Source organism: Anopheles maculipalpis, chromosome 3RL, assembly GCF_943734695.1.
Source record: "Anopheles maculipalpis chromosome 3RL, idAnoMacuDA_375_x, whole genome shotgun sequence".
Lineage (NCBI taxonomy): Eukaryota > Metazoa > Arthropoda > Insecta > Diptera > Culicidae > Anopheles > Anopheles maculipalpis.
The window spans coordinates 25,902,222-25,974,310 of NC_064872.1; positions in this window are offsets into that span (position 1 = coordinate 25,902,222).

A 72,089-nucleotide genomic window follows, 5' to 3' on the forward strand; every position below is an offset into this window, starting at 1 on the left:
TTTGAGAAAAAAGTGTTAATAGAGTGGACAGAAAAAGTAGTTCTGCCTTTATAATTATTCCCATTAGTGTGTTTCTGTCTGATTAGAGCACACCGGCAGGATATGAAGCATTGGAAGTGCCCCGTTGAATTGTTCTCTCGTCACGTTTTGGCTCCACATCAAACGAAGCATGTACGTTACTGTGTGTGGATAAGTGTACATGTGCCGCCACTGTGCGGTACTTCATCATCCCATGACTTCAAATAGGATATCAGTGTTGGGGTGCATGATCACCATCATGATCCTATGATCGGTCTTGTCATGTTGATGGGTAATGTTTTAAAATTAAACACAGATGGCACGATCATTTTCAGAAAGACCCCGACATCTCCCCCAGAAGGTGAGCGAAGAAGGTGACACATAAAATAACGCTTTATAGAGCTGCCGTCACCTTTGAACCTACGCGGTACGATCTAAATATCCCGCAAAAGGTGTCGCTCATGATCAGAAAAAGACGGTGTACATCTTCCTGCAGCGACGTGAAATAAATATTAAAAGTTTAATCATGTCCCTGCTTTAACCCACAGTACTGAAGGGTTATGCTAATTCAGCTATCCCATCCTTACATCCGTTCTCCGTTCCGGTTCCGTGTATAAACAGCGCTTCCGGCCAGACACACGCATTCAAAGCGCGATCACGGTGCGACTCGTACGGGGGTCGACTCATCGAACACCGACAGGGACCCTATCCATAATACAAACGAGCGTTTCTGTTTGGTTCAATTTAAAATAAAACCGACAAGGACTGTACACAACATCGCCTGAAGCTCCCCGATTGAGCATTGGATAAAGGGGGTGCACAGCATAAGGTGTGTGGGTGTTGAAGGAGGGAAAAATAAATATCTTAAAAAGCGCAACTGCCCAATCGTGCCGCCAGCGAAAGGATTATTAAGCCGAACGAGCTTAAGAAGAAATTATCACTCACCGCTTCCCTGGTTTTGGTAGTTTATTTTCCCATTTTCACGTTCAATTTTTCACGTTACCCTCACGGTTGTTTATGAGCCGCTTATCGAGCATTATCGATCGGGCATCGAGCGGCCAGTTGGCTGGCATTTGCCCTATTTGCACCTTCTGGTAGCGGGCGAAAAAGGGAAATGTGTGGCTTCAGTTATCGCTTCCTGAGTTTCAATTTTGGTCCCCGTTTTTGTTTTTTTTTTGTTATCAAGCCCATTTGAGCATTAATTTCCCAGTTCAAGACACGAAAACAAAGCAGAGGGCAAACAGAAAAGGTGCAAGGATCAAAATGAAATAATCGATCGAGGGTGGTTTCTACTGGCACAGAGGTCATCGGTCGCCCGTCTCAGATAATGGGGCTTTATATAGTATTTCCATTTTTTTTTATGAATTTTAACGGTCTTATGCTCGGAGTCGCTTTGCGGCGCAGGAAGTTTGAGGTGTTTTATTTTCGAGTGCCTGTCGTCGGACGTGTGATAAATGTGGTCACACCGAGGGCAGGGCGAAATGCGCCAGCCTGAATGCAAAACAACACAATCGATCAAACCAAAACCGGGAATCGGTTTTCGATCTCCTATTACGTGCCGCGTGTGTGTGTGTATCACCACTGGCAAGCACGTCAACGACCGGCCAGGAATGTATAAGAAAAACGCACGATCTACGCGATCAATTAAGAAGGAAACAGTAGTGAGCGCGTGGATAGCGCTCCGTTTTTTCTATAATTATCAGTAAAACGGCATCACTCTGAGGCTTAGCGCTGGGTACGCGATTGGACGGCTGGCTGTCGATGCGGTGGATCCTATTTACATCGAATTGAAAAATATCAAAAACCGATCAACATTCCCAGTGTTGTGCGTTATTTTTATCCGTGTGCACGCGTGCACGCTGCCTCGACCAGGATGCTACCACCAGCCAAGCAAGAAAGGGCGACGACGAGGCGTGCTCGACGAGAGCATTTAATTTGTCATTCGATCGTACATTGTACCGATGAGTGAAGGAGTGAGAGAGAGAGAAAGAGTCTTCCGTGCGTTGGGCGGAATGCACACTCGGGATCGGGAAATATGCGTTCAAGGCGTATCGTGCACCATGTTGTCTGAAATTTCTTTATTTTCTTCCCCGTTGTATCGATCCAAAACCAATGCAAAGCAATTTTTTCCCTACCTTTGTTGTAACCCACAGCCAGCAGTCCGGTAGTGCACGGCGGGTGGAGCGGGTGAAAGGACTAAGAGGATCCATTACAGCGCCAACATTAATTCGTGATCAATCGTGTATGTGTGTCTCATTGTCGCCAGCAATGGTTGGCGAACGAACGGGTAACGGAAACCTGGTAAAGATCTTTTTTCACCGAGCATGGGATGCAATTAATGAGTGCTGTTGTTGGTGGTTTGTATCGGGAGCTACTGGTTGCGATCGGTGGAAGAAGCTAGAATCACGAATCCTCGAGAACGAGAACGAGAAGTAATCCTTGCAAACACGATGATCATATTTCTTTTTATTTTTATTTATTGGTTTGTCGTTTTGGTTTTATTATTCGGTGAAAATACAAGATTCATTGGAAAAACGAACTGAAAATATATTTTTTATGAGAATTAAAGTAAATTATTTATTGAGTATAGCACAAAATCATCAGATCTTTGCTATAAATTCAGAAGTTATCCAAAATTCAAGTTATTTTGGTTTATTGGTCAGCATCGTCAACAAATTATTGTCACAGTACTCCCATGTGCCCTTGAGCCATAGATCCTGTCGAAAACTGGTAATTTTTTGGGTTTCATAATTTGAATTGCACTCACCAAGATTCAGAGTTCTGGTCATGCCATGGGAAAGTTCACAGAGAGCAGAGGAGAAGTGATACGCGTAATGGCGTTGATACCTCTGTTAGGAAAGTTATTGCCAAAGGTAATGAGTTTTCTGCTGTAGGACAAGTCCACGAAGTGATTTAAGCATGATAAGTAGGTCCATATTATTAATTGGATGAAAATATATTTTTCTCCTGCTTTTGATGTATTCTCGTGACTCCAAAATGTATCCTCGTAACATTGAGATTCAATAAGTTCGATTCAATTCTACTTCTGATTCCCTTCCTTCTATTCAAATAGAAGCAGTAATCGGATAGCATTTGGACATGTGGTATAGGTGTCCCGACGCTTCTCGAATTCAACTGCCAGATCGTGCTCTATAAGTTTGCTATGAGTAAAGGTCCAATGCTACGATGTAATATTATTAACCAATATGAAACGAATAGTAAAATAATAAATTATATGTATTTTTGTAAATTCTGCGTACCTGATTCTGACCAACAAAACCCACCACGACATAAAGCAGTGTTTGATAGCCGAAACTGCCTTTTGCTTAAGTTGTTGGTTGGTTCCCATCGGCTTTTTAATGTCGGACAGCATAATATGCATCACGTTTGGTTGTTCGAATTAATGTTCATGTACGCCGGCTCCATACCAACTAGGGTAAATTATAAGAAACACCTACCTAGTGGCCACCGATGCCGCCGAAATATGTTTTATGAGCATCTACGTGATTGTGGGCCGCGTTTGAAGTTGGCCTTGCTCAAAGCTCCCGCACAACACTCATAAAAGTGCCCTCTGGGTCTCATGCATATCGGATTTTTATTTTTAATTTTTATGACTACATTCACACGATCAGACAAAAATGCGTTGTGTGTTATTGAGTGTGTGAGAGGGTTCTGTCCAATTTCCCAGTTAAATATCTTCTGATCGTTGGGCGGGTGTGCTTGTGGTTAAAACAGATATCAATTAAATTAATCATAACTTTTCAAACGAATTGCAGGGGTCTGTTTTTTTTTTCATTGAAAGAGTTGCATTTTACTTTGCCTAGAAGCGTAGAATAAAAGCACATTTTCACCTGCCAGGTTCACAATACTCTGCCAGACCTGAAACTCAGGTTGGCCTCAGGCGACAGTTGAAAGGAAGGAAACTCGACGGTGATAAATTTGAGGGTGTTAAATATTAATAATTGCTGCACAAAGACACCATCGTCTCGGGGGCGAATGGTGTGCAGCGAATGCATCGGTGCACCCGGCTGGCGTCACACGAACGCTTTGTTATGGTAATTTCTTGCCAGTGCGTTTGATGCACCGGCCACCGTTTGGTTTTGGCCGTGTGGCGCTTTATTATGGTGTATCTTTCCGTAAATTTTTTGGGTAAATGTAAAAAGGCAAGATTAAACGGTGTTTATTTTTCACCAGCTTGTTTGGTTGATTCTTAATGGGAATAGGGAGATATACATAAAGAATTAAAGTAGTTGGTATTGTTTGTTATTCCGAACGATTGTTGCTGTTTTATTGGAGAAGGTTTTGAAATGAGTATAATTAAATTATATATTTGAAAACGCAGAAGGATAAATTTTATCATTTTGATTACATTGTACAATGATCAAAACAAGAGTTTGACATTCTAACAATTAATTTAATTTAAAAAAATAAAATTCTTTTTAAACGATTTGAAAAAACCGGAAGGCCACACATTTCGAGACTTCATAATCATCTTTCTACACCGCAGCGTAACACTCCAATGGGTCTTCAGGCGACAGGATTGTCTATTAAATTTCGTGCTCAAGACTAAACTAAATTTGATCATTTCCATGTAGCCTCTAACGTTGGGAGAAGATATCTCGAGGTTAAAAGGCTAAAAGAAAAGAAATAATATTATAATATTAAGTAAAATTATTTGTTACATTAACATTTTAATGATTTTATTTGAATGATCACATCTTCTTTGCAGCAAAATGTCAGAGGAATATTCATTGAAAAATTTATTTCAACAATTATACGTAGGACGGATTTAAGGGGTGTTTACTTATGCAAGGCAATGCTGGCTGCTCCGCTGAAATAAAGTAGGCTCTTAGATTAAAAAAAAATCTTCTAAACCATATAAAGAAAGGATTGCTGCGATAAATTTAATGATTCATACCATAGAGTGGTCCATTAAGACTCTAAAGTAGAACTCTGGCGACTGAGAGTGCCTAATACTGCTTCTTGATTGAACAACTTACCAGGTCATGCTGGCCATCTAATGGTTTGCTAGACTTTCTGATACTGCTTAGTTGGATATTCAGTCCTTGAAAATGTATATTAAACTTACAACTTTTTAAAATTTTTAAATTTTTTTTAAAATTTCTAGAATATGGTCAGGATGTGAAGAATTAGGAAATATTTCTGCCAAAGTTTACGATACAAAAAATGATAAAATATTACTAATAGCCCAAAGCCTTCACCTGCATGCATACCGCTTCAATGTCTCCAAAACAACAGTTTCGATAGCAGTTACACGACTTAAAACCATTTTTACCACACTAAGCAAGGATTAACCGAATAGCTTAACGCAGCATTATTTGGTGTTATCCTTCCCCTGCTTCACCCAACAATACCGGGCTACCGTCCGATCAGATCTCACAAAAGATCTCACTGTGTGATCAGTAGCAAATTAGGTTATGATCTACATACTGTCCTGTCCTGTTCGTGAGCCAAAAAATCCCATTCTTTTTTTTTTTTGGTCCCATTTTTGGCTAAGCTGCCGATCAGCCGGACAGTTTGTGTGTATTGTGTGTCGTTAATTAGCAGAAATATTGTCGTGCTCATAATATTTATGAAACCAATCGCTCTTAAGCCGCTTTCTTTCCGATCGGTTCGGACTTCTTAATTTGCTTTCCGCCCTTTGGAAGCAACAACATACATATTAAAACTCCTCAAGAGGGTGATCATTTGTGTCGGGTTCACGTGTTCATTGTACCGAAAGAGGGACAGAAAAATACGTATGTGACAAATACCTACACGATCCTTGTAGATCGCTCGTCGTTGCTCTAGGGGAATACCTCTGCATGCAGCTGGGATGCAAAAATGCTATGCCCAGGATTAAGCAATTACCATCCTTCCAGGCGATGGTTATTATTTGCTTTCCATTTTGTCACACCGCAAAGCGCTGCCGGGATGGATTTGTCATTTTACCTTTATAGAAATGAAAAAATAATAAACTCACCCAAAACGATTACAACTATTAATTCAAGCAATGCGCACATACGTACACAGTAAAGAAGGAGGACCGGCTTTTGCGCTTTGAAGGGTGAACGAGGCACAGAAGTAGCCGCGCTGATGGCATTAAAAAATGTCATCTCCGTTTTAAACAAACAACTCCGCTTCAGCATGTCAGGGTCCGTTTCCAATTCGGTCACGTTCCGGTTGATTGAAGAGCTCCGAGTAGTGCAACTACACAGAAGGGGCGCTAGATGTAATTTTCTTCGTCCTTTCTTTCGCACGATGATGACATATGTGCTGAGTACCGATTCCGATTGTGGAGTTTTCGGCTACAAACTTCAATTTGAACGCCGTGCCCTGTAGCTCGGTTGGGAAGAAAAATGAACCGGAAGATTGTCTTCTTGTGACATAATTTCTTCACTCACGGCGTGTTGCGTATTGCTCGCATCTTCTTGTTGTCCTCGAAGTATCTGGATTGAGGGGATTAATTTGGGTTTTGTTCTTGCATTGATTGTTTGAGCTGGTAGGGGTTTGCTTCGTATTGTTGCGGGTATCGACAGAGCTCTGCCGAAAGACGCACATTTAACCTGAGCTCTGAGGGGGCTGCCGTTTTTCCCGAAAATCAACCGAAAGTTAGTGAACCGCGGTACGTGGCCTGTGCGGCAATTTCTTGGTGCGGTTGTCCCCTTCGGTTGTGCACAGCAATTCATACGGGGTACGGATATTGATCTCGTGTGCCGTAAGGCCCTTAATGGAGCTGGTCTGAAAGCCGCTCGGTAAACATTAAAATAAATTTAGGAAATAATCTGTCGACGACACATCCGCTTCTGTCTGTCTGTCCATAGCGGTTCAATTTAACGACATATGCGTATCTTGCCAACAAACCGAACCCGGAACAAACCCTAGGATGATTATCCCGAACCGACCACCTGAAGGGTCCTGGTATCTCGATTACGCGCATCATTTAACGGGGTTTTTCGGGTGTGAGATGGACGGAACTGCGATGCTGCCTTCGCCACTGATTATCTTTTGCGGAGGTGACAGTTTTGCTTAAAACCAGCCACCGAAGATGTCCTTTTTAACCTTTTCCCCACCCACGATGTGCTCCGGAAAAGATCATTCATATCAGCTGAACCATCGAATCGCTTTTTAACCTCCGGCTAGAATCCGGCTCGTCTCAAGTGGTAAAACTCTTAAATGCTTTACCTTTTCTGCTTTTATTTTTCACTTTACGGGCCATTATGCTCAAGGAATCTGAAGGAACAGGTCCGGTTTTGGAACTGGAGCACATTTTTCCAAGAAATCTTCGCAATGCATTCGGCGAGCACTCAAGCAACCGGAATTCCGTACCGTGAACGAAACGAAATCGAAAGCCTCCCATGCGAAACCGGTCGCCGGCATAATGTCCGACTCGCTCGAAACGCTCCACACATTCTTCATAAATCATTTCCAATTAATTTGTCCCCACCAAAAAGTTTAGCTTCTAATCATGCGTTCCTGTGCACGGGACATTTATTGAATGATTATCCCATCAAATGGCGCTTCCCCATATGTTACGCCGCCCAAAGAGCCGCATCAGGTGCCTTGACTGATTGGACGCATTCATTCAGTCAAAGCATCCAAAGAATTCATATGCCGCCCTGGGCGCTCTGGCTCCAAAGCTGCAGGGAAGCTATATTCTCGCAAAATGAAAAAAAAAATGGATATTGGGCCTCGTAATGTTGAAGTTCAGATAGTTTTGTGCGGTTCATTTCATGTCATTCGGAGCTTCGTTTTTTCGGGGAAAAAAACATCGGTTTTTCTGGACTAAAAAAACTAAAAACCTGGACTTTAGTTCGACATTCTGGACGAGATTTTTTGGTGAATTGCTTGAGACCATACACAGTCCCATACGTCATAATTGACGAATATGATGAGCACGACGTGGATGTGAGCGCTGCAGTTCCTGGAAATAAACTTCGTCCAGCGTTTTAGAATCCATCAGAACCCATCCAGAGCCCCAACCAATGTCCCGGGCGTTTTTGGTCTGATTGATTGGAGAACCGTGAGGTACCGACGACAGGCGACATCCTGCGGCGGCGCCAACACAGTTGACCGGCAACAGCATCAGTCAGTCAAGTGATTTCTGGTTGGGAAAATATGACATCACAGCATGACACGAGTCCCCGTTCTAGACTCTCCGGACAAGCTTTGCAGCGCGGGGTGAAGACCTCCATTGATTATTATGGGAATGACAATCAAAATGCTTATGGTTTTTGCTTCGTTGGAATCCGCAAGAATCGGATCATGACACAAACGAGGACCGGACGGCGGACCTACAACGACTTCGATCATCGGCAATGTCATGCTGCAGGCCACCAGCCGTGTGGCGATGGGCGGTATGAGAAATGTACCCAACAGCTCCAGCGGCAGCCACTCTCGAACTTTTGCCAGAACACTCGCTGCACGGATCGCAGGCTGCAGTTGGCATGCATGTCTCTGGGTTCGCTGTCGTTGCAATTTTCGTTGAGCCGTACGACCCCCGAAGTGTAGACGGGATTGGTCCAGTTTTTGCTGGACCGCAAATCATTCGCTTGATGGATGGATAATATTTCGAATTCAATCAGAATAAAAAAAAAAAAAAACCGGTACGGAGCTGCTGCACGACCTGCATCGCTGGGTGGAGTGCATCCCGTAATGGTAGGACATTAATTAAAAACGATCCTTTCGAGTTTTGAGAAAAATACGGGTGGCAATACTTGCTGTTTATGACCAGGTACTTAGACCGAAAGTTATTAGGTTTTGATTGGGAAGTTGCTCCACTAACTCTGTACCGTAAGAAATAATGAATCTACAAGCAGATTTCGTTTGAAGATTCTTTTCTGCCTGCGCGCACCATAAGCGCCAAAACAAATGAACCCAATTTCCAACGCTCGTACCCAATTTGCCATCCTTTCTGTCGCTGTCAGCTCCAAGCGCATTTTCCATCGTTCTCGCTCACTCCCTCCCTTACTCACAAAGCCAAAGTTTCTTCAAGAGAAATGGGAAAAATGTCTGAAAAATTCCCTTCTCGGAGGTGTACACATCACCACTCCATAGACGGTCCCCTCGAGACGGGAAGACGTTTTGCTGCCTGTTCGACCGTATTCTTGCGGTGGAGCAAAATGCGTCGGGGACAGATTTTTCATCGTCCCCTAAATTTTTCATCTTCCCGAACTGTCTGTGTGCCGGGAGGGGCAGAAGGCAGGATTTGGGTATTGTTTGGCTGTTGAGGAGGCGAGTAATTTTGCTACTTCGTTGATGAATGCTCGACATAATCATAAGCAATAGCCGCCGTTTTGCAGACGGCGTACACACGAGACAAGGCAGACAGGCGTGCACATGAGCACACCGAGGCACCCGTGGGCCGTGAAGAATCGTGGGCCAGTATTGTTCGTGGCGCATTATAAATATAAAATCTGATTATTTGCTGCTGAACCTGAGTGTTGGGAATGAGTTTTTCGGAAGCCGCAACGGAACGCTATTGTTTTGGTCGCGATGCGTGCATGTCGTTTATGCACCCGGCTGACTGAGTCGGGTCACATGCAGAGCAGTTCGGAATGAAGAATAATGCATATTGTCGAATGGGGCATGGTGAGGCATTTGGCGAAATTTGGGTGCATCTATTAATACATGCAGGAGGAAACTGCATTGCGTACCCCGATGCAGATTAAGCGTGCCGGTTTCTCTTGCAGTCCGACAACCGCCTAGACAATGCAATTCCGTGTTTCAATGCACTTAAGAATTCATTTCGGGAGGGGGGCGAGGTTTAAAAAAATCAAAACTGCCTTCATTTTCCCGCTTACCTTTTAATTTGACGATCATGTCAGACCTCCCAAGATTCGAGAGGATCCCTCATCCCTCTCTCTCTCTGTGCGACTTACCGAGAACAAAACAAACAACCTGTATATTAATTGTCACATTAGATCATATCTGCACGCCATGCCGGACAAATTTGTACGGTTTAATGCAGCATAAATATGTACAACTTGTCCACACGTCCGCACCAAGGTTTCGCCCATTTCACCACCCGGATCGGGACTTCCGTGAGCAGGAATCGCGCGCGAAAGACACATCCACGGCGAGTGAAAGAAAGCAAAAGGCGATAAGCTGCTGCTTGGGGTAAGAGATCGCTGCTGGTAAATTGGGTACCGTGGTGGCATGTAAAGCCGTAACTGCAGCTACCGCTACAGCCAGGGTGCACCCGTGTGCATTAACTGTGCAGTGCAGGTTGTGTGGTGGACCTTCTTTTTTTGTTTTACTTCACTTACTCTTCCATCTGCGCACGCCCTGGACAATTGCAAAGCGAAAGAAGATTAGCGCAAGATATGGGTTATGCGCCCGAGCGCCAGCCGAGCCCGACTGACACCAAAACCGGGGAAGACGAAAGCAGCTGGCAGCTGTGAACAAGGAGGTGAAAGAAACAACAACAAAAAATTGCATACAAATTCAGTTCCTGGTGGCCACCAACGCCACTGCAGTGGGCGCGTAGCCCATTGCCGAAGGAAAACTTATTATGCTGCCTGCACATTGCCATACCTCATATATACATCGGTGAGCATGATGGGGCTTTTTTTTGTGGGTCTTTTTCAGCTTTTTTGCAAGGGTTTATGTTGGAGTCGACTGTATGTTTCGGTATGGTCGAGTGTGGAAGATGACTCCTACCTCCAAACCAGCACTAACGACACAAACGCCCCTTTCAGCAAACGGGAAACAATTCTCGAATAATAAAAGTAATAACACGCTAGCTGATGATTGTATGGGGTTGGGGACATTCTCTTCCCTTCCCGGATTCAACGATAAATCAAACAACAGAAAAGAGCCAACAGTGGATGTGGAATTGGCGCGACATGGGGAATGGTTTATGTTTTATGCCATTTTTGTACAGTTACAGTGCGCAATTGTAGAATAAGGTACATCGGGTTTGCGATTGCATCGCGACAGCAAATGGTCGTTGGCCTGGTATTGAGATGTTGCTTTGTTTTGTTGGTGGGTTGCTGCCGGTTGGCACACGAGTGGAATCAATTCGACCGGAATCAATTTCGCGGAATAATGTGCTGTCCCTTAACGAGCGTTATTACATCTCCATCTTCGGCGTGCGGGTGCGGTGCGGTTACATTCGGGCATGTTTGAATGACAATATTGGAACAACTTTGAGGTTTAATGGAACAAGATTTTGGTACATTAACACCGATACAAAATGTGATTGGTAGATGCATAAAAAAAACATTGAATATAGGATAGAAGGTTGTTAATTATAGGCTTATTTAGGCACTGATCTCTTCGCCCTTTGGAACAGTTAAACTAGAGCTTGACCATTATGAGAAGGTCGGTATGGTTGGCAAAAGAGATAATTTTAAACTTCATGCTTCTGAAAGTCTCTCAAAAAAGTCAAAAACATAATGATATCACAGGCTTTTCGTGCTGAGTGTCGTATAAGGGGGTTTGCTGTCAGAAGTCCTCAGTTATGAGTTCACTGTTGACAAACATTATTTATTTTATTTTACTTATATTTGAGTATGACGGCACTCCGTATTGTCTAACTTTTGACTAACCTTTGTGTTTATTATTATTTTTCTTTTGGTCTGACGCGAGTTTTTACGCGACATCAAATACTACGTGGTATCATTTAGTTTTGTAAGCCATTCGGTGACCAGCTTGACCTAGTAGGCCGTTAAGCCTTTTCCGTTGTCATTGTGTTATAATCGTCAAAGGCAACACTAGGGAAGTCTCTGACGTCTGCTTAAGCACAACTGCGGGATTTGTTTTCGGTTCAAGCACTACGTTCCAGGACAGCCCAAAGGATGCGATTTGAACCCCGAACATCAACCATCCGTCCATAATATTGTCGAAGTTATACTGATAGACTTCGTTGAAACAGCGTTTAAAGGCTTTTAGTTAAGGACTATTTGCGAGGACTAGTTAAGGACTATCTGCGATGTCGGTGGCCAGCAAATTTTGTACGCGGGAAACCCGCCGAACATCAACCCTATTCCAACAACTTAGCCGTGCCTCAGAAAGGTTGTCATGCAGCTAGCATACATACCAAGCACAACAGATAAGATCACCGCCCTACCGATTCGTCGGATGCTAGTTGAGAGGCTTCCCGACACAAAGATCGACCAGGAATCTCCAACCGTTAACTGGCGACTAGTGTGGGGCAACATCGGTACGCAACGGCTGTCCTCCAAACAGAGATCAGTCTTGTACTTGCTGGCACACAACAAAATAACTCACGGAGAGCTATTTTCCAGGATGAATCGTGGATCCTCAGCTTGCGCAGAGTGCTCCTAGGTGGATACAATTGAACACAAATTTGCTTTGTGTTCCAGAGTGTCCACAGCCTGGAGTATTCTGATGCAAGCTATCCAAAACGTCGAGCCCTCCCTTACTCCCTCATTCCAATCCCTCTGCTTACCTGTTCTAATAAATGTTAGTAAAAGTAAGCGGATCCCAATCCTACGTTTGTTTGCTAACTACATCATCCACATTGTTGGAAACAACAATGCTGTGATTGATGTAGAAGTTGTTAAATGTTCATTGTAACCTATTTAGTTGTTTTTCATATCCAGTTTTTGTTTTCTTTAAATTGTAAACTAGAATTTAAGGTTTTCTATGTTTTTTTTTTCTAATAAATGTTTTATGTTTTATGTTTAACAAAAGTTGAAGGCGCATTCTTAATCGTCGACACTAGAAACATGTCCTTATGACCTCAGGAACTTAGGAAACAAAACAGTGAATTTCAATATGTGAGCTCATCTAGAGCTTGTTGCTCGAATATTTGAGCGTTTGGCAAGAGTTTCAAAGGCTCTAATGGCAAACGCAGAACAATTTGCAGACAATTCCGGATTCTAGAGGCCATAAAGGACCTCCTAAGCTTGATTAAAAAGCAACTTTACACTGGGAATTTGATGGAGAGTTATTGCTTCGATGCCTTGGACAAATATAATTTGGAGTCCTATATATTTATTTATTTATTGATTTATGATTAATTATGACGGAACAATGCCGCTTGTGACCATTAATCTAAGTCCTTTTATTTTTTTATAATTAATTTTTAATTATAAATTTAATTTTAGGACCTTGCAAACATTCATTTATAAAATAAATCAATATTAAACATTTCGATTGGACGTAATATTCACTGGAAAAATATATTGTTGATCTGTGGTGAATATTATGAATACACATGACAGTAGAAAGATTAGAATAGAATGGATGGTTCAATGAATTTCGATGAACAGAAACAACACAAAAGATGAATATTCAAATGAACCACGGCCTTAACATTGCTGATGCTTCCGAAACAGTATACGCTTACCAGCGTGTTGTATCGATTATTCGATTTTTGTCACATTTTATGTTCATTCCAGTCCGTGCGAAAGTGCCCCTTTCTTATCAGTACGGAACCGTTCAAGAATGCGTGTGTCATCTTCCGCTCGGCGGTACCTATCGGAACGCATGTCCACCATCAGCGGTTCAGTTTCTCACCAGTCGCATAAAGCATAAAAATCCCACACTCCCATACCGAATGCTTAGGTGGCATCCCCGATGGCATTCTGTCACTCTTCTCACGCCACGCACAGCTAGCGCATACAAACCGTGGGCCGCACCGTGCCGTAATGATGTGTGCTGGATGCCGTCCGGCAATAATGAAACAAACCCGGCCGGAACGCGCACATCCCGAAAAATAAATAAAACAAGGAAATGTGTCCACCACCGCGAGCGAGGTTTAAATAATGCGCTTCCTATAAAAATGTGACAACAGCTCTATCTCACTTGGAGCATTTGGAAACCTTCGAAATCCGTCCGAGAGCGCGTTTATTGAATTTCATAAAGGCATGCCGATTCCGGCATATATTACCACCTCGTTTTCGGTCGTACACCCTCATCACCTTTCCTTCCCGCGAACACGGGCTGAAACGGATCTGGGGTGGTGTTAGGGGTCTGAAATTATACGTTTATAATTTCCTCATTATATATTCAGTTTTGCTCTCTATCGTGTGTTGGGGCGCGCGCGCGCGCCCTCTAGCTTCTCTTTCTCGGTTTGGTGTCTTCGAAGACTTTTTTTCTTTACTTTGGTTTGAAAGGCCATTTCGGAATATTGTTTTTAGCCGCCAGTGGAGATGGCCAATTTGGCCGGCCCTGAACGAGTAGAAGAGAATAAGAAAACGTCAATCCGATCGGACGACCAATTAAGCGGGAAGATCATCCCGCACTAACCGAACCAAGGAACTTCTGCGTACCGGCGATCCAGTCTCTGGCAGGCTGGCTGCTGGTTCCTTTCTGTGCGATGAACCAAATATTAGTGCTGTTGCTTTGTTTCTCTGCTCTGTGGTTTGAAGCGGTGCAGAGAAAAAAAAACATTTGAATAAATTTTTAAAAACGCTCATTAATAAACCAGCGCGGGATGGGAAATGGTGGCCGATCATCAATTCATCCCGACCGCGGACCTGCGACCAAATCCGATATCCGATTCCCGATCTTTACTCCCCATTCTTACCTTCGGCGGGGCCGAGAGTCGGCGTGATGACGCGTGAATGGTTTATGCTTATATTTATTCCCTTGGATATCAACGCTTTATTTCCCCGCCCCGGTTTTTTTTTTCCTTTCGGTCAAAAGATGATGATGATCGCCCAACACGCCAACGGATGCCTTTAAAGGTGAGAATTTGGGTTCCGCGCAGGCAGTATTAAATTCGTTAATAATCTGAAAACGTCACCGAGCCGGTTGGAGCGTATCGTGGCCGGAAGGCATGGTATGAGTAATGGCGGTGGAGGTTATTAGTTTTCTAGATAAAGGTTTGTACAGTACATTAAGCAATATATGGAAACTTTGAAACACTTCCATAGTTCGATTCAGAGACAGAATTTGGAGATCTTTCGTGATCCTTTCATTTTGCAATTCATAAAAGAAAACAATGATTTTTCTACAAAACAATTGAATACATTTTCTTCATAAATTGGTTCCAAAGTGGCCAAATTACACAAAGTAGGATGTAAAGTAATTTTCCACATTTTTTATGATTTGATTGTGTGTAATTTAACTCAATTAGGGTAAGTATTTTTACAGTTTTTTGTTTTTTTTTTGCAAGATTTGATTCTTGAAGTCTACATTCGTCGCCTTATTTAACAGAAGCAGGAAATCTCTCTGACATCATTTGCCTCTTTATTGTCATTTCTATTTCGACTGCCGAATATTCTCCAGCTCGTGCAGTTGAAGAATAAGCAGCCCTATTGTGTTAGATCGAATCGAATCGAATTACATTTCTAGACTTGCTGATATCCATGACTTGCTGATATCTAATTGAACCCCGGACCTGAAGTGTGAAGGATGGGGTCACACGGAAGATTAGTAGTAGTCTAGAATAGTGGCAGTTTCTCTGAAAGATATTACTCAAATTGTGTAATTTTTTTTAATAAAAGACTAATTTCTCAACATCAGTGCCAGTCATACATTATTTTTCATATGATTTTGGTTTGACAAAGATTCACAGTTAACGTTTTCCTGCTTTTATCTGGCCTCGAGGGTGGAACTAGTGGAAGAGTGAAAGTAGCGTCGGTCTTTACTCGGTAGGACCGCAGTTCAGAGAGGATCAACTATCCAACCATAGTATACCACGTTTGTATCCAAAAGGCTCGTAAGCTATTCAAAGCATGAACTAGCATAAGGTTGCTAAGTCAACCTTATGCTTAAAATCCCATCCGGGCCGTTCCCAGTAATGAGAACTGACTATCCTACTATGAGATATCAGAAAGTCTTGTAAGCCATTCCAAGGCCAGCGTGACCTAGTGGATCGTAAAGTCCAGATCCAGAGAAGAAGATCCTAAAGATGTCTTGGCCTGCAATTTTTGGCATTGATGACTTACATTTACCAAAGTCAGAAAAATATTTACACCACTAGGATTTAATTTAGGAGGATTTAATGTCAATTCGTCTCGATGGGCGCTTCAAGCTCTTTCGATAGGCTAAACATGCCTTTTTGCGAAATTTAGGTCTTAATTTAGGTGAAATGAGCTTAATCCAAAATTCTTAAGTCGAGTGTCGTTACTAAAACCTACCCTTACACGATCACCTTACCAGAATGCCATTAACAGCCCTTTAAGATACATTATTCGTTCTCTTTCTCTTTGGACCACACCATCCCTAACAGTATCGATTGCAGCACCTTATGGAATTGCCTTCAGGGTGATTCTTCCTCTGCCAGGGTCCATGGAACGAAATAGAAGGGGTAAGTCGCTCGCATGGCGGTGAAATGTTTGTTTTCTTCCCATCTCGCTTCCCATCGGTTGTCACGGTGGTTAAGGTGATACTCGTTTGTGGTTATATATTTCCAAATCTTACACTAATCTGACCCGTCTCCACTGCCTTCCCCCTCCCGGAAAGCTCATTTTGAGTGGTTGGAATGGTTTATAAAATATTTTTATTAATATTTTCGTCGACCTGTCCCGGGCGTAGCGTATACGATCGCGATCACGTGGTAATGAGGCAAGACATAGCAGGGCGAGCGAACGAACAAGGCGAGCCGAGCAGAGAACCACTTTATGGAACCGAGCCGTTTTCGGGATTATTTATGCATATTCAACGAGGTTATAATTTAATTTAACTCTTTTATCGTCCGTTCTTTGTTGTTGTTGTTTTTTCTTCCCTTTTTGTCTTTTGCCTCTCATATGTATATGGCGGGCCGTTAAAAAAGCGTACCCCTTGGGTGGTGATTTTTGATGAGAGGAAGCTGTGGAGCGATAGAGCCATAGATAAAGCGGCCAGCTCGCAAGGAAGGCACAGCCGTCGTCGCTTCGTCTAGGGCATCACCCCCTTTTTGTGGCATTTGTGGAGCAAATGGGGCAAACGTCCGAGAACACCGAGAAGGGAAGAAAACAAACACATGTTAGGAAGAATAGTTTATGATGGTTTGTTAATCGTAAGATAAGACAGAAAGCATCACAAAAAAAGGAAAGAAAAAAAACTACAACGAAACAAACCGGTGTATGAAGAACCGAAAAGGAGAATCACCTATCGTGGTCGTATTTTGAACCACGGTCCTGTCATCGTGCGTTGCAACGCGATGACATAGGAAGAAATAAAAAAATATGCTCCGAGCGGAACAGGTGACTCAGGGAGGAGGACAAGCAGCACAAGAAGAGGTTCTTGGAAAAAATGTGTCCCCTCTTGTGGATGCATCGCAATGCAGCAAAGTGTCGGCTAATGGGGGATTTTTTTTTTGAGGAAGGTGCAGTTGCAGTTTCGACCAAAAAATGTCGATCAGGAACGGAAAGCATCCTGAAGATGTCCCCAAAATAAACCGACAAAAACAGGCATACCGTCATCGCAGATCGTTTTGTTTCTCCCTCTCTCTCTCTCTCTCTCTCTCTCTCTCTCTGTTTCTTTATCGAAACGGGTAAAGCACCTTTCCTTAAGTGGTGAGTTGAAAACAACCACGGCACGAAAAAGCAGATGAGAAATCTGGAAGGAAATATTTTTATCCCCCATTGTGCGAATGCCGCAACCGTTCGCCGGGAGCCACTCGGGTAAGGCGGCAACACACATAACGCAGCAACAAAAAAATAAAAGCATAAAAAGCGCCCACGAGCAGTTCCTACCGCGTTCCCGCTCGTCCAGGTCCCCACCGAAACCGGCGCGGATGGAAACTCGGTAGCCCAGTTCGCGCAGTGGGAGATTAGTCTTAATCGGGCCGTTATTATCAAACATATTTTATATCCATACGTACATCCATATATACCGTAAAAACCGTATCATCCCCGGGACAGGATCCCCGGCGGACCTATCGCACTGTCGCATCGTTTTCGCAGGTAATAGATAGCCACCGATCGGCGCTGCGGGTGATCGAAATCTTTGCGAACTGATCGCAGACTCTTGGGGGGGAAGGGGGGGTGGGAGTGAACAAAAAACACGACCGAATGGAATGGTTCTTATGATGTGAAGCCGGCCAATTCGCGCACGAACGCGGGACGAGCCCGGCCGCGAATGGGATATTTGTCGTTATAATTTCATTATAAATATGGTTTCACCCTGTCGATAAGGGTGTAGCGATGGGTAGTGGAACCAAAGGAAACGACGATGCGAAGTGGAATGTGGTCGTTGAAAGCTGCGTCGTTATTAATCGATCGGGAGCTGTTGCAACGAAATGCTCTTTGCGGGAACGGTAAAAATGGGAAGCAAAAATGCAGAAAATCATTTTGCATCCCAGTTTGGTGCGATTGGTTTGGGGATTGGAGTGGGGATTTTTATTTGCTTTCCGATTGCAGAAAACCGAATGTTAGGGACAGTGAAGTGAAGCGAAATCGATCATTTAACATGAGGAACATATCTTTTATCAGTATAGAAATCGACGATTATAACGAAGGAGGAATATGTTCTGCTTTGTTTGTAGCTTTTCTTTGCGTAACCAATAAGAGCAAATGCTAAGTTAAAAAGATAATTAACGCCTTAAAAGGGTTGTAATTTTGCAAAAATAGTTTTAAAAAATGATCAAACTTTTTAAGAATTCTGTTTGGTTTGTATTAGTAGTTGCTTATGAAGTTAAAGTTTTCTTTTAGTATACAGATTAATTTAAAACAATCGAAAAAGTTCCAGAAAATCTTAAATCATATTCAAAACTGTCACTTTTCCACTCAACTTCTTACTTTTGAGGTCCTATGTCGCTTGGAGTTATAGATTTCTTAGAAGGTTTCAGACAAGGGCAAAGGATCAAAAATAACACGATTACGACTCACAAGTGCGAATTAGTATATGTTTAAATCTTGATTGTACCCTCCAGATATGATTATTCCACTAATAAAAGCCTTAAATGATTAGCCGTTAAGTATCAGCTACAGCAAACTAAGTCAAAGTAAGGTTAAAGTAATGCATCCGGGGAGTTTTATTGACGTTGAGACTTGACGTATTGAGAATAAAGTTAAACAATATAGTTGTTGCTGACATGCTTTATGATTAGTATGAGTAGTAAAAATTAATTTTTATTTGTAGGATGATGTGAATAACAATAACATGATTTTTATATATTTTTTTTAGTTTATTCCAATATGATGCCTCATTGTCGTTGTGTTGATTAATTACAAATTTCACAAGACATTTCCTCCTAGTATTGGGCATCGGGAACGAACGGTTAATTGATCATTATTAATCAGATTTATCTAGTTATAAATCTGATTAATTGGTATCCTGTCTCGTCTGTTTTCCAGGAAAATGACTGACTGATTAGTAGAATGTAAAAAATTTAAAAAAATCGTGTAAGACTGCTATAAATACACAAAAATTACACTCGCTATAAATACCGTACATAAATTGCTATTAAAATACTGCAATAGAAGCTATGCTTATTCTTCTTGGCTTAACGAACACCGGGCACGCCGGCCATCGATGACTTTTTAAAGAGGTTGAGTGTGGAGACCGTCTACGCTGTCGCCCTAATGCTGGACCCCTCCAAGCTAGCTTTAAATATCAGCAATTGATATTCCTTGAATAATTATTCAAAATAATCAGGTTACTTGTTCAATTCCCATACTAGGAGATTTGCTTATTTTTATAAAAATTTGACTGAGGACTGACGATCCTGTTAGGTGCTATGCAAAGCCATTAGAAAGCCTCCCTGGTACCACTGTACACCTGCCATAGACTGGGAACTCAAACACTCTCTCCGGGAAAACGGAAAAAGCAGCCACATCGCCAATAGTAGCTTCACCCACTTAATACAGACTAAATACAAACATTTTCATCATATCTTTACAGACGGCTCCGTTCATTTGGACACACTTACATCTTCTCCACCGAAGCAATAGCGAATTAAATAGCCACTGACGAAGCACTACAGACCGACCGACCGAACGTCATCTTCACCGACAGTGCTAGTGTTCTGGCTGCCTCAGAACACGACCCCCACACTCAACTCCTTGAGGATATCCCTTCCTCACCCGAAATCGTTTTATGTTGGATTCCGGGTCACTCCGGAATTCACGGTAACAAAAAAGTCGATCAACCTGCCAACAATGATCGACTCCGCCCTGATGAACCACACAAAACCCTTTCACGCCGGGATGCCATCCGTTTCACCAACACCATCATCTCCCAAATCTGGAACTCCACGTGGCACTACCTAGACCTGAGCAACAACCTTCGTCCCATCAAGCGCATCACCGCTTCTTGGGAAGATACCGAATCCAGTCACATCCAATGAGTCCTTTCCCGCCTTCGTGTAGGTCATATCCGCCTTACACACTCCTACCTTCTAGAAAAATCTAGTTCTGCACTCTGCAGCTTCTGTGGTGTTGACCGTCCGCCACATCCTCACCCATTGCCATCTATACAAGACACACCGACACAACCGACACAACTAGACACCAATTATACGACTATTCTATCACCCGACAAACTTCATCAGAACCACCTTCTTCGGTTTTTACGGATGAGTCATTTAAATAGAGAAATGTAAGCAATAGTTTTAACTTAGGCGAATGTAGTCTCTAAGACTCAATGCCTCTATAAATAAACGAAGAAAAAAAAATTAGAAAGCCTCAAAATCTATTATTAGTCCGGCTTTACCTAGCAGGTTATTAGGTCAAGTAGAAAAAAAATTCGATGATCTATGCATGAAAGTTTTAAACAAAACACAATTATTAAAATCTTTGAATCCTCACTAAAATATAAATTTTAAATATGTTCAAATTCTAAATAATGCTCATTAATCTAATAAGCTTTTTTGTTCAAAATATTCTATAACAGAACAGCAGATCTTTACCGCAACTTGATTTGCCACCCAAGCCTAATTCACACAATTCTTATGGGTGATATTTATTTTATTTTTACAAAAGTTCAAAATTTTATTTACTTTTATACTTGAATGCATTCTCCATCCTGTATTTATAGATACCCTCCAATAAATTATCTTACCTGAAAAGCATTTAGTAAATCTCTCTCTTTATTCAATTCTTAGCAAGCAATAACGAGTTCCTTTCTCACCCTTATAAAAATATCCTCAACATTGCCTATTGCATTGCCTCCATACTTGCAATTGTATCTGAACTGCACCGGTTTGCGTTGCAATTAATTTTTACGCCCTTTTTGCCATTCCACAGTCGATCGATCGTTCGATCGAGTGTATGTGCTTTTTGTTATCATCGATACTACCGATATCTGTATCGTACTGTATGAGTGTTTTTGCCACCATCATCATCATCATCATCATTGGCACAGGCCAGTTAGTGTTGAGCTGTTGTGCGATAATTGCTCTGGGTGCTGTTTTGCTGGGCTTTTCTTTTGCACCGCGATCGCGAGTACACAGCACAGCCAGCTGAACCTGGCTACCCTTTTTTTAATAAATGGACGTACGTACGGTTGCTTGTCGCTTGTTTTTAATTCGGCCATTTACCTAAATTGGCGATAATTTGATATTATGACAGGTTAACTTATCATAATAATAATATTAATTAATTTTTATTTCTCTTCCCCCCCCATGGCGTGGTGTGGCCGAGGTGCAATCGACGCAGTGTTGTGACGGAATGTGGTTCTGTATGGTCGCTCGGCTTGCAGTGTAATGTTGCTCTAGCCGCTGTCTCTATCTTGCTTTTGTACGGTCAGGGTAATTAAGTGTAGCATGCCGTGTGGGTAGTAGAGCGAGATCGCACACACCGATCCTTGTTCGATCATCGGGATGTAAGCGATCGGGGTGCAGTTTCCAGAGGCGTTATCTCTACGCTTTGGTGCCGCGATAAAAAAAAAGCTAAAGCAAGAAAAAAAAAGCAACCTAATCCTTATGTGTTACCTGCCTCGGACAGGTTCCGGCGACGATGCGGCTCGGATGGATGGATGGATCAACTTCATTCGCTCCCCGAAGTTTCCCGTGCTCTCCACGATCGCCCGATGTCGCATCAGGGTGTGAGGTGTGAAAAACGGTTCACCTTTCATGCCTCACGGCCCTGCCTTTGTCGTGCTGCGCCAGCCCGAACGGGAACGGCACGATGAGCATTGATGTTTTGTGTGTTTCCTCGACTGTCGAGTTTTACGGGCACTCGCTCACTGATATGAGCACATTAAGAAATCTTATCAACCTGCACGCATCGGTGCACCGTTTCCTTCGACCCCGGGTGTGCGTGTGGTGGTAGCCCTGGCGACTTGGATAAGCCGCCTCCGTTTGCGTTTTCGTCGGTAGGATCGAACCGTTAATGAGCGGTGGACGGAGTGGGAACGGGGACGCACCACCGGGTGACATGGTAATGTAATTAATGGACTAGTTAAAAGGGAATATTATATTGTTTCTCGTTCGCATTTTTATTTTATTGTTATTGTTTCACTGTAATGGAAAGCGCACGGCGAACGGGCCGGCGGACCCGAAAACATTGATAAAATTGTTGTCCAAAATATGGACAACAGCGTCATTCGTTCGTTCTTTTCGGGGCCTTTTTTTACGAGCACATTAAAGTTGCTACAACCCGTCAGAAATTGTGCTATTAAGTGCTGTTTAATCTATCGCTATGGAAGAGGTTTAATTTTTTCAAAGAATAAGCCTCCACCAGAAGGTGGCAGGTTGAGTTGAGGGTTTTGTGGAATTGTAGAAAACAGGGGTTTGAAGGCTAGTGGTGTTTGAATGAGTTTATAAGATAGTAGTTAAATAATTGAAAATGAAGGATTGTTACTTTGCTATCGCTATTATGTAAGGTTAAGGCATGAAGTCTTACTCACTCACTCATGTTCGCCTGCTCTTTTTAAAGAGCACGTCGTCGTGATATGGCCCGTTTAACAATAGATCTCCAGGAAACTCGATCCTTGGCTGCAGCTTCCCATCCGTGTAGGCACCCGATCTCCGATAGGTCTCCCTTCACCTGATCCAGCCAACGAACTCGCTGTGCTCCCCGACGCCTCGTGCCGTACTGGGGGTCGCTGACAAATACCTTCTTGGCGGGGCATGAGTCTGGCATCCAGGCTTGAAGTCTATGGAAGACAATAAGAAAGTGCTTAAGTCAGTTGGCGATTTTTAGAGCCATTTAAATAGCAAAAGCCAAGCACCTTTCAACACATTTTAATTACAAAATCAGATAATATATAAAATAGGCACAGGAAATGGTGCAAATATGTGCAAAATACATGTTTGTTGTGAAACGTTTACTGAAGAAGGGAATGTAGCAACATTTTCCTGCCACTTATAAGCTAAGTTAAGGAAGAGTTAAAGGCAAGCCATGATCTGCCGAACGCCAGAATAGCTTGGAAGTAAACAGAAGTAGTCAAGAGCTAAAAAATTTACAGACTACACGAGAGTTCTTGAAAATTTCTAAGACTGTCACAGATAAAAATTAAAAAATAAATCCAAAGTCAAGCATATCAAGGAAGCTTCTAATGGCAAGCTAAGACCTACCTTCGGCCAGAAATTTCATAAGTGTAAACAGAAATCGTCAAGAGTTCTACAAGACTGCACAAAAGTTCTTGGATATGTCTCTGACTGTCAAAGTATAAATACATTTAAAAAAATATCTTCTACCTATCTGATTAACTCTTCTAGTCAATTTGACTCTTCTAGACTCTACTACTTTAAGTGATTGAACGCAGGACTGGCTACGGGTATAGTCAAGCCAAGATAAGCAACTAATGGCAGGCCAAGACCTACCGATATTGAAGAACCTATGTAGAAGGGGAAGTATATTGTGCGATCTTTCGAGAATTTCTCTTTTTTAGTCGATTGTCTCTTCAGATGTCTCACTCAGTCAGTTTCAAAGCAGTTATAGTTATTATAAATACAACAAAAGGTTCATGCAAATTTTAAAAGTTATAATATTTAAGTGTATTGTTAGTTTTGAAGTTATGGTAGAAGTATCTCTTGTAAAATGTTTTGGGAAAATTAAAAGTTCTCTTGTCAAAAATGTTAAATAGTCTAATGGGCAACAATATGGCAACCCTGGTGTATGCAATTACGTTTTATTGAATCTAACTACACCTTATTGTAGTTTGTTTGAGTGAAATTTGCTACTGAAGTTTGTCCAACTTGGGTTCCCTCAATATCCGTCCTAGTTTACATTTATAGTTTATCTATTTATGTCGTTTATTATTATATTTGGTAACATTTTCTCCAACAGTTATCATTTAAAGTAACCCACTAAAACAACCAATTTGCAGTACGTGCAACTTTGCCACTGGTTTGTCTCAAGTATGCAACGGAAGAAGCGAAAGAACTCTAAAATGCATGCACGTGCAAACAGTTGCATCAAGAAACGGGAACCAAAGCATGAGCAAAACCCAATCGAAGAAGAACCTTCGGCAACTCTTGTTTTTTTCGATGCCCTACGAACCACGGTAACACAAACAAACAAAAAAACACAAACGATATTCGCGCCGAGTGTGTCGCTTGGCCGTTTGATTTACTTCCAAATATTTTAATGAACTCGGCGACCGGACCCAAATTGTCGAACGGGCGCGACAGTTTATTTCGCTGGACCGCCAACTTTCCGACAAACACACGCACGCACACAATTAACGGGTCGCTTTAAAGCGCACAGTTTGGCTGCTGTCCTGCGTGTTTGAAGGTTCGTTTTTGTTCTTTTGCAGCTCCGCTGGTAGAGTGGTGCAAGCGAAAGGATACAACGGTGACATTGTGTCCGTGACGTCTGTTCCGGAACTAGGTCAAAACACCATTCAATCGATGGCAGCACAGTGGCAGCGCCTTTCGAAGCCTAGAATTAAAGAAGTTCACTTTTTTCAAAGCCTAAGCATCCCTAAGCACAAATCGTAAAGCCTTTCGTCTGAACGGGACTTATATGTAGCTGTACATTAGGATTGGTGGCTTATCCTGTGAGTTTCTTTGAGTGTGTGTGTGTGTGTGTATTTCTGTCTCTGGGAGCGCACCCTTCGTCTTTGGCGAAACAAGACAGACACAGAGTGCAGCACTTCACCGTACAGCTTTTCGGCTACGACGACGGCGACGACGACGTTATTACGCATGATCTGTCGATTTCGGGGCGAAAATTTACGGCATTTCTATCGATTTCTTCTTCAAGAGACTGTCGACGTCGTCGTCGGGTGCTGCTGCTACCTCTATTACTCGGTTGTTGTCCTCTTGGCAGCCCGTTCTGAAGAGAAAACCCTGGTTGGTGGTTCAACGATTCAACCGGCACCAACTAAACGCACTTCGGAACGATTTTCGTTTTCGATTTGAGGATTAATGATGTTGTGAGCGTTATGAGATTGTGGATCAATGTATCGATTTCCTAAAAGTTTCTGCCGCTTGGAATAAAGTTCTTTATAGATTGAGATTATTAAATTTTGAACATTAAATATATTCAAATTATATTTACAAAAGAAGTTATAAAGTTGTGTATGCTGTTATTGTTTTTTAGTCAGTTTTTTTAGCTCTGTTGATCTGATATTTATATTGTCTGTTTTGTCAATATGTTTCTTCCCGAATCACCTTAGGTTTATTGTGCTTGATGTGTGATTTCGTCCACGTGTGATATCAATACATTATTGAGAACTCATACGTCTCGTTTTGAATCCAGTTTCAAAATATTTTTTTATCATTTTGCATAGAATAGAGATAGGACGGCTTAAATTGTAAATAGAAAAATGGAGCTTGTAGTAAACAAATAAAAATATAAATAGGTAACAATTCAGCACATCAATCAATAAATTATTTGTATAAGGATTACAAAGGTGAATCGTTAAAAAAGACTTGCATCCTATAAATGCCTCATGGATTGGAGATCTGGTAAAAAAAATATTAAATTGAAATACTTTTGACTTCATTATCTGATGTTCAATCTTGTACTTTCATAGTTTTATTTACCTCGTGAAATTATTCTATTTAAATTTTGATAATTTATTTTTAAAACCTTATATCCAAAAAGACGGCTCTTTGCCATATGGTCATTTTGTTGATTTATATTTTTAAATATTTTCTGTTTTTGTTTTGTGTTACCTTCTCTTTTAACTTCTTTATATTTTGTTTTTGATACTGTTGACATTCAGTTCATAAACGTACTTACAATGCTCTATTTTGTTTTTGAGATCGCCTTGTTTTCTTTCCTTTGCATGCTTTGAAATAAAGACCTTTATTTCTTCTTAACAACCATTGCCTTATTCCTTTCGGCCAACTTATTTCTTTCAATTTCAATAAATCAACAAGTCGGTAAAAGATGCTGCCAACTAGTCTCGCGTGCGTGTGTTTGTGTTAAGGCGCAGGAAATCTTTCCCGTCGACCAAAACCGGCAAATTAAAACTGAAACCATAACTCCTTAAAGGCGTAACTTTACCGTAAAAGCCAGCCTCGGAAAAGGGCGATCGCAAACACCAAACCAGCTTAAAATGGACGAATAATTTCACAAGAACGAACGGCGCACCGTTTATTTATGACAGTCACCTATTTAGCACCAATTTAAGCCATTCCGAACCAAAACGAAAAAAAAAACGATGCCCAGAGTGGACCATTCGAGTGGTGTGGTCAACCAACCGAGTCCCGCGTGATGGTGCCGATCAAATTTCACCGGCGGAAAGGAAAATATAAATTTTCCAAAACCGTCCCGAAAAAAAAAATCCAATAACTTTATTCAGCGATGGGTGGTTGAGTTATTGGACGGTGGTACGCACGTAGTTTCCGTTATGACAATGTGTGAGTGTGCGTTTGGGGACCATAGTGTTAAAAAGTTTCTCATCCCATCCTATTCACACCAGGTAGTGTAACAGGCTAGATGACTTCCTGGGAGCAAGCAGACCTGGGCTCCTTCGGGGGGGAGGGGGTTCTGTGATGATTAATTTATGTCACCAATGGTGGTAGTGACTCGATCCAGGGCATCTCCGAAATGGATGAACCCACTTCAGCCTAATTATAATGGGACTCATGAATATTCGGCCATGCGGGCGATCGAGTCCTCCCCTCGGGGGACTTCGATACACCACAGGTCGCACGTGTAAATTGCGCGAGGTCCTGTCCACCCGTGATCTATGGTGAAGGTTTGCTGCGATGAATGAAGAAATTGGACAAGCACAAAGAAGAAACCAAATGCCTTCGTCAAAACTTCATCAACCTTCCCGGCAATAGGAGGAAGGAAGCGCAACGGCAAAGATCAACCGGTGTCATTTTCGTGCGTGCATGTGGAAAGCAGCAGCAGTCACGCGAACGGAATCACCGATTTAGGAGCCTACAGGGAGCATTTGGTTGTTTGTTCTTTTTTTTTTCTGTAACGCGCGTTCGCTTCCAAGTGGGATGTCCAACCTGTCCGGCTGTCTAGCGGACTGTTTTCGGAAGGTGATTAAGGGCGATCGGGCGCGCGACCAAACAGAATCGAAAGCCATACACATTTGCTCTCGGTTGAGCTGATTGCGCCCATATTTTGTGATGCTTTAGTGGGACGTCGAAAGGGCATCCACCCTCGGTAGTTTTATGAAGCCATTCAAAAGGTGATAAGAGCATCGGGAGGATGAAATGGCAGTAGTTATTTGTTGTTGTTGTGAGTCTCCAGCTCACATTGAGCAGGGGAATTGGAAGTCAAAGATGAAATTTATTTTCTCATCGACGATTACATGCCTATTTTGCATCTGTTTTATAAAGTGAAGCTTTGTGACGATTAAAGCACTAAGCTGGTCTGAAGAAACTCGAAACTACCTTCAATTGAGAATCGATCACTTCGATGACTTCCCCTTTTTCAAGACTAGACAAAATCTCGAAAAAACTGTCATTAAAATCGATTGATGTTCCGGAATGACATTAAAGTTTAAGCTCTCACTTCCTGGTATACACCAAGCCTTGCGTGTGGGAACGGGGCGGTGCGGTGCTTGACTAAACATCTCTAGCACAGCGTGAGAGTTGTTTGTTTGGGTTCGTGAAGTAGCTAAAGATGATTGAAAAGCGCCTTTTTCCCGCGATCAGAAACATCGATTTCAAATAAAGCGAAAAAGCCGACGGGGTTTTTCTTTTCCATTTTAATGGCATCGTTTAATTTTATTTTTCTTTTAGAAAGCGATCCTAAGACCTCTTGATCATTATTTTCGGAGAAGTGGTAAAATCTTTGATTAGACGATTGCGTTAAAAACCGAAAGACACGTGGAAGCGAACGTTCAAGGGAAAAATGCTTCATTTAATTGTGAGCGCACGAGTCCGGGAATTTAAATAATAACCCGGAAATGAAACATCAAAACATGTGATCCTTTCTGCCCGAACGGTTTGACAATCCCAGCATCCGATGTAACGTGTGCACAGGGTGAGTGAAACGATTGGGTAAAAAAGTGAACCTTCTCAGTGTTTGCCACATGGCGGTTGACAGGCTCGAACCGAACCCTTATGATGGCTTTCTTCGCAGGCCGTCCGATCGTTGGCTGGTGGTTTGGCAGGGAGGTTTTCTGGTGCCTTTCCAACTTCAAAGCTTTGATTGAAGCTCGTCGACGTCGCAGTCGTCGTCGTGTCGTGTAAAAATCGATCAAGCCCTACCACAACTCGGGTGACGTTTACAACCAGGACTTAAGTTCGAATCGGGAAAGGGGCAGGCTCGCTCCTTCCGGGCAGGCGAATTTCGCCCCCGACTGGCAACTCCGCACTCCGGGTCGATCGATTGACACGCTTTGCATTGGGCGCGAGTTTGGATGCGTGTGCGCGTTTGTTCCCGGGGACAGAAAATGCATACATTAAATTATGCTATTTACTGTGCGATTTTATGGAATGAGGGGCAGGATGGGAGGTGGTAGCCTGGGGGCGATGGGGAACACATCGTTAAGAATGTTTCGTTTTCTTCTGCGATGTTCCTGGCTCTTTCACTTCTTTAGCTCTATTTCGCGAAGGTTGAGCGCAGTCGAGGTTGTTTTTGGTTTTGCTTCGTGTGCTTGAGGCTCGAGCGGTGGACGGGACGGGAAACGTTATCAACGGTTGATGGTGCGATCGGTCTGACAAGGCAGAAGCGAGGCACGCATCAAGATGTCGACCCGAACTGCCGATATGATGAAGGCGATCGTTCGCTTTTGGGGTCGATCATCGTTCAGGCTGTGTCGTTTGAGTTTTGTTGTCGTTGTCGCAATCACAGAAGGTTGTCTGACCGGGCGCCGTACCAGGGGCAAGCTGTTCAAAATGTCACACATGATGACAAATACACACACACACACACATGGGCGCTCGCGCACCGTTAAAAAGGGGGAGCATTGTTCTGCGATGAAATTGAGTCAAATGCAAAAATCCCGTCTGTCTGTCTATCTCACTGCACGGAATGATTATTTTTCCATCCCTTAATTAGGTTTCATTTAATTTTGTTGATTGGAAAATGGATTGGTTGGGGAAAAGAGCAGCTTTTTTTTTTAAAGAAAAAAATGATGTAATGAGATTGAAAATTGACCCAATCGTTTGCCTGTTCGCTTAAGTGCATCTGCATATTAGAGCAAATCAACAGCAGGACACGATAATGGCTTGAAAGCCTTTGCACAATATTGTTTTATGTTTTAGGATCCAAGAAGATAACAAAAAAAAAACACCTATCAGCCTCGTGATTGATTATCTGCTCAATTTGGCGCATATTTTTCGAATATGCTAATAATACAAGGTGTTAATGGGGCTGCGAGCGAATTGTGCAAGCTTATCTTAATGTCGTTCAACGGTCACGTGACTTGACGTTTTAAATTAAAACAGTTTTTACTTTCATTAAGCTCGTTTACGCGGCAATACACCCGAGGAATACAATCGTTGAAACACGTGTTTGTTCATGCTGAACCACTTGAGTATGGCTTGCAACAGGTGTAAAACAGCTAGTGACAGCAAGAAAATGCCGTACCAGATGTTTGCAGTGGCAATACAGAAAGGGGAGACATGAGCTTTGCTAAATATTCCCTCCTGGAGTAATTATTTTTTGAATAAGAATTCGAGGGGATGGATCCGATCATTAAATTGACCACATGGTGGAAATTTTTTAACATTTTTTTCCTTTTCGACTCAGTTTTTTTATTGAATTATCGTTTATTGTTTTAATTTTATTTAGAATCAACTTTTAAGATTGCTATAGTCACCACAAGCGGTGATGACAATACGGTGGTAAGCCGTAATAATATTATGTAAATAATTAAACTTTTAAGACTGTATTTAAAATTCAATCTACAATCTTTTTCTTCTTCTGCTTCGCTTAACTTGGCTCTAAGGTCATGCCAGCCGTCGAAATGGCTTAATAGACTGCCGATATACCACGTAGTTTGACAGTCAGTCCTAACTACGGACGAACGGCCAGGATGGGATTTGAACCCTGGTCCTGCCGTTTGAAGACCGGCGCTGCTGTCGCCTATACTATTGGGCCGCCTCGGTGGTACGGCGCCCAGTCTGCAATATATCGCCTGAAAAAGTAAAAGCAGTAGAATTATTTCACAAAAAGCTTAAAAATAATTAATTTTTAATGCGTTTTTCTAGAGGTTTCAGAGTTATCGAAAACTACCTCCGATCGTGTAAAGACCGGCGCAATTGCGCAATTGCGCAAGTCTTCAAACGGCAGGGCCGGCGTTCAAATCCCATCTGGACCGTCCCCCCGTAGTGCTACGTGATATCGGCAAGGCGTGCAATTGCAATTGGCGGTATATCTTCTGTCATGATGAATTGTAGGTTGGTAGAACTGTTCAACCGATATTAATTGATCATAGTCGGCATCTTAATCTGAAGCTGCTACTGAGAAGTTAAGGAATCTTACATCAAAGTCTGCATGTGCTTGAGCTTGTGTTGTGGTATGTCTGTCTGTCAGCAACAAGTGTGCCTAAACTGAAGAGCCAAGTTTTTGAGTAATCGATGAGATCCCTTCATTCGCACCGTATCTCTGTACACAAGGCTATCTATTCTGATATTGGATAATTATGTTATCTTAGCAATAAAGAAGATAGAAGATCGTTATCTTCTTTCTGTTTGTAAAATAATGACGCCAGCAATACGCCCGATATGCCTTCAATTTGTTAGGTTGTTATGTTATGATCTGGCCCAACAGTACTCCTAATCTTCAGATGAAGACCATGAGAATCCTGTCCATAAACAAGATAAAATGTTTTCTTGTTTATGGATTATATTCGCTAAAAGAAAGATGACATAAAGTTGCAGACAATGAGAGCCAATTCGAGTCAGGCTGAGCCGATAATGGTGCTGTTCTTTCCACGACTGAACCGGGTTCCGATTCCTACCACCGACTCCTCGTACATAAGGCCAACTATCCAGCTGATGGGTAAGTCTGACACTTCGCTGTGTAGACCAAACCTTTTTCATCTTAAAACAACGCCTGCAAACATCACTTCCTAGCCCAGCAGCTCAAAACCTTAAAGACCATTTACCGGCAGCTATTCGAACAATTAAAACCGATCTAGTTTCCGTCCATTTTACGCATCGCTAGTGAAGTTATTAATTGTGGCCACAGGAACGTTGAAAGCTACTAATAGCATAGTTCTGGCGCGCCACTTCGGCAGGGAGGCTGCCGAGCACGATCGCCGTGCTCGTCGCCTCCACCGGCGTCCTCATTTGCTTTCCTCATTCTTTCGCGCCTGTCGTGAAAGTGCTGCCGCCACCGCTACAGCTCGAAGCACGCGACCTCGCAGGACGCGATTGTGATGGTGTGATTGTTCGTGTATTTTTTTTTTCTTATTGCCTGGTTGCAAAGGTGCTTAGGGAAAACGGCAAGCGATGCCGGCGGCTACGGAACGTGTGAAAGAGCGAGTCCATAAGCGAGCATTTTGTGTTGCGTCAAAATGACAAATGATCTTCGTGACTTTCGGCATACGACAAACAACAGCAACAAACCAAAACCAAAATAAAAAAAACGGGCGTCTTAAGAGGCGTTGGGGTTTTTTTTTTCTTGCTTTTGGTTAGTTGGGTCTGCTACATCGTTTCACAGCACTCTTTCTCTCAACGCGATCGCAAGACACTTACACCTTCGCGCGGGACGCTCTAAAACACGCCGCGAGTACAAAGATTCTTCTCCAGAATGCGGAGGGAGTGGTGTTCGGAGCTGTGCTGGGCCATGATGATATTTCCAGCCATGTATAAAGACATTAAGATATTTAGCCCTATTTGTGTTTCCCCATGCACCCATATCCCCGGGACGGAAGCAAATGCGTTAAGATTTCGGGCGTCTCGTTGCTTGTTCTTGCCGTGGCGTCCGCCACGCACGGTACGGTCCATCGAATCGTGTTTAAAGGCGTTAATGCCAGCACGAGAGCAGCAACCCAGGGGTATCTACGGTAAAACGGAGGCGCCTAATTTTTCCTTCAACACTCTCGGCACTTTTCGGCTGGATGCCGGTTAATCCTCTGCCCGGGTTAACCGGATGGCTGGTTGCTGGGCTGTGGTCTGGGGCATAATTTATAATAATCACCGCATCAGCTACCGTTTGACGCGTATTGATTTCGCCCGGCCCAGACCCAGAACCATCGGCAAAACGGTTTGTGCGAGAAGGAAGCTCAATACATCGCTCTTTTTTTTATTCATCGCTCATCAACCGGTACTGGAGTGCGACTGACGTGTTTTGGGTCGTTTTTCAATTGATTGCATGGAGAGGTTTTTTTTCGTCTTGAAGTCGTTTTGGTTAGGTAGCGAAAAGAGGGATGTAACGATGAGGTTTTGTTGGATGGCTTGTGCTGAGAAGCTTAATTTATCAAGCGGTAAGTCATTGTGTTGGGATTAAGATGTAGTTGTGACAGAGTGAGGTGAAACAAAAGGGGGGTTTTTTCAATTATTTTAAAATAACGAATAAAAGATTTTAAAAAAAATCATCGTGCGAATTGTGGTTATTCTACAGCCTGAGGAAACATCTCACGTCAAAAAACCTGTCCAGATGGTCGAAGCTGGGACTGTATCGTACCTTTATAGTCCCAGCACTCACATACGCCTCTGAGACATGCCGTGTTCCGGAGGAAGATGTTCAGAAGGATTGTTGGCCCCGTATGTGTGGAAGGAAAATGGAGGAGCCGCTACTCGCCAGGCTTCGATGGGCTGGCCATGTTATACGCATGGCACCGGACGACTCAGCTCAGAAAGTCCTTTAAGGCCGTTCACACGGACAGAGGAGGCGTTGCAGGCCTAGATTGAGGTTGGAGGATGGCGTGGAATCATCCGCCATCAAGAATTGGCGGACGACGGCGGTTCCGGATTCTGCTGCGGCAGGCCAAGACCGCAAAGCGGTTATAGCGTCTGATAAGTAAATAGGTAATAGGGCGCTAGTGTCTAGTTTAATGTTTCAGTGATTGAAATTCGGCTTGTTTGCTTTAAAGATTGTTATATTTTTTATTCTTTGAGTTAATATGAATATTATTAAGTTTAACTCATTTAACTTAAAATAGATAATTGACCAATAAAATTATACAACGTGAAACGAGAAACATATCTTCAACATTGCAGTGAGTAAAGTTGCATTACTGTGTAAATTTAGATTTATAAAAGACTTGTTTTAGCAAGTTATTTTTAAAAAGTATAAATACACGAAGAATTATATCATTTTATTTGCAGTGATCTTATGCAAATAAATTTTTTTTCGAGGATTGGTTATCACATAAAATTTTTGTAGACAAATTTCAGCACTTGGGTGAGCCGAGAAAATTCGTAGCAAGACACAGAGACACATTTAAGGTTAAAAATACTGCCTCATTTGTAATGAGATGGCTCAAAATTTACAAAAAAGGATTCCCAAATTTTAACACTTCCTATTTTTTATATTTCTAATCAAAAGCCTGTAACATTTCAATGTAATCGAAAAATGCGACATCAAAAGTAAACCTCTTATCAGCAAATGAATAGCCAACGAATGTCGCAACAATTGTGCCACTATAATTATCGTCCTCTATCACCAATTAACAATAAAACCCATATGACCCGATATAGCCAACGTGCAGTGCTTAGAAAACGATTCAATGTGTAGCTAGATTTTTTTTTTTCGCTCTTCTATCCAACCCACATCATCAGACCACATAATTCATTCGTCCTTCCTTGCAAAGTCCAACAAAGCAAAAGGGAAAGGGGGAGAAACATTACACATATTTTTAGCGCAATCAAATGTAACAACACCTTCGGGCAGCCGGGCACAAGTCACATGAATTCAATTTCGCAAATTTATTTTCAATCTCGCCAAACCGAAACCGGCTCGCGCGCTACCCGCGTCGATCCGATTGTGGATTGGAATCGGCGATGCTTTGACGCTTTGACGCTTTTGTTCAATTATCTAACCATGCATATCTGGCGTCGCCTCGTCGTCGTCACCTCGGCGGTGGTGGTGGTGCCGGCGGTGCGCGAAACATTGATGGATTGAAAATGCTGCAACAAGTGCAGCAATGGGTTGGGTGATGACGCGAACGTATCAACGAGTGCTGTGCTGTTTGGGGGAGGGTGGAGAGAAGCGGCGGAAGGTAGGAAAAACGAATTCACCACTGCACACCAGTACCGCCATAAGCCCACACAGCTTGTAATTCGCAATTCGCCAAAAACACTACTCAAACTAAACGTACCCATCGATATTAGTTTGGCAACAAAAAAAAAAAAACACAAAGTGAGAAGAGGGTGGAAGGTTGGGGATATCGGTGAGAAGAAATGAAACGGTCGAAGGTCCTCGAAACACGCGCGAAAACTAAGCCAATCGATCGATCGAGCGCCCGGGTCTGGTTTGTTTCATTACACATTGTTCAATCAAAAAACCCCCCCGCACGGGTGAAGGAGCAAGGAGCGCAAGGAGGAAATAAAATGCAAAATTCAATTCCCTTCCCCACCGGTCCCCTATTTCCATTCCTCCTTTTTACACCTGTAATTCGTTCCATCTACAAGTACCGCTTCACTTCACCATTAATCAAGCACAATCCCAAAAAAAAGCGACCTATCTCACCCACTCAAACGCGCTCAACGCACCCAAGCAAAAAAAAGGGGGGTTGATAAAATGAGTGGTTGTGGGGGCGAACTATTTTTATCAGGCATTTATGATCCAAAAATTAGCCCCTTGTCTCGGTTGTCGGGCTCGATCCGGGTGAGTATGTGTGGTGAAGTTTTGCTAATTCGCCAAGTGGAAGCAAAATGTGTGCGGTGGCGGTGGGGCTAGTCAGCTTGATTTTAGTCCGTTACATTGGCCATTTAAATTGAATTGGCAAGGGTTTTAATTTAGACAACTGGTAGCGCACACTACTAGCACTCGGTACTGCGCTCGTCGGCCCCTGTTTGCCCTTGTTTGGCGAAGGACTATTACGCTTGGTTTCATATCTACCGAACGAGCGATGTGTTCGATCCGTACAGCCCGGCTCGGGACGGTTTTATCGAGTGCCGGTGTGAGCTTCAAAGCTTTTTGCACATTCGTGGGGCGGTAAGGGGAACGGGTGGGGCCCGTGCATTGTGGAAGGGTGGAATTTGTAATATTTGCATTTGATGTAACGCGCGGTAAGGCGGTTTCGGAATATATGTATGCTAAATGTTTCCGAGCCCGCAACCAAACATGGACATTTGCCGACTACATCACCCGAAGACTCGGGGAGATGCCGCCATGAACCTTCTCCAAGAATCTTCCAGCCCTTCCCTATTCTCTCTACCCACCAACCCGCTTTTTGCCCAGTGCAGAAGGGATGCAGTTTGTTTGAAAACCGCCACGAAACCTGAAGATGGGATTCGCAATCAAAGCAAAACCCGCTCCGCTGCATTTGCTCCTGACAATTGCTTCGATCTTGTCTTGTTTATGAAATACATCATCTGCAGTTTTCCGTGGTATTTGTATGTGTGTCCCGTGTATGTATGATTTGCATCGACCATCATCGAATCCGACAATTTTCGCTGGCAGTTTCCCTAGCATTAGCGCAAGCGAAAAAGAGCGATCGCGAATATTTTTATTACTTGATGAAGGGTTTTACGGATCTCTCGAACTCCGCCCCTTTCAAATTTGGACGGCCTGGGAGCGTGTGGTTGTCGATACTGAAATCAAATTTCAAGACGAGATGCCGACGGTATTGTGATAACTAGTGGAATGTAAGAAAGAAGAAAGATTTTGCATTAAGTTTATGTTCTCAAAATCTTGAGCTTCAAGATTAAATTTTTGTTAAGTTTATGTTTGAAGTTTTCTACACAAAACACGCCGAAAAAAAAAAGATGATTTAAGATCTTCATTATTGACCTCTTCTCTATTGCAGGGAAAACTCTTTCAAAAATGCACTTCGTTTTCATCCAACCAGTCGAGAAAGCAAAGCCTGCCTTACTGCAAACACACCAACAAGCACAAAATAAGTCCCAAACGCTACGGACGAGAAACTCCTAGAACTCCGGGTATTTGTGAAAGAACGCACGGCGAACGGTGCTGCGACACGAAGGCAAGCAACGCGTTTTTATGTTTTGCCTGTCCGCGGGTTATGTTTTATGCTTTTACCGCGCGCGCACAACAGAACACCACCGTACGACTCCGACGAGCAGACGTCTGTCTTTTGCTTTTGCGGTGCGTGTGTTTGTGTTTGGGGTTGGAAAATCGATTCTTTTCAACCCCCCCACCCCTCCCTCCCCACTAATACCACTGCAAGCTCACACACACGAACACACTGCGAAGACAAAACAGATCGAAGCAAGTGGGCGTGTCCAGTTAGGTACAATGTTCCAGCATAAACTACCCTTCGCGAATAGTGTGAACGAACACATACGCAAGCGGGTTGCTTTGGTCCGTACGTGTGTGCGTGAATCGATGAAAGAATCTCTCAACATAGCCGAATAGGGGAAGTTTGGATCGTCGAATCGTTTGCGGAGGAGAAAAAATCGACGAAACGACGAAAAGTCGAAACAACCCTTATGTGCTGCAATTTATGCGTTCCAGAAGTGGAACGTGTATGAATTGAATGGGGGCGCTGCAAAGCGCAATCTGTACATAACCGGACACGGCACGGTTGTGGCTTTCTGCGCGTGTGTGTTTGTGTGCTTCTTTTTTGAGTTATGATTTGTTTATTAATTTGGTACCGCTTTGAAACATTGTGCGTAAGGACTTGTTACGGTGTGTGTCCTTTTGCTGATGCTTTTTGTTTTGTTCTTTTTTTTTTGCTGTGGAAACGAAATTGTTACGCTGCAATGTATTGCACATTCTCGTCTGCAAATGCACCGCAAAAAAAAAGTCTCATAAATTTTCCACCCTGTTTCATGGGTTAAAATAAGACTCCCGGATGTGAAACACCAAACCTGGTTCGGAAATTAATGCCATCGGTGCAGAATTAAACATGCTCACTCTTGCCAGAACGCGCCAGCAACCGGGACGTTAGAGTGAAGTGGACGACGACGGGTGTGTTATAAATATTGATTTGCTGTTGTTCATAAAAAACAGAAACAGAGTAACACGCAAAACCTTAACTGTTTTTCAAGTTTAAAGCGGAAAATGTGAAATTTCACCTCAAGAAAAAAAAAAATCGCTCGAAATGCAAATCAATCTTTGGCGAATTCTTGTTGACGGGCCCCGCCAATAAAGACCCATAAGGATATGAGTGGAGGCTTCCTACATCTAAACCCCCAACAGCTGTACAACTTTGTATTCAGCCACTTGCTTGGCTACTAGTGCGCGAAATTACTTGTTGTTCAAATTCGTGCCTCGGTCGGATTTTATTTCGTCCCATCAATCTAATGCCATTAGCCTTTCGTCGCGTGTGAAAGTGTGCGAACATTTTTAAAATTAGAATCTCGATCCAACACGGATATCGATCGATCGAAAATGGCGATTGCCTGACACACACACACACACACTAAAAGTCGACCGAAAAACTAGTGCAAAAATTGGCCACCTTTTATTACGCTTATTTTAATGAGTTGACGTAGTTGTCGAATTGCTAATAAGCTTTGAGTCGCCACTGGGAAACCGTACACCGCATCAGGTGGCAAGAAAAACGTCAAAAAGGGTAATCGTTTGGAGGTGTTTTTTTTTTGTTGTGTGATTTTGTTTCTTATTTTTGTTCACGCACATCGATCGCGCACACACCGAACCGCACACGGAATACAAAATGAAGGCAACCCCCGTTCCCGTTCCGTTCACCCCCCCAAGCCGTAGCCGACGGCGAGCTCCTCACATTTCTGGCGAGCGCTTGGCTGTTAATGTAATTCTGCAAAGCAATGCGGCCATTATTTTATTGACGATTTTTGAAAATCTTGATGATCCATCAGCCCAGCGCGAGAACCCCTGCGTCTCAAGCGTCACCCGGTGTGCTGTCATAATGATGTACGGTACGGACGGGCCCGGAACGCACAACAAGCGGCACAAGGTTTGACGAGAATTTTGGCACCTCCACGGGACGGGATGGTTGACGGGCCATTTTGATGGCCGGACACTAAAGAGTCAGTCTCGATAGTCCCGTGATATGGGTACGAATCGATTCCAACTTTAGATGATGGGACGCAAAATTATGGAAACGTTACCTGCGTGTTGCGTTCTTGGCTTCTGAGCCGGTCCATTATGATGACGCCTAAATATGACACCGACACGTACATGGTGGTGAGAAAATTAAAAACCCACAAAGCCACACGGCGTAGAATAAAAATGTGGGGAACATGCTTCATAAATGTGTTGGCGAATTGTACGTCCCCGAGTTGGTAGGGCGAATGCTTGATGAGAAGCGAGAAGCGTGATAAAATCTGTACAATCGTTGCTTTTGGAGAGCTGGAAGTTCATACAGTGCATTAATAATGCATTTATTAGGAAGGATCGAGAAGCTTTTTTTTTTGTAAAAGCAAACGAACTGTTTAAGGAACACTCTTAATGATAGTTAATAGTGTATCGGATTCACATTTGGTGACACGGTCACGTAGTAGAGTGCGTTTCGCTATGTGCTGTTGAACTCTCTGGTTTCGTCTTCGTTTTTTATTTCTTCTCTTCCGAAGAAGGCTTTAAATCGCTTCATTAACAGCATTGCCAGTGGAAGAGGCTGTTTGGGTGGCGAAAGCATTGCGGGACTCAGCAGTAGCAGCAGCAGCAGCAGCCAGTGAACTCACTTCTCATCCATAGTAGTTGCAGACGTTACGTGCGATGGATACTAACGTGTTTTTCAATCAATACCAACCCGATTTCTACTACACGCTTTTGTGTCTCTGTGAAGAGAAGAAAAAAGCTCCTAATTCTCCTCGTCTGTTATTTTCTTCATCCTAAGAAATGGTTGCCAAGGAAACAGGCTTCTACACATCCTTTAAAATGAGATGGAATGCAGAGCAAAAATAGCAAAAAATGTTAAATCCTCGAATACCATCACATCAGGCCACAAGCACAAGCACAAGGGATAGAATCAGAAGTATGGTTAGATTTAATCGATTCCGGATCGAGCGTTTTTAGTTCATTTCGAAATGACAAAATGAGAAAAAAAATCATCTTAGTAGGCCTTTTCTTTAAACTTTAAGCGTTTCAAAAGCAAATACTAAACGCTATTCGGATTACTCGGGAATCGGGATCAGCTTCCGGAGCACTTTATAATGTTTTACTAGTTTAAAATTCTAAAAATCTCGATTTGAATCTCGAAAAAAAAAAACGATTCTAAAAATCTATTTTAATGTGTTTTAAATTCATTTTGAAAAGAATTGATCTAATTTCTTCCTGTCAAATGACGCTTATTACTAATAATGTAGCTCCTTTTGCTCATCATAGAAAGGTTCGTCATATTTTTGTGTGTTTTGTATTTTTCAATCCAAAAACATGATCCAAAAATATCATAATTGCGTACCTAAGATTTACGAGTTCCCACGCAAAAAGGATTTATTTAGTATAATGGCTAAAAGTCTCTTTAAATCAACTAGCTAAACAGCTAAAATCAAAATAGTTGAACCTACGAAACACGTTTTTGTCTAATTAAAATGAAGTAAATAATAAGTACAGAAAGTAGTTAGTAAATATTGGAATATCCGTTATTAGGGATTACAACAAAAGAGATTTTATTCCAAACCTTAGGAATCGATTCAAAATCAGTACAATTTTACATGCAGCTTTAAATTCCTTATGTTTTAATTTGAGTGATCTATGACATAAAATTTATCTGAAATGAACTAAAACGATTATGTTAATTAATTAAAATTATTTATGCTAAAGAACACAGGGCAATAAACTTAAAAACATTCTGTTCTAATGTGTAGTTAGAAAAACGAGATTCATTATATGAAAACAGCCTTAAACGACCAGAGTCAGCAGTTTGAAGTTGCCTTTAAACGCCCGCTCTGGCAACAATGTCGCGACGGCCAGGGAAATTCGAACCCTTGCCCGACGACACTGCTCAGCTGTCAGCTGGTTGGTTGAACGCGCCCGAGTTCCCCATTGACCACAATTTAAGGACTCGTTTCAGGACACGCACACACATACCAACACAACACACACACACACACACACACACCAAAAGTATCGATGCCTGTTTGACGGCATTCTGGGGTGGCTTTAAAGCCTTTTTGCTGTTGTTAAAAACGGCGTCGGCCTCTCATCGACACTAACGAAGTAAGGAATTCTGTCAGTAGATTTGGTCGGATTTTGGGGTGGTGATAAAATTTATTGGCACCACTACCACCAACTCAATCAAACTGGAGGGATGGAAAAGCCACCCAGACACACACACACACACATACAGACAAGCACATGAGAGAAAAGTGGCTGATATTGTTGCTTGCATATTATCCGCTTCACGACAACAAGCTTCAAGTGATCGATTGAAAATTAAAGTTCGCTCCAGCTTCACTTGCGCTGTGGCTTTTATTAAAGTGTTTGGCACCACCCGGGTAGAAAGTAGGGAAAACTTCATCTTCTTACGAAACCACACAACGGAAGTTTGGCTAGCGTTCCACGCCGCATCAATGACGTTGACGCGGGTTAATGAAAAGCACAACATTATCAGCAAGAACAACAGCATGTTGCATGTTTCGGGCTCGGTCGCTCGGCACACAACACTTCGCTTGTTGTCCTTGCTGATTGGAGCAGGGGGACATACATACACACAGAGCTTTCGATAGGGGATGGAAGGGGGGGGGGGGGGGAAGAACGAGTACAGAGAGTTCCGAAGTGCATCGTTTAGTGTAGTGTTGAAATTAGAAGCAGTCGCGGACACCGTGGCGGATATGGTGGCGAGTCATTGCAAAAAAACTCTTGGCAGAGCTCTTTTTGGGATGTGTTCCAGGGCGGGGATTTTGGGCTAATCGAAGGCAAACCAGTTCGCGGAAATCGCTCTTTCACGCACCCTAGGCAAACGAAAACAGACTGTACTTTGGCTGCATAAAGGCTGCCATTTTGCCCGTAAAGGTTAGTTTGGAAAAAAAGTAAAGTGGTTGGAAGTATTTTACTGTCACACAAACGTACATCACCAACATCACCCTAGAAAACCAGGATAATCTGTTGCATTTTTGATGAATAAAATAAGTCAAATGTATGCGGGCCGGATGTGCTACAGGTGTAGCACAGCAGCAGCTTCGAAATCCGAACATGTGGTCGGAATCGATTGGTTTGCTTAAAAAATGGACAGTTGTTATTGTTGTTCTGCTTTCCCCATTCCACCATCGTACATCCCAATCCGGAAATGACTGGAGCATTTTCTGGGTGTGTTCTCCAAACTTGCTGCGGAGGCTCCAGCCTGGCTACGGATGTTTCTTCGAAGACTTGAAAGTAGTTTTTTTTGTTTGCTGCTTCTTCTGTGTTGTAGTTCCAAGCTGGTGTGGCGGTGTCCTGTAGGGAAGAACGGTGGGTAAGCTAATCAACCGTGGCTGCTCCCAGAATGTCTGGTTAGAATTGGAATTGACCCCTATTCGATTGGTCAGCTGAAGCACCGTGTCTACAGTCTACAGTGATGTTTAATAAAAGTATTTTCATCAGCTGGAAAACAAAAGGGATAAGATTTTGTTCTTTTAGTCGGTGTTTTAAACTAACACGGGCTTGTATAAGAAGCATGACTTGCGGGCAGTAGTACTTTTTAAAAGTACAAAATAATTTATTCAGACCGTGAGTTATTTTGAATACTAAACTTTTTCTTCAAAGATGAATTAAACAATAAAATAATAATAGATCCCTCGTTGAAAATTAAGAGAAATATCTAAATCTAAAAATACTTTTGCAATAATTTGTTAACTAATTTAAGCACAAATGTTTTTACTCTCAAAACTGTATGCAATGAAAAATCTAGAATGCCCGGGATAAGGTAAAGAATAAGGAGAAAATACCTTATCATTATGTTATACAATTTAGTCATCACAAGCGATGTTGACAACGCTGTATTGTACCGTCATAATTAGTCATAATTAAGATAAACATATTGTATAAAATAAAGTATGCAAAAAAGCATTTTAAATTCCGTGATTCAACATTTGCTATGAAGACGAATGTCGCGTTTAGATTTAAATTTCCTTAAACGTTTATGCTAAAGTCCCGATGATCTGCTCGTCTTGATGCTTTACATTATGAAAGAGTGCATAAAAATACCGTTTATTGTTATAACGTTTTACACAAAATACTGTGTCAGCTTCTAGTATAAACTTCTTCATGCAAACCTCGTCCATTTGTGCTCATCTTTTATCTACTCATTTTACCTATCGAATGTTTTCGTCCTTTTTTCATTATTCTAATTAATTTATTACATCTTTTGCCTTTTCGCATATCATTCTCAGTGAACAATAAATAGCCTTCTGGCATAATGTATCATTCCTAATGAGTAAAAAATTGTCTTCAGGCATAGCCTTTCCTATTTGATATTCAGAATATCAACGGACATGAGATTTTTTATTTGAATTTACAATTAATTACGACGGTACAATGCCGTACTGTCCGCATGAGATTATTCATGTTGATGTACTGTTGACAAGAACTAAGCCATAGAATTTTAAGTGCATTTTTAATCAAAGTCTTTAAGATATAATAACTCCCCAATTGCTTCTTTTACGTCATGCACTGTGCTTAGCTCCCTAATACTCAAACAAATGCTCAGGAACTGCCGACACTGTAGGGTTTGATGAATTGGCGCTGTATGAAAAATAAGAAGTACACCCGAACAAAGATTATTAATATCATCCACTTAGGCACGCTTCTGTGTATTGCCTTAATCGATCGCAATCTGATTAGTCATCATCGGCCGAAGTCGCGCCGATCTTTTCGCGCTCTCCCACCTCTCGGAGGGTTGACTTTGTTGCTACACCGCGCCACACCTCAGTCCAGGCCACACCAGTTCTTGGCAGGCAGGTGCTGAAAAGGAAGTGTCGGAATAAACGTTCAAACTCACGCTCAAGTCGTTTTTCCCGAAAATTCCTTCGCCGGGAGTTCCGATATCCCGCTCCTTGTCTGATCGAACAGAATCGATCCATTTTTCCTTCTGCTTCCGTATGCAGTCGACCTTTTGCTTCCTTTTTTTTATTTGGCTTCTTCTCTAATAGGTTTCAGTCCAATGGGATGAATGACTAGGAGAAAATCGCGTTCCGAGAGTGTAGATCGCCTCCTCTAAATTAAACGTTCCGCTCCCGGCATGTGTGCGCCACCGTACGGGTGTATGTGTATGTGTGTCTCATTTTCCGGCAATTTTTCAAACGCAACCACACCGCGCACAACAAAACGCAGCGGCACCGGTAGCAACAGGTTTAATAGGTGTGAAATTTATTTTGAGCCCTCCGCCGTCAATTTCGTTTTGATCATGCCCGATCGCTAGCCGACAAAAGCGATCATAATGCTGATCGATCGGGATGAGGATCGGAAGGGATGTGTGTGTATCACACAATACGGATGCGATCGAGCAGAAATCGTTTACCGGCATTGGGAACGAAGGCAAGGCATCGAGGAAGGACGGAAAGCAGACATTTTACAGGTCGGGGTCGTAATAACGATATGCTTTTTTGACACTTTTTGTTGCGCCCTCCCCGGTTACTGGTGACTCGTCAGTTTCGGGCGGCATTTTTACGGCTAGAAGTCCCGCAGTTTTGTTTGACGTGTAGCGGAATGCGTAAAGAATTCATTATTCCGTTCGTTCGATGCGTGTCCGCGAGACCCCGGAGTGCTGATATACACGAGAGTACAAAGTGAGCTCGAATCGTTTAGAAATTAAGGCCCGCCTGGACACGGTGCAAAAAATAATGAAATACCTTTTTTTTTTAATTATAATTCAACACGATAAAGCACACGACCCGGAAAACGGTTGCTCTTGCGAGCTTCTATCCTAAGACAACTAAAAGGAGGGTTTCTCATTACATGGCTCTCGCGCAAACGGGGCGCCATCACAAAGCAAGGAACCCTCGCTGGAAGGGTCTTAACAGATGAATCAATAAAATAAAAGCCAACAGGAATCGAACTACAATACCACTGGCTACTGTGCACACAAAGAGGCATAAAGTGACGCTGCATCTCTAAATGGCATCGATTGGAAGCAAATGGGTTTCCGCCGTAACAGCAGCGGTAGCGTCCGGAAGATTCTGTTCCCCGATGAGGTCAGAATTCAGAGCCACGACCAATAGATTATCTTCCTTCGTTTGCTTAAGCCCTCCTCCCGGAAGACACCACGTTGTCTTCTTTAGAGCGGGGGTTCCTCATTTAGGCGCCTGGCCGGTTTTTTCGGGCACCAAGTCTGTGTCCGAGAGGCCACAGTGGCGTGGCGTCAGTGGGCTATCATTTTTTTGACATCAATTTTTGCGACCCGTTTTCCCATACGGTGCAGGTGGCGGAAGACCAGAAGCACAAGGGAAGAAAGATGGCTTGTGATGCGGGTGCACCAAGGGGGACGAGGGTGCCTACATATACATATCGGGGTGGAATCGAAGTCGAGTTCCTGCTGGCGCCCGGGAGTACAGGTAAACTGTCTGCAGAAATGCAAACCAACATGGTGGGTTTTGTCCTATTAAAATGGACTCGGTGGGTACACAGCCGTTTGGGACGTTGTCACATTTGTTGTTTCATTTGAATCATCATGAGCATGTGCATTATGCACTGTTGGAAAGTTGGAGCACTGAGTGGTGAAAATAAGTTTTGGGCCAGTTTCATCAAAAGGCACCGAAAAGAAGGGGTTGCCAAAAATGACAGCCTTTTCTGAAGAAAACTGACAGCATTTTTGGTATTTCATGTGTGAATTTAATTTAACTACGATGTCTATACTTGACCTCTAACACTGACAGAGTCAGCGGATTCCATTTATAGCGAATTCGAGTTAAAATCCTCAAGAGGCTTGATCAAGCTTGTGTTCCAAACCCTCACTAAATATTACTATATTAATTGATATTATTGTGAATGTCTATGCTTTCAGTTACTTAGTATCTGAGTAGTATCTTAGTACATCTAGAATTTCGCTTGAATTTTCAACACAGTACTAAAACATCATTTTATTCACTGTAAGCAACCGATTAGCAATAATTATGTCCCAATTTTGTCCCACAGCACACCATCGACTGGCAACGTGTGCAATCAGCTTCGTTGTCATCGTCGACGCCGTCTACGATTTGCAATCGACCTTCGACCGCTTCCCTTGTACATTACCTCGCGATCGACATTCCGGTCTCTGCCATGGGATGCTGGGAAGGAGGGGCGGCTCGCCAGCTTTACCATAAACCCAAATGCCCAATCGTACTGAAGACATCGCCTGTCGAAGTTGCTCGTGATGTTGGCTGGTTACCATACGATTCCATACGACCCGGAGCATGCTGTTCGTGGAGGTTCCCCCGTGTGTATAGTCATCGTTCGTCCCGTGCATTGGCAATTCGAAATTGCTGTATTTCGCGGATTTTATCGATCTCTAGGGCGAAATCGACGGTCGGGACATTCGCCCGGCCCGTTCCGCGGACGATAGTGCGAAAATCCCGAGGAAACATGGGACACACCAGGGAAACAGCTTCTATCCAAGTGGGTTTGTGAGGCGGGGTGGATGAAATGGGAGAACAAATTAAGGGCAGGACATTGGGAGGACGGAGGACCCGAAAAACGGGACGGAAAACTCGAGCAGTAATATTTGTGCCTTTTTGGTCTTCGCGTGGTCTTGAGCCTTTATCTTCGTGTGTGAATTTCCCTCGCCCTCGACGAATGTGTAGTCTTCCTGCGATCGTCGTTCGCACTCGGAATGGCAGGCGAGATAACTTTACTGGCCGTGTGGTTGCGGTTTTCATACGTTTCGATTCCTTCCGATTCGTTCGATTACGCGGACAGGGCAGAAGCGCAGCAGGGCAGAAGTAACCTCCAAAGGCATGGGAGAGAAATCACCCTCAGCCACCACGAGCCGTAAAGGTCGAACATTGGTCAATGCTGCGAATTGCATGTTCTGGTCCCGCACCGCGCCACACCAATCCCTCGCCCCAGCTACCGCACCACCGGTGTAATATGTATATTTTAACTCATTTAAATTTTTTAAAATATCTTACATATTTTTTAATTAAATAAATATATATGCGAATGTTCTAATGTTGTTGTCCTTTCCCTTCGCGCAAACCACAATCTGTAAAAGGGTTGTCGATTCGGAAACCGGGTGCAGCACGGCAGCACGAACGCCGTGGTGCTTGAACTTGAACGCCAACCATTTGCGAGCGCGTTAAAAGTTATGAGATCAGCATCAGCGTCTCCCGGGTGCCGGGGAAATTGCGGGACGATTCGCATAAAATGGTTCACAAATCCGCACATTCCACCACCATCGGTCTGCTTCTGCTTGCTGCTACTCCGCTTTTCGTTTCCATGAGAATGTTTTCTGTGTGCTTGTTTCAGTGGCAGTCCAAGATTCCTCGCGAGCGAACGTTACGAATGCTAAAATTCGTGTGTATACACAAAACAACAAAGGATCGCATTTCGATGTGCTTGATATCGTATGGATTGCTTGTTTTACTTTTAGGGATGGAAAGGAGAGGGTGTGCACGGCTGCATCCATCGATAAATATGCCCTGGGAACTTTTGCTGCAGACGTGCGTGGTTTGATGCTTTATTAATTTAATTTGGCACGTTCGAACTGTTGCCCGTTGGTTCTTTATCATCGTGCAGATAAATGCATGCGGGAGAAGATAATTTATTTGCTAAAAAGCGTTTGCGCAATGATAAGAATAAATAAGGGGAGAGCCTAATGGTCTCCATCTTTGATTTGCGTATGGTTCCTCTGTGTAATAGCTGCAAAGATCATGAAATTTACCTATGGTTAGGCCATAGAGATGTTCAGGGGTTGACAGGTTGTTTGAAATTGAATTTTGGGAGTCACTCTTTTGATATTATCTTAACAACATCTTATTTTTGTTTTACTTTTTTAAACGCTTTACTGAAATTTATGGTCCGTAAATAATGGTAAAAACAGAACAATACCATTTTTAAGATTGATACTATTTTATCTCATGAATCAATTAATTTAACAATTTGAACAATTGCATATGAAACAAGTAATCAAAAAATAAAGATTACGTTTCTCCCTGGAAATATATGAGAATGAATTTACTTAAATAATCAAGAGAAATAAATAAATTGGTAATGAACCTGCAAAATCTGCCAACATTTTACTGATCTAAACAAATGCTTGTGTAATAAATAAATATAATAAATTATTTTAATGAACCTTATAGTGTTTGTGTTGTATTCCTCAAATAATAACATCGATTTAAAATGTAATCATCAAATGATTTCATCAAAAGAGGCTCGTGATTATGATGAGACCATGTTTAAACTCGTTGAAGGGAAAATTTCCCTCCGAGATAGCACCGTTCCCAGGAACGGTGCAATCTTTTTACACAAGAAAACAAAAGCTTTTTAATAATACTTGCTTCATGTTAATTGGAACTCCTTTATTTCACAAGATTGATACATATTGTTAGCTTAAGATTCTACTAGATTATGTTGATTGCTTGAGCGGTAAATGGTTTCCTAGAACTAAGGAATGATATAAGACCGTTCTTCAGGATTCAATAAAAAACTTTTAAAGAAGGACTCAAAAAGATTATAACAAATTCTCAAATGTCAGTGAATTGGGACGAACTTTCAGTAAACCTTTGGACTTTTTTGGTATACTTTAAACCACAAAAAAAAATGAAAACCAAATAGCTAGGCTCAGCCAGCTTGCCTATCCCTGCAATAGACAATAAATGATCCCGCGCTAACTTTCGTTTCAAGCTGTGTTAAGTTATTGTTTTTCAATTACTTACACAGAACATCTCAAGAAGTGCATACACACGTACATACGTGCAGATGCATGGTAAGAAGCGGACCGGATTAAATGTAGCGTAATTCGCGTCGGAATCACGTCCTCCAACGAAAGAACCACCACAGAATGTGGAAGAATCTTTGTGTTTTGTTTGGTAGAGGATTAGCAATTGGAAAGCGATTGGGAAGTGTGAATCCTACGCGCGGGGTTGCCAATTCCCTCCGGTGCAATTGTTAGACAAAGGTGCGAACGATACTCAGGATCCAGGGGGGAGAAGAAGATATCCAAGTGAAAGAAGGATGGAAAGAGACGACAGAAAAATCTTCTATTTTTCCTGAGCTCATTGAAGGGATGAAGGGTCTTGCTGTACTGTGATGACTCTGTTTTACAGTTTTCCTGTCTGGAAATTGTCTTCTGGTGTTATTATTGCCCGTGTTTAGTAGAAAGACATGTGCACAAAAAAAAAAAAAAAAAAAAAAAAAAAACAGAGCTCACGCGAAATGAGTATGTAACCACTCGTGTCGATGGATTTCGAGTCGTTTCTTTTGTTGATTCCCGTAGGAACCTACCCGACATTGAGGGATAGGTATGGGATAGGGATGGGAAACAACAGCGGGCACAACATAGCCGCGACACAACACACTCAAAATCGAAATCGAACGATTAAATTAAATTTTATTCGTGATTTATTTAAATAAATTACGCACCCCGGGTTAATGCATTCGCCGATCGTCGTGTAGTTACGATCGCGCGCGGCCATTTGGCATCATCATCATCATCTTCGCGGGTTGCGGCGGGGGTGCACGTTCCCCAGGGAGGGTGAATTGGAGAAGCTTCCACACACATACGCACATGCACACACGATTTTGGTGGGGCAGTTTCTGGTCCCCGTCCGCATCGATGGGTTGTTAATGATCGGGTGTGTTTATTTGGAGTTTTGTTTCCTACCTTCAACAATTCCCGATGTTCGACCTTCGGATTGGTCGTTATGGTTGGGTGTTGGCAGGTCGCGCCTGACACACAGGGGTATGAATACATATGGAGGATAGAATTTATTTTTTCAAAGGAAGTTACCATAAGAAAGAAGGCGTATGTAACCTTAGGAGGTTACAGGCGGGAAGAAAACGGAAATTCTAGAATGTCCCATTTGGTGTGGCGTCCATCGGAGGGCGTCCACGTTTCCATATGCATTTTTTGGAAACATTTCAATTGCCTGTTCCTTATAACTCCTTGCTGGAGGTATGTTTTTGTTGACTCACCTCGAGGCGACGGTGTCATCTGACCCTAGCAAACGGGAAGCAAATTCTTGCCAACCACAGCGGTTATGAAGCTAATGAAGAGCAAACCGCTCACTGCTTTTTGCCGGGTCAATCTCTGGGAATACGCGACGTAAAAGTTTGTCTACGCAGGCAAACCTGGTGCGAACCGACTTCACCCTACGGGGACCGATCAATGGAGCGGGAATCGAATTGGAGCCCAGGGAAACCTGAACCTCGGGAGGCATGGGATTTGGTACGGCACCACATGCAGATATTTAGCACACGTAGCATAAACTTTCAAGATGCGTTGCTCAGCCTCTGCTTTTCCCCCAATTTTAACCCAAGATTCTCCCGATGGTAGACAAACATCACGTATCCAAACAGTACCCCGGTCGTGGCACCGGAACGGGACTGAGAAATGGGCGAGGTTCATCATTCGTTTTGGCAAATTTCGTCACGACGGAGGGTGTACTATGTACCACCGGAAACACACAGTCTTCGGGATGAAATATGGTTTATGCTATCTGCACTGATGGGCTAAATTTGTATGCGAGAATATATGACTCCCTAAACGAGGTTTTGCTTCCGTTGCTCCGGATGGTTGCAATTTCTGGGCGAATAGGGAGGGGGGAGCGTCAGGATTTAGAGAAGTGTAGTAGTCGAACAAGAACAAGTTCCAAACGCGCTCTACGTACGTGTATTATTTATTTGTGTTTTTGGTAAGAAACCAAATTCGGCGAAAACCGCATTTGGTGAATGGACCGCGCGAACCACGTGAAGATCAAAATGTCTTACCATCGAGGGCAAATCAAGACGTTGGATATTTGCTTTATTTTGCAGAGGTCGGATGTTGTAGGGGGGGGCTAAAGGGCATAAAACTTTATCCTTTCACCAAGGAAAAATGGCAACCTTTAGCCTCTTTGGTACAGGAATGTTTCATATCATATGTACGTGCTGTCGGTGCGTGCGTGTTTACGAAGTTTTCTGAGGATGAGAACTTCAGCCTCGCGGATACGGATTTCGCGTGATGTTTCCGTGTTTTTTGGCGTCGGGGCTAACCAAATCGTTAGCCTTGTGGGAGAGCGATCTCTTCATCAAAGCTGTTCTAGCTAAATCGGTTGGTGTGGTATGAGTAATGGTTTGAAATTGAAGATGATGATGATGACGTTGGAGGCCTGGGGGATAAGCTCACGAAACTCATGAAAAGGTTGCCTGCACGTGGGCAATACGTGCGATACTAAACCAAGGAAGGCAAGCGGATGTAGTCCTTTGCTTGGGACGCGAATATCCCCATAGCTAGAGCCGGAGAATGGGGAGAAGCTCATTTATCCTATTTGGACGATTATTTTTCGCTTGAGTTGCTGCTGTGATGTGATGTTTTGTTTCACCAAGTTGTGTGATTTTTAGTAGTTTGATACCTATAGATCATTTGATATCATTTCAATACTAATGATGCAATTTTCTTGCACCAAAACTCAGTACAACCCGGCTATTCTGCTTATTAACTTTCCTAATACAAGGAGATATGTGGAAAAACTCTCTCTCTCTCTTACTCTCCCTCTCTCTCTATCTCGTTAATTCCAATCACCCAAAGTGACAATCAACCACTAACAGGGCCATTTAGTTGCTCAGTTGCGCCGCGTCAATTCGGACTGGCTGACAGGCAAACTGACTGACTGACTGACTGATCGAGGCCTGTGACTTTGTCACATTTGTGTGTTTATTTATTTTTTGTTTCACCCCTTACAACACTTTATTCCCTCCCCCCCCCCCCCCCCAAACCAGACATACGAAAAAAAAAGAGCGATTCTACCGATTCCTCCACATTACATTAAACAACAGCAGCAACAAGCAGCTAACCGATTGTGGAGCGTTGAATAATTCCGCACCATATCAAGTATGAATATGTTTCACTTAATTTATGTGTTTGCCCACCTTTTTCCATCCATTCCCTGCCCGTCCCTCCCCCCGCCTACTACTTACCATCGATGAGCTCCCACTCATCCCGCTACCCTGTTCCGATTTCCATCCCGTCGATAGGGGGCGCCTTACGTGGCGTTTTCTGGCGATCCAAAAACTACGGAAAAGGCCAACATTCCGCGGAGGTCATACGAAGGGCAACCGGGAACAAGAGGTGTGCGGGATTGGGAACCAGTCGGAGAGGCGTGGGGAAATTTTTCGATTGCATGACGCCGGCTTTTGCTTTTCTCCTCCCTCCCGCAGTGCGTGTGTCAACAGACAAACATTATTTTAATTTTAATATTAAACTACTGGAATATGAAATGAGGTACGGTCGGGGTGATATAAATTTAATATTTGACAAACAAAGCAAAAAAAAACAAAACCGATGTACACGCACCGGATTTACACTCCAACTGGGATGACACAAATGTCACACGGTATAATGGGCTGTGCTTTTTTAAAGGGGGTGGATCGTGAAAGGGAGGTGAAGTTCTGTGGGGTGTGGGCGAGTGGCCTGTTCTTCTTATATCTTACGCCGCCAGGGAAACACCATGTACACTAGTTGGTGGTGGACTCGTTTTCGGCATTGCTCGGGAATTCAAATTTTATGCTTCATGTGCATTTCATTAGCCTATCAAGTTTAATCTGTTGCGTTTAAATTGTTTTATTCTGTGCTCTTTTTATTTGTGTATGTGTATATATAGTGTTGATACAGTTATGCGAATCATGCATTCATTCGCTGTTTTTGATAATGACTGCTCTTGGCGGAGCAGCTATGTATGCCAACAAACGGTAACGGCCTACCGTAACTCAGTAGCACCCGCGCAGTTCCGGTTGTGCGTCACACACGCAGTTCAATTAGAATATAAAATGATCGTACTATTTGCCGGCAGTAGAGCTCATGCGTGAGGCTTCAAACCATGTTTTGTTCGGCAGTTTGTCTCGCCCCGTATGACTAGCAGCGGCCCATGATTGATCAAACTTTATGAGCTGAGTGTGCAAACATTCGGCGTCATAACTTGCATTTCCACAGTGACTGATGATTATGTACCTCGGTCCGGTTGACAAGTCACAGGGTTTTGAGTTATTCCCTCCAGCGCGGCGAGTGAACCGTTTTGCATTATTAATTCATTACAGTTGAGGTGAGTAATTTATGGCGGTGGGAAAAAATGAGAAATGGCTTTCGGAGGCATGGTATGTCGGTAGCTACGTGGAGATGGTTTTTTGGAAACCGAACACACTGATCATGCTTTGCATAATGTATCCAAATCGAGCTGTAGTGGACAAAAGAAAAAGGGAAATCGAGAAAATATTAATGAAAGTAATGAAAATTAAAGATTAAAAGAATTTTCATAAAAACTTTGAAAAGTCTTATCGATACACCTGAAATAAAAGTCACATAAGATGACTTTGTGGTCTGCTACCTAGTCTCTGTCTAGTTTTGATGATGACAACTGTTTTGCTGTTTGTTCTTCTTCTTGGCTTAACGACCTTTAAGGTCCCGACGGCCATCGAAAATGGCTTTCTAGATTGTCGATACCACGTAGTTGGTTTGTCAATCCCCACTACGGGGGGATGGTCCCCGGATGGGATTTGAACACTGGTTCTGCCGTTTGAAGACCGGCGCCGCTGTCGTCTATACCACCTTGGCCGTGGCTTAAATTTATTGCCTCTAAATGTACTTCCTACATAATTATGATTGTTGAAAAATTGTAAATTAAAAATATTTTCGTGCTTTATGTGACTTATAGTTGCATTTGCAGAATGTGAGTGATCCAGGATGATCGGGACACTTCAGCTGGTTATAAAGCTCCTTTAAAAGTGATCCTGTGAGTTCATCGGGTCCGGTTGTGTAGATGGTTTAACTTTCTAGCGTTATACCAAAGCAAGACTACTGACAATCGTTGTGCCTTTCACAAATTGTTTATGAAAGGCGAAAAAGTGTAAAAGTTTCAATGCCTATTCCTCTGCAGGGAGGGACAGATGGGACATATTTTAGAATTTTTACAATTATAAATATTGAATTTAAGCTAGAATAACTCTCCGTCCAGAACACAGCACATCGTTGTAAGAACATGTGCATTAAAACGGTAGCCACATTGACACAGAAGAAACAGAACGTGGTGGAAGAAAACATACACAAGAACTCGAAGGCAACCGAGAACTTGGGACACAAAACTCCACAACAAGACTGATTTTTCTGTTGTTTGCATTATTTTATCCAGAATGTTAAAAATAAATATGCCAACAAGTCCTTTCGAGGTTTTAGTTCCAAAACACGAAAACAAATAAGTAATAAAAATTGAGTAATAATTCTGGACAATCTCTCTGTCCTAGCGCTTCCCATAATCCACCCTTGAAAGGTTGACAAAAAACAACGTTATGATCACAATGTCATCATCCCTCTTATGCCATTTTATTGTACTGTTGATCAGTTTCATCACCCATCCCACCTTCTCACCTCATGCTTCCCCCCCGTGCGTCCTGATCGGTTTGCGTCATGATCGCAAATTTGCGCAAAATCTCAAACCCTCCAGCGTTGCTGACGCTGTTATGGATATTAAGCGGAAGCGAAAATATTATTATTCATTCCTCGCAGGTGCTCTAGAAACGCTACCGAAAGAAGTGAGTTTTGGAAGCGTGGTGTGAGGAGTGGTACTGGTGAAGTGAAATTTGTTCCACTGACTTGCTGATCTGCTTATTGGAACCTGGGGCTGTGTACCGGCGGCAAGGTCTTTTTGTAGTTGATCTTTGCGCCGTGTTCGAAAGCGAACAATTTCAATCCCATCGGAAAACTATGTATATTGATAGGCTACAGATGGGAGAAGGTCTTTTGAATGGGCGAGTGTGTGATGTAATGGGAGGGTTTTTTTTGTATATTATTTTGCCTGCCAGCTTTTATTCCTGTCCGTACCGTGCCCTTTCGGGACGCACTGAACAATCATCTCTAGCGTGACCTTGTCAAATTGGATGAAATTATATTCAGAAGACTTTTGCGCGGCACTTTTGTTTATGATGTGACGTGTGCTCCCCGGAAGGGGGAATGATTTTGGAAGCAATAAACAAGATTACGCCGAAGACGAGAAATCGTTTGCCAATTTCCAGCCACATAAAAGTGAGTTGCCAAAGTTGTTTTCTTTGTTGCTCGTAAGTAAGACAATGTGTTAAATCCCGCACAAGAAAAGGGTGTGATAAATTTAACATCCGCAACCCCTTTTTTTTACTCCTTTTCTGCAGAAAATTATGCCCCTTCTCAATAATAGACCAACCTCTGAACCTCTCAGGCAACATCGATTCACTTTAATCCACCTCCACCCAAGTTCGATTGTTTTCGATTGTAAAGATGCTGTGTGTGCTTGTGATCGGTTCACGACTACAACTTATTACATCGAGTCCATTCGATAAGACGTCAAATAAAATAGAAGTCCGCCTCAGAGCCCATCTGCACCAAACAGGGGGTTGAGATGAAGAAATATAAATTTGAACCAGTTCCTCCGCTCATGAGCACATAAAATTCTCCCGCACTGCACTCTCACCACACTCACAAGGGATAAATTCATGTTTTTGATGATAACAGCCAAAAACACAACCAAACTTCTTCTTGCTATTTCTACTCCCGCACTAGCCTTCCTCCACGCCACCGAAAAAGCCACATTTTTGCCACGTTTTCCAGAAGTTTTCCAAACACGTCCAGTTCACCATCCCTCCCCTGATTGGATGGTCGGTGGTACCGGTTGTGATGATATCCTCGCGTCCAGCAAGAAGTTCCAAGTCGAAATTTCCTGTCGAAAGAAGCATTCGGAGGGTTTTACGCTTCACGGTCGGTGGTGGTCAGCCGGATGCCGGTCGGAGCAGGGAAGAAGAACGGCACGGAAGACACCACAGTCCGTCTAAATGGGAAAAAGCATACTCCGGGGAGTTGTAAAACAAAATCTTGTTACATTTACGAGCGCCGGTGGTTATTTTTATTTTATGCCTTTTTATTATATAAAATAAAAATACTTTTGCTGTATGGAATTATAGCAGATCGCGCGTTTGTGGGTTTTTGGGGTTGCCGAGTGCGGTTCGATGGAAGCACGTTGCGAACGAAGAGATGCCGGCACAGAACGTGGCCACCAGAAGAATAAGAAAAATCGCCCAACATCAAACAGAATTTTCCAACATTATTTTCCACACTTTTCCTTTGCGGCCGTTGACGGGCGTCCGTTTCCATCGGGCGTGGTGGTTTATGATGGGTGTGAGCGAGTGAGCGCCCGAGATGATGGACTTTTATATTTGTTCATGGCAGTAACGTCAGTAAGTAATGAAAAGTATCGCGTCGGAAAAGGAGCTGGACTAAAGATGGCAGGATCGTCTTGTGCGATAACCGCAAGCAAGCTGTTTCTTCAGTTTTGCTAGAGTGGTGAGTGTTTTCCTTTTGATTCATTCTGGTGTGGGAGAAATAAGGGGCACAAGAAACAAACTCACTTACTACCGTTAGAAGATAGCTTTAATCGTAAAAAATCGGAAGCTTGGTCGACTACAGCGCAAATCAAAAGATATGAAAGCTTAATGCACTCAGCAGCCATTACGGAAGCGCATGCTTTTTATGAACGGAATAATAAAGTGTCATTTGGCATTACTTTTAATTATGGATATAAAAACACATTGGAGGGCTGATGTACATCTTATTGAAGGAAGATTTTTCCATAAATCATACTTTATTTTTGCAGATATGAAACGCATTATCTTCTTGTGTCTTATCGTGTTGAATTGGTTTTGGAATTAAAAATGTGGTCAACTATAATTGCGGTGCAGTACGGTGCAAACGAGCAAAAATTCTTGAAGACTAATAAAGCTGTTTAATCATTTTCTAATAATAATTGTAATAATAGTTATAGTTCGAGGATTGAACATCAATGCGACGAAGACAAAATACCTGCTTGCCAGAGGCTTTGACCGTGATAGAGCCCGACGCGGAAGTAGAGTATCAGTTGACGGCGATGGTCTCGAGGTGGTAGAGGAGTTCTGCTACCTTGGTACGATCGTAACTTCGGACAACAACGTAAGTAGCGAAATCGGAAGCTGCATTGTTCAGGGGAATCTTGCCTACTACGGATTCCACAAACTCCTGCGATCCAGAAGAATCCAACAACATACGGAATGCATGATTTACCGCACCTTGATACGTCCGGTAGTCCTCTACGGATACGATTCTTGGATTATGCTGACAGAGGACGCCAATGCTCTCGCCATTTTCGAATGGCGAATGGCGAAGGAGAATTAATCACGAGCTATCTGAGCTGTTTGGCGATGTTGATATCCTGACGGTAGTCAAAGTTGGAAGGATACGTTGGCTGGGGCACTTGATGGGGATGCCGGACTCATGCCCCACCAAGAAGGTTCTAGTTTACGACCCGTTCGGCACGAGGCGTAGAGGAGCACAGCGAGCTCGTTGACTGGATCAAGTGGAATCTAATCTGTCGGAGATCGGATGCAGCCGTGGCTGGAAGACTGCAGCCCTAGACCGAGTTTTCTGGAAACTGATTGAAGACCTGACCATGTCTACGCAACGTGCTGAATCCTGAGCAGGCCAAGAAGAAGAATAGTTATAACTGGGATATGAGGCGACCCAATGAAATAAGCGACACCGGCACCGGTCTCCAAATGGCAGGACTAAAGTTCAATTCCAATCCGTAGCGTCCCCCCGTAGTGAGGACTGACTAACTAACTACATGAGATCGGCAGTCTAGTAAGCTATTTCGATGGTTGGCGTGACCTTAGAGGTGGTTAAGCAATCCGTCATGAGTAAAATAAATTAATTAAAAATTAATCTTGCTGCTTGCTTCAAAACTTATACAACTATGGCTCAGAATTCGAGCATTCATTCATAGGCATGTCATATTTGGTAGCGAGAGATCCTCGCAGAGTGAAGTTTTGTAGGTAAGCTGGTATGTTTTTCATGAATTTAATATTTTATAAAGCTTCTATATGAAGGCTGCAATTTTGATTATAACATCTAAGGTTTCTTTAGCATACGCCCGTCAGAAATATATATTAGGTAAGACCAAAAATATTGTACTTTGTATTGTATATTGTATGTTTAAAAAAATTAAATCCTAAAGTGACTCAAATGAGAATCGGGACACAATAAAATCGAATAATTTTTTACCTTGTAGTCGATTTTCGTACCCTACGGCGAGAGAATCGTTATTTTTTTCATGCATTTTTACACGTACACCTTTCCATTGCAAACCAGATGTCACATGGCTGAAATGGACAATAAAGTGCAAGAAGATAAATTTTTCAATTCAAACCAACTGTGCCTTTAAGAATTTTTAACTTTTTTTTTAGAATTTTTTAACAACGTCGTGTTTAAAACAAAACAATTTAAATGTGAATGATTAATTTAGTTATGTGCTTTGAAATCAAAGCTGATAGATTACTTTACTAAGCGGCCTAGAGCATGTAACATTTGTTCTAAAACTTGTCGAAAAACAAAATGCGTAAACCATCGCTAGAGCAGTCATGGATTCTGATAATTTTTTTTTCAATTGCGAAAGTTTTGTAGTAAATGCTTCGCAAGAATTGTGATGAATAATGCAGATCTATAATTTGTTGTACCTCTCATAATAATCTGAACCAAAACACTACCGAATTTCGGTTGATAGATCCAGCAGGGCATCTGGGAACTTGCCAGAAAGAAGCATATTCTCTCTAGAACAAATGTTACGAGCAAATTATGAAACATTATAGTTGTTTTTAGGGTGTCAGATCGTCTAACGAACTGAAATACTTAGTTTCTTGGTACTATAAAAAATGCTGCATTAATAAATTAAAGCAAATCGTGGAGGTTAAAGTTCGAAATTGAGGATATCCTGAAGTATCCCTTGTACAAGGCCATTGTAAAACTATTCAAATATTTGGGAAACATCTTCCGAATCTTTAGAATCGAACTTAAGGTCATTTAAAAGAAAACAATATTGGTCTCACTTCATGCAAGATGAGTTAAAAGAATCGCACAGTTAAACGAAAAAAAGATACGATTGGCTGATGCTCAAGTATAAAATGTGTACATATTACTTAAGAACACCAAAAATATTGCCAAAAGCTACAAAAAACTTTAATAAAGTAGTTACACATTTTGTAAGTGATGAATTAGGCATGACAGACCTAAAGCTTCGACAAATAAGCGACACAAAAGTAACGATTGTTTTGCAAGATGATATAATTTAAAAGTTGAAGAATAGAAGATTACCAATTGTCTTCTACGAAAGTGTGTTATCAAACTAAAGATTAAATCGTGAATAGTGCTCAAACTTGCAATATTCACTAAGATGTATAAATACTATAAAAAAAAAATCTGCAACTGCAACCATTATTTAATAAATTTCAAATGTGTGACTTAGTCTTGTTCTACACCTCACAATGGTGCTGCCCAGCAAAGTAACAGGCACCGGCAATGTAATCGTAACTAAATACCTATTATTTGTGACGATATAAATGAAACCATTTGACATTGCTGCCCTACATTACTTCCGCCTTGTTTCATTCTTTTTTATTTTCATTCCATTCAACTAGAATCCGAATGGAGCATCGGTAGTGGTTGTTGTGAATTGTGTGTGCTATTGTGTGTGTGTGTGTGTGTGTAAAAAGTAGTGCTACACAATCATGAAAAAACAACCCCAACCCATCAACAACGCCATAAGTCCAGCGGAGTGTTAAAATAAACACAATAAAACATAATATTGTTTTACAGCCCGTTGGTGCATGGTGCTGTGTTCCGGTCGCGGGTATTTCTCCCCGGTACCCGATTTTGCCCAAACCCGGTGATGACCTTGTTCACCACCATCCTCCATAACACCCCGCAATGGCATATTTGCTTTGAGTTTTTGCTAGACTAAAGGTGCATCCTGGGAAGGGAAATTTGAGCGATATTAATTTCATTCGCTCATCATTTTCCGGAACCAGCAAGCCGGAACTTGCAATTTTTGTGCTTAGTTCCTACTTTTTGAAGAGGAAACAAAAAAACCCCGCCGTCCCACGTAAGCTGATGCCGTGTGAGAACGAAGCGGTAGGTGTAGTAGCATCAGATTCTTGCTGGAACATTCCTCAACAATTGGCAGTAGTTGGTGTACACGCTGGTGCACAATTTCCCTCAGTCGCTGGGGACACAATTGAGGTTGCGTCGCGACTGCACTCGTGAGACTTTTCGCTTCACCAGCAGACAAACCTTAGCTTATCGTGCCTCGATTCGCTCGGTTGCATACTTATAATTTTCCATATCGCAATCCATGTGCACGGTTTTCCGCCGTGCCCGACTGTATTATGAGGCGTCATAATGCGAGCTGTGACAAATGTGCCACCACTACAATGTAAATAAATTTATATTTTTGGAGTACCAGCGCTTTGTGAAGCGTTCCCTTCCTTACGGTCGTATGTTTGGGTGGAATGTTTGCGATTGTGGTGTACCGGTTCGGTTGCTTTTCAAATGGGCGGAATCGGAATTGTAACAAGTGACTCGCCGAAGGTCTGAATGTGATTATTTATGGATTCATATGCTAATGTGTGATATGGAGTTGAGCGCGAACCAGGCTAGCAAAGGGCTTTATTGTTATGCTTATACAGATCGATCATATCGCGGACGGGCGAATAGGTGGAGTTGAGGCGATAGGCATTCATATTCTAATCTAGTACAGGGAAAGTGACTCACGGACAGGATGGCGTGGCATTGAGTGTTTGGAGCATTATGTCTTGTTTTTATGACGGCTTCCGGTGTAGTTAATGAGTATTTTACGAAACATAATAGGACAATGTGTTTGGCTAATGCTAGAGTAACGATCGACATGTAGTTGGAAAGTTTATTCGTACCAAAAATATGAGAAATTTTATGTGAGGTTTACAAACAAAACTGTCTCAAAAAAAGCTACAATTTTAGTAAAATATTTCTCTAATTTGTTTTAAAACATCCAAAATACATCAAAAGCCTGTCCAGCTAATGCACATAAACGCTCAAAAATTGTTCTCGATTTCTGGGAAGTCATAAGGTAATGAATATCCAAAAGAATTCGCCCTTTTTCGTAGACCCCTTGTAGCGTCTAGGGCTCGCCAAAAAAGAGGAAAAACATTGCGAATATACGGACCGGTTAGAAATATGAAATAATTATCTTCTGTCGAGGACACCGGATTTGCTACACCCAAAATTGCACATTTTCCTTCCAGCAGCCCTTCCATCCATCGCCTTCCTTTCTACGATGGTTTACAACTCTTTCTGGGGTTTGTGCCGTTTTGTAGAATGAACCGTTGGGTGCTTGACCTTGCCCCTTTTTGTTCCTGGTACAATAATTGCCTGAACAAGAGTTGAACAAGCCGTAAATCATAGGTGAGTTTGAGCAGCAAGCGATCTTCTTCGTCTGAAGTTATGAAAATGTCCAGAACAAGCTTGAAAAGGGCCTTGTCCTGTATGGTCAAATCTAGACACCTCAACCAGAACGCCCGCACAGAAGCTACCTGGAGAAGTTGGAAAAGGAGTGAGCTCGAAAGGGAAATGGCTTTATGGCACCCGAAGTATCGAATGCCGGGTTGAACGTAAACCAAAAGTCAATATATCATCATTTTTGAATTGGTCCGAACGAACGGTTCAATGGGAGAACTTTGTTTTCTTTCCCCCCCCCCCTCCCTCCCCCTCAACAAAGATCTTCAGGACCCTTTTTTTGCATACAAAAACGGTGGTTGGTTAATGAACGGCCAGGAGGATTCTCTTCTTCCCTTTTTCGATGTAGGGTTGGATGCTGAACGTTTACGGCAGTGTTGTTTCTTTGCTTCCCATTCTTACGGATCAAGCTACAGACAGTTACCGCGCTACCTGTCCATGCTCGTTTCTCGCAGCCCGTTAGAGAAGCACGTGGTAAACCGGGACTATATCTTCGCCTGTCAAGAAGCACACCTCCGGAAAAGGTATGGCAAAAGGATGAAAAAGGCATGAAGCTTTCAGGGTGCATATTGCTTACCCGGTAGGGTGTCGTTTGTTTTGAGGGTAATTAGTTAATGCAGAACATAAAATTTTTTAATTATTTGTTATTGCTCGTTTGTTGCCAGTTGTAAGGATTGAGACTCGTCAACAAATTCCGCCCCGTATTTTTGCTTCTCCTTTCAGGATGGCTTTCGTTCAAGATTGGGTTGAAATTGTAGGATTTTCCACGAAATATGTTGGCAGCAGCAAGGATAATTCATGTTTTTTTAATAAAGATAAGAAAAGAGGTTATTCCTAAGTTAGAACTGTTTGCGTTCATTGTTTGATTTTGTTGCTGTTTCAAATCGTAGTGATTTGCTGCTCAGTACGATCAGTTTGCTTGCTTTAGAAGCTTTTATCTCAAGTTACGACACAGAAATGTACAAAGAAAGCTTTTAGCTTAGTGTTGATTAGGTCATGCTGATCACGAAAACGGATAGAAAAACCAAGATTATCATCGGTCTTTGGCGGTCGAATTGTGAATTTTTAAACTAGAGCTAAACACCAAGTAATACAACAAACCAATTCTTACATTTTGAAAAGTTTCTAGAGAAGAAGTTTGGTTCCTTCGGAATGGTTCTGTTATTAAGTCCCGATTTGAACAATTTGGATTTTCCTAGAGGAAACCCATATTTCCCTTTGAAATTATTAAAATTTTCGATTAGACCAGACTAAAATTTTTATCAAATTATAACTGCTATGACTCATGTAGAAATACACAAAATGTCATACAACAATCTTTGAACTTTTGTACTGGTAAAATGTCTGTTAAGAACGTCATATTGTTAAACAGAAACATAGGGAATATTTCCGTCTTCGAATAGGATACCCTCGGCTGACCCATTCCTACATCCTTGACGAATCCAGTCCTCTACTCCGCCACCCACCGTCCGCCAGATCCCCACTGATTATCAAGATATGCGACACACCGAGCCACTTGCCAACTAGAAAGAGATTTAGCTACTATCCTCTATCTTTAAATAATTGCATCAAGGCTGCCTGATTAGATTAGAGAGGCAAATGTAGTCTTACAGTCCTAAAGCCTCAATTAATAATTAAAAAAAAACCTTATATAGGACTTTAGGTGACTATCGCTGACGAAAACAACCAGCTTATGTATAACAGAATAGCTTCATGTCACGTGCGATAATCCACCTTAGTGTAAACCACCTTAGTTATTGTTAGCGGACGAATTGTCGTTGCAATTGAGAAGAGATAATTTTTCAAATTCATGATGTTTCAAACATTTCCAACGTATTTAAAGACCATAACACGCCTTATAAGATCTTCAGATCTGTAGAGCGGTCTGATAGAATAGTTGGTAATAAAGTAATTAAATTTTTGGGTTAACATCCTAAGAACATAGATCACCAAAATTCCATTATCTTTTAGAACTCTACAGGCAAACCTAAACCAGCTATAATTTTGGTAAAATGAATGGTAGAGAAAACGAAACATGAAAGTTCAACTCACAAATATTTTTTTATCATATTATAACGGCGTAAAACCGTATTGTCCAACTCAAGAATATACTAGGTTAATTAGAGTTCAATTTCTCACTGTACCGAACTCCTCGATCTTGATTATGGGAAAATTATATGTTGGATATTTTGCTCCAGAGCGAACTATTCTGTTTGAAAAAAACAACCCTCCTGTCTGCACACCCTGAACCGGTTAATTGCTCTTTTAAATGCATTTACGATATCTTCACAGAAAATAACCCAGTTACAATCATGTCCAAGTAAAGACCGCAATGTCAAATGTTACGTCAAAAGCTCGTCGTCGTTCATTACGATCTGACCCGACAATAGAACCTAACCCCATTGGTTTAGAACCTTAACCCATCTCCCCACGAAACGAGCAAGAGTCGAGAAATTGGAAGCAGAAGAAAAAAAAAAACGGAGTTATCGAACCAATTATTGAACCGATATGTGCGCCCCCGGCCCCGAAGGCGTCGGTATTGTAATTTTGTGCAATTAATTAACCAAAACTCGACCCGTATCGAAGATAATTTTCCCATTCTTCTCAACACCGACATGAAGCTGGCCGTGGTGTGAAGTGTGCAAATTCGCCGATGTGTGCGGAACACACGTACCACGTAGTTGCTGGTGGTGCGAATTACGTACGTAGGAACAGGAAGCAGCGGACGGCCAGCAGCCTTCAATTGCTGCCATTTGAGCTGCCACCAATTTCTGTCTGATTGCTGTCACTGTCAGGGTAGGGCGCTTCCGACCACTCCATGCCCAGACCCCAGATCTGCTGCTGCAACTGAGCGGGTTGGGAGCTTCTATTGCACAAACGATTGTGCAAAACACGACCCAACCAAACGCTGCCCTGCACCAGATGGTCCGATGGATGAATTAACCAATCTCGCGCTTCACAGCGCTCAAACTGGGGAGCTCAATTTTAACTTCCACCCTGGCTGGAGGTCCACTGCTACCCGCCGTTTTGCATCAACAATCGTCACCTCCCGAAGGGCCGGACCGTTCGCGCACACAGTCACACAGTTTGTCATTATGCTAGCCACCTGTTGCCCTGTTGCGCACTGCACTGTTCGCTGCTCCCATGCATCCCCGGACGGACCCGTAGGATCGAATGATATTCTAAATACAATAATTACGAAATTGAAAATTTATTTACAATCGTTTAATGCACCAATTGAGCTTCAATGAAAATAACTATCATTACGCGTTCCAGGATGCGGCAGCAATTCGCGTTTGGTGGATATCTGAGCGACGTCTTCGTTGGTTCGTTCGAGCTGGCAATAAAGGGTGAGCGGGATTAGCAAGCATGTTTATTTGAAAGTGAAGCAAATCGTCAAGGAGGACTTATGGTGGGCTATAAAAGCACACCACAAAACATCATAAATGCGCTATGTTTGCTTAAAGTCATTCTAGAATTCCTTTCAACCTGTCATAAAGCTTTAGAACTGTACCGAGTCATATAAAAGTGAACGATAGCATCCGAGGGCCATTAGTTGGGGCCAATTAAAATCATCCACCACCAAGAAGATGATATCAGCAAAGAAAGGCTCCGATGGGCATGTTTAGACGCGAATTTATTTCTTTCTTTCCTAATCTGCTCACGTACGATATCTTAAGAAAATTCTTAATCTTGAAGGTTTTGAGCTTGTCTAGCTTGTGTGCTTTGATTGTGCGAAATCAGAAACGGTCCCAGAAACTTTACCCAGCTCGGACCCCAAAACTTTCCAGTCCGCTGACTACGGATGAGGTTCAAACAGCAAAGCGCAAGCGATTTCAAGATGTCTTCCAATTTGTACACCATATTTTATGTATGAAAAGCGAACGATTTTATGTGGCGATGGGGCAGATAGAGAGAGCACTGCTCACTAGGGCAGGGGAAGGGGAAGGGGAAGGGGAATTATGTGAGAGGGAAGAAGAGTTACAAGTCCGTTCCCTTTTGATGGAGCACAGTTCCGGCTGAGCTGAGCTTCGCTTCGCGTCTACAATTGGCCACAAGAGTGGATAATTTGCTTTCCTTTCGTGCCGTTCCCGTACCTGCCCTCGACCATGCGTCATCCACGATGGACACTCGTGCTTTACAATCTGGGACAGCCCTTTTCGCGTTCGCGCGGAGGGGTGTAGCAGACAAGACAACAGGCACAAAGCTAGGGGAAAACTATGGGGTTATATAAATGAATCGGGCTTTGGGGGAGATGGAGATGAAGATGGTGAGCAGGAATAACATAAGTCGCCGTGAAGATCACTGATCACAAACGATGTTGATGGTTGGTTGATTCTGAAGTTGATTGATATCTTTGATGCAGAAACAGTTTTCCATCAGGTTGAATAAATGGTAGATCGGGGTTGGGTAGAAATAGATGCAGCCATACCGTGGAACATACACATTCTTCTCACGTTTCGGGTTTTGCGTCAAGCTGTCCATGTAATATTTAATATATTTTTTTGTAAATACCACTAAACTTAAGGTAGAAATTGACCGTCCTTGACAGCTGTCAATGACGTTCCAAAATATTATATTGGGTCTTCATAAGCAGATGGACGTTGGGGAAAAAAGTCATAAGAACCAATTAACGCTGAAATGACGAAAGTGCATCCAGAGGATCTACGTCAATATTTGGTAAAACAATCATATTCAAAAAGCAGCGACAACCTCAAAAGAATTTAATTACATTAAATAAGTGGACATTATCGCGATTAATGGGAAGCAAAAATGAATGTTTACATAGCAGTGACTTCTCGGCAATAGTTATGATCGAAGCATGAATTTGATCGAAATTGAAACTTTATTTTATTTATTTATCTATTTAAAGTCAGACGGCTTGCGCCACATTTTTATAATCTTACCAAAATATCTGTTCAAAAAGAAGTAGTGAGTAGATACAGAGCTACATAAAATCAACAAAGAAAAAGGAAAATCAAAGAACCGATTCTAGTACATCTATGAGAATTATCACTTCACCAAGCAAACAAGCTAGCAATTAATCGTTCAACAAATTGCTTATCTCATTTGAAAAATCAACTTTGACAAACGAGTGCATGTGTGCGATGGTTATCGATCGCAACCGATGATCGAATTCAAATCGAACGCTTGTACCGATCAGCTAGCTCTAATCATTCAAGTATCGATTTCATCATACGTGGGAGCATACATAGCGGAAAGTAATTTAATTTTTAATACACTTTACATCTCATCGATAGCAAACTCTCAACAAGCAAATTCTCACTCGTTTGGGGAAAAAAGACAATCCAGCGACCAAAGAAGCAAAAAAGCCAACAGGTAACGAACAGCAAGTTCGGACCGCGAACCATGGACGAAATGTATGTGTACCATAAATCGTGACTAATTAGACCAATTAATATATGCTTGTAATTAATTATGCGCTGGCCAATTAATTTATGCATGATGGAAAGCTATTGGAAACTGGGGAAAAGTCAAACCCTTACCACTCATACCAAACGTAGAAAGACTTGCAAAAAAGGGAGTTGTATTGGGTTGTGCAAAAATTTAAAAAAAAAAGGCACCGGTCATGTGACGCCAGTGTGTCGCGAAACGAAACACACGTTACACGTCGATGCAGATGCATCTCGGTTCTCTTTGTGTTTCTGTTTTGTTTAAAACCTTTGGCTCTAGCCGGATTGTGTTCACCTTCTTGAGTTGCAGCATTTTTCCTCAACTGCCCACGGCGAGGCTTTTTTTGTTGTTGTCTAGCACGGAGAGTTCGGGAGATAATCACAACCGGGTAAGGAGGGATTTCACATTATTTGTCTCTTTAAAATGCTCATGTCCAGCGCCTCTGGTGACTCTGGAAGGGAAGGGCGTGGAAGGATGTGCTGTGTGCAGCCAACCAGCCAACCAGCGATGCAGTTATCGTAGCCGAGCATGTACTGTACCCACATCGGTGGGTGCATCGATGCATCGCCGCTTTGCCATACAAATTACCAGATTTGTATCATTATTATGACTGACACTGATTTGCATGAAATAATAGCCCACCGAAGCATGGCTATCGATCGTGCGCTCGAAAGGATTGGAAGATAAATTGTCCATAGCGTACGGTTGGCGTGTTTACATGCGCGAAGAATCCACCACAACTCGGCCCTGGCTCTGGCTGGGAAGGACACGACGGCCTGGGTTCGCGATCTCGCAAGGAAGATGCGCACAACGTTAAGCGTTGTGTGCGCATACGCAACTGGAATGCAATGAGTAGCAGCACTGTGGACATGGTAGTACGGTGGGGATGCGTACGTTCTCGTTGTTTCGTTGTGCGACGCAGGGCAACATTGTCTGCCTTTAATCAAACTGCAAAGTAGAACAAGTGTCTGCTAGGTGTGAGTGATGACTTGCGAAAGCTAGACGAATCATCAGTATGGATCGCTTTCGCTTGATCTTCGGGTGGCATCGTCTATATAGGTTTAAGCCTAGGCTTTGATTAGTTTGCTAAAAGGATACCAGCGTGAATGTTAATTTCATTTAAATCCTGTTACTATCTGATCGACAAGCGCCCGTTATTTTGTTAACGGACTTTATGAGTGATAGATCATTAGTATCTCTAGAGTAAAAAGTTTTTGAGTCAAGGTAGATATACATTTTTTTCATATTTTTAATGATGTTTATCATCTAATTTTACATGTTTTTGTTATTTATTTGTATGTAAGCTAGAAATAGAATTTCCTGTTCAGTATTTCACCACTGCATGAAACCACTGCCAACAACCGTAAAAACCAACAATTCAATCTATTCAACAAATTCAATTACTTTAATTTTTGAACCTTCGGGACTCAAACATTATTGACTATTTGTCCAGTATTGAAGACTTAGAGACAGTGTCGTTACAGGGAATAAAGAGTACTGTGTAATCGAAGACCACCACTCTTTACACCCTTCTACTATTGACCAGATCTTCACCATGCGGAAAATCTTGGAGAAGATGGCTAAACAGCAGTTGAAAACGTACAATCTCTTCATAGATTTCAAGACCACATATGATAGCAAAGCCAGGGTAAAACTCTACGAGACCATAAGCTCTTTTGGAATCCCAGACAAACTGATCAGGCTTGTTAGAATGACCATGACCAACGTCACATGCCAGGTGTAGGTGGGTGGAAAACTTTCAGGGTCCTTTGCTACCACCAAAGGCCTGCCTCAGGGAAATGGGCTCGCCTGTCTCCTATTCAAGTTGGCGCTAGAGAGGGCCATCCGTGACTGTGATCCGGAGGTGGAGACTTCGGGAACCATCTTCTATAAGTCAACCCAGATCCTGGTATATGCTGATGTTATGGACATCATTGGTCGGCGGCTCTCCCAGGTAGCAGAGGCCTACCAAAGGATCGAGCAGGCGGCAGAAACCCTCGGATTGCAGATTAACGAGACAAAGACCAAATTGATGGTGGCACCATCAGCGGCCCTACTCAGTCAGCACCGAAAACAGCATAGAGACGGAGTTGCGCGCTAGGATGCTGACTGCCAGCCGGTTATTCTACAGCCTGAGGAAACATTTCACCTCAAAAAACCTGTCACGACGGCCGAAGCTGGGACTGTATCGTAGCTTCATAGTCCCAGAACTCACATAGTTCACATCGATCTTTTTTGAGTAAAGAATTTTGCTAATGTTTCGAAAAATATGTCTGCCTTGGTTAGCTAAACCTAAAACTTAAAACAGGTTATTTGGACTAGGTTGTGATTTCTTGTATGAGGTCTATTGGATGGTTCTTAGACTAGATGCCGTTAGACGAGGTCGTTAGACGATCTCTTGGACTATGTTCCTTTGACTTCTTAGTCTACTTGGCCGACTTCCGTTAACGCCTCTACAAACGGGCCACTTTCTACGTAATTTTGAATGGAGAAACCTCTGCATTAATCCACTTAGTTTAGACGAATTTTTTTTAAACTGCCAAATTGGGACTTGCCATTGATTTCATGGTTCCATATCTTTTCGTACAATTTTCAAAACTAATAGAAGATATTGTTTTGGTTGCTTAATCAATATTTCATATACTAAACAAAAATATGTTTATAATTCTCAAACCAAACGACTTTGAGGTGTCAAGAGGATGGATTCAGATGTAATGCTTTCATTTTGAATGACCTTCGAAGTCATGCGGGCTATAAAATGGCTGATCAGACTTTTTGTTGCAGTGAGCCCTCGATCAGTTCTTACTTCGAGGAAACGATCCTGCTGGCATTCGATCCTCACTCCAGCCTCATTTTCGCCTTTTTCAAACCGGTTAAATCGCTTATTTTTATGTCTATTTTCGCAACCTCTTTGCTAGATATAAGTATAAGTTGTTGATTTGAAAAGATAGGACTATCAATTCGCTTCCAACTCCGTAGAAGCAAGCGTTTCCAGCTTTAATTGAACTACCGTAACTATAGTTGTGGTTTCATCCTGAATTGGATGTTGCATATTTTATTTGATGTTAACAAATATTTGTTTAATGCTTGTTTAAGAACATTTTTTATTTTTTAACACGCTGTACAGCTATCAGGGAACCATATTTATTCATTCAAAAGGATAACTCTTTCCCGAATTCTGAATGAAAGTTTCCAGAATGAAGAACCCAGCAAATTTTTCTCTTCTTTCTTTCTCTACAATCCATCCAATTTGAACTGCAACCGTCCCTCATTACAAAAGCAACCGTTTTTCTTTCTCAGACTCATCGTTTAGTGATATCGTAACACGACGGCGGCTGTAATTTATTTATTTTGTCTTCTTTTTCTTCCACCGCCACATCTATGCGCTAAGCGCGATCCCCCGTCAGTGCTGGTCAGTTTTCGGTCGCGATCAGTCTTTAATTTGCACCACCACCACCCCAACTACCGTCACCACCAGCTCGAGATGTCCAGGCCCTCCGCCGACATTGGACCAAAATTTTCCCAGATTCCGTTTCCTTCTCATGGCTGTCAAAAGTGCGGGTCTGCCGGGGATTCTAGCCGACCGGAGGGGGTGCGGAATTGCGAAAAGGAACGCCACTCAGGAGAAGCATTTATCGTTTTATGCCGTGCTTTTTTTTTCGCAATCATCGAAATCACACGAAGTCCAAACCCATCAATTGCAAAACTCCAAACACCGCGAAGTTCAGTTCTGTTTGCTGCCCCGGCCTCTTCTGGTGCACAGTGTGAATGGGTTTTGGTACGCTCCGATCTGTCCGTCTGTCTGTAACACTGGGTACGTGTGTATGTGTATGTGGGTTTGATGAATGCAATTTTACAAAAATGCTTCTCCCTCTTGCACTTTATTCACTGCGTTCCTTTGCAGCGTTTTTTTTTTTCCTGCTCAGCTTTGTTTTAAGTCTTATTTTGCATACAGGCTCAGGCATCATTCGATTGCATTTTATTGCTATTATTACAGCGAGCGAAACGTGTTTATATCAATTTGAATCCCCGAGTGGCCGCCACGTTTGATGGACATCATGGCTGCGGGATCCCCGAACCACCGAACTTGCGAAGGGAGGCCATTTTGGCACCCGGCCGTACCTAGGACACCGAACGCGGTATGGTGGCGAGGAAGTCGATGTCGGACTTGACTGTCCGGACCACAACTGGGATTGTTTTTGTGCTTGCTTGCTTGCTTGCTCGTTCTCTCCAATGTATTATTTCTATTTATTTTCGGTTTGGTTGATCAACTGCATGCTTGAGACCTACCCTTGGTCATTGAGTAGGAACCTCGGTAGGAACGGGGATGAGAAAAAGGGCGGAGGCCACGATGTGCAAGATAACTAGCGATGGATTCTTCTATATTACTACTTCCTGCAATTATGAATGAATATATAATTTGAATGCTGTCCAGAGCCGCAGCTCTCCAGTTCCTCTCACGTGCACACTCGATATGGCTCGTTGGGCCGTACACTCCACTGGGAACCAAACAACCCACCCCGTGCTGTGCGAAGGTCTGCATTCGACTTTTGAATGAAGTATAAATCGATTGATTAAAAATAAAACTGTTATTATTTACAACCATTCGCCGATTCGGTGATCGCACCCAGCTGAACGGAGGAGAAAGAGTGGGAAGTTGCTTCGGTATTTATATTTATTTGTATTGTGTGTGCGTGTGTATGTGAGTTTCTTGTTGTTTTGCCTTTTACTTGCATTTCGACATTTTTATGTTTGAACCACCCACATCCGAGCCCTCGATGCTTTAAACTGATTTCGTGTCGTATTGCAAAACCTAGGCAACCAGCATTTTGACTCGATCATGCTTTTGTGTTCGACAGCGATCAATCGGATGATCGGCAACGGGACATGTCTGTGTGGCCGTGCCTTGCACCGTGAGTCCATTGTCAACTGTCAGTTGTGCAGTACGACAGTTCTGGCTGGGGACTTGGAGCAGCTCTGCTAGGGTTGGTGGAAAATTAATAATAATAAGCTTTTAAATCAATTTTCATTTCCAGCTATTCAGATGGAAATGTAACCTGTCAAGCCTGTATCGACAGGGCTTAATGGGGCAGCAGAATGGTATTTATGGTGTTCCCGAGTTATGTAGGCCACTCGTTTGCTGCGGGGGATAATACCAACATAAGTCACTGGTTGATATTGCTTTACGAGTTTGAGATTATGTTGTTTGCGTCATGAAATGTAGAGTTGTATATCTGTTCCAAACTATTTAATGCTATCAATCTGTACGTACTAACTCTGGTAAATCAACTGGTTTATAGTGAACATCAGGAAACAGGAAAGAAAAATCAGTATTCTGTCGCACATATGATCGAAATGAAATTCTATCTATAAAATAATTGTTGGATTTTGAGTAAACTTGTCAGTAAAAGGTAAAGCCTGGCTCAAAAATTGCTTACTAAGTATTCTTAAATGGTCCAGTTAAACAGTAAAGTTGAGAAGTTTCTGCTCACCAAGACATTGGTCGTAAGTTCAAGCCTTGACTGCATCATTCACTATATGCGCAAAACAATTCTGGTAGAGGCTTAGATAATGACTAAGGGAGATACAAGTCACTGATAACCAATGGCGGGTCTTGGCCGATCTAGATCATTAAAGGTTGTGAATCAAAAAACTTGTTAGGAAAAGGTTTTGTTGATCGATCACAGCTATTCAGATTTTTTATTGCTAAACTAGGTCACATTAATTCTAGATTAAGGGCCTTATGATGCAACCAAAATGACGAAAAAAATATAGGTAGGTATATTTTTGCAGGAGTAAGAGGGTCAATCCAGCATAGTCAATAGCAGGAATTTTTCTCACAAATCTATAACTATCTTTTTAACATCGAGGATGAAGTATATGAAATTTTTTCTTCTTGGCTAAACGACCGTAAGGTCATGCCGGCCATCGAAATGGCTTACTAGACTCGCCGATACCACGTAGTTGGATAGTCAGTCCTCAGAACGAGGCTACGGTCCGGATGGGATTTAAACTTCGGTTCTACCGTTTGACACCGGTGC